The sequence below is a fragment of the Brienomyrus brachyistius genome, chromosome 7 (genome assembly GCF_023856365.1).
Source record: "Brienomyrus brachyistius isolate T26 chromosome 7, BBRACH_0.4, whole genome shotgun sequence".
NCBI lineage: Eukaryota > Metazoa > Chordata > Actinopteri > Osteoglossiformes > Mormyridae > Brienomyrus > Brienomyrus brachyistius.
Genome location: NC_064539.1, coordinates 2,282,883 through 2,354,971, shown reverse-complemented (window position 1 = coordinate 2,354,971; position 72,089 = coordinate 2,282,883). Strand labels below are relative to the sequence as shown.

At 42.8% G+C, this 72,089-nt stretch overlaps 1 protein-coding gene and 1 long non-coding RNA gene across 3 annotated transcripts in view; one reads left to right on the top strand and one right to left on the bottom strand.

Moving 5' to 3' along the window:
• pik3r1 (phosphoinositide-3-kinase, regulatory subunit 1 (alpha)) overlaps window positions 1-854 on the bottom strand; it is a 24,111-nt gene extending 23,257 nt beyond the window's left edge. The window contains exon 1 of one of the 2 annotated variants that reach the window (XM_049018817.1): window positions 574-854. The gene's annotated coding sequence lies outside the window, so the exon portion shown is untranslated. The remainder of the gene's footprint in view (window positions 1-573) is intronic. The other variant, XM_049018816.1, reaches the window with a different exon arrangement.
• Window positions 855-36,043: 35,189 nt separating this feature from the next.
• Window positions 36,044-69,983, top strand: LOC125746827 (uncharacterized). Its single transcript, XR_007399075.1, has 2 exons — window positions 36,044-36,077; window positions 68,543-69,983. It is a non-coding gene; the product is annotated as an uncharacterized LOC125746827 (long non-coding RNA).
• Window positions 69,984-72,089: the final 2,106 nt, after the last annotated feature.

Below are 72,089 nucleotides of genomic sequence, written 5' to 3'. Positions count from 1 at the left end.
TAGGAGGCACAGTCACCGCCACCATAAGCCGACTGAGCACTACCACTGCCGCCGGGATACATGGGTACCGCACATGGTATTCCAAACACCACATGTATTCAGCGCCTTAGACTATCGCAAAACGCATCCAGTTAACCATTACTTCCTAACCATTCCATAACACAGTTTGTCCATTGTTATCGCGTAAGCTAATGCCACGCTACGGGAAGCGAGTTTTGAAAGAGCAGAATTAGCCGGCAACCTAGCCAGGTATTACACTTAAAGGGAGCAGCTACCAATATCTAGCGCAGACAAACACGAGCCAGAAGTTCATTTCTGCACTGCTTATTCGCAATCTTCGCGCAGATGGCCACCAGTTATCTAGTACTTCGCGGCAGTCCCGTTAGGCTGCATGTTGGCTAGCTAGGAAAAACTGGGGTTGACGAGTCCGGGCTCGGAATATATCGCCAATTACTTCAGACTTATTTATTAGGCTATATGCTAGCTAGGTATAAAACTACTACAAATTCTGTAAGTGGAAAATAATGGCCGCAAGCGTCGGCAACAGCGAGCCCAGGTCGGTCCGTAACTCACTGGCATGAGAGGGGCCCGGCAGGACCGACGGAATGTTACCTTTTTCCCCTCCGAATACTTCAACCAAACACCGAAGAGCTCCAGCCGGAGCGAAAAGATTCAAGTCTTCGCTTTGAGAAGGGCCGCGAAACAGAACTGAGAGGAGGACCTCTGAATAATAATTAAAAAAAAAACGTTCGGTTAAAACAATAAAAACAAGATTCAGCAATCCGGCCGAGAGCCACCGTCCTCCACGCCACAACGCCCGAGCGAACACAGTCTGCGCGAGGCTCCGCTCGGAGCTCCCAGAAAGACACAAGCGAGCCTGTTCACGCGTCAATCAAAGTGCGTCAGCATCAAACCACGCAGGCGCCCCGCCCGAGTCACACAAAGCCCCGCCCATAATTGGGAACCTTTGTTAGAAACACGATGTTCCGATGTATGTTCCTATGCGATCACGCTCCGAGCTACTCTGTTGTATATATATAACACAAGGAAATAACATATGTTTTTGAAAATTTATTGCTGAAGATATTGCTCTTTACTCACAGAGTTTGCGGTTTTGACTATAAATTGGCTTGGTTTATAAACAGTGTTGCGGGTAATATAGTTAAAAAAATAGATTTTGCTCTATACCAGAACGATGGAAATGAAATGCATTGAATTTCCTTACTAACATAGGCAGGTAAAGGGCAGGTGCAAGTGCAGGCAGTTTATCTACGACTGGCCCATGCAGAAACATTTAGATCAACAGGAAAGTTGTGATGTGGCAAAAGTGCTGAACCTGGAAGTAAAAGCTCAGTTCTGCTAGACCCACTTCTGTTTCTGAAGAGACATTTGCACTGGCATTGACAGCATTTAAATTCACTTTAAATAATTATCTTATCGTTGCATTGTCAAATAGGTTGTGCCGCTAATACATTTTGGGCTAGTTTCTTATAATATTGCGTGGTTCAGGTTCAACAGGATACTGAGTATACACTACAATGCAAATCCTTCACCAAAACATTGTTTTACAATTGGTTGAGCTAGCATATAATCCATTAAAGGAAAAGCTGGTGCATGAGACTATTCACTAATGCAGATAAGTTGCTTCAGCTCTTTAATATTTTGGTCAGGCATTGTCCTCTCAAATGGCTAGTGTGGTGGCAGAGTGGGAAGGTCTTACACCTCTAGGGTTGATGGTTTGAATTCTGCCTGTGGTCTGTATCTGGAGTTTGCATGTTCTCCCCATATAATGTGGATTTCCTCCTACAATCCATTGACATACATTTAGGATAATTGATGTCTCTAAATTGTCTATAGAGTAATGATTGTGTGTGTGTGTGTGTCCAGCTAGGGTCAGGCATTCCGTCCAGAATGAGCCCTCTGCTGCCTGGTATGGGCTTTAGTGCCCCTGCCATCCTGACCAGTGGCTTGTACTATGAAGAGGGGTTACTAGCTTATCGGGGTAACTTGTCGGATTTAAGGTAGTCTGGGCAAAATATAAGTGAACGAATATGAAGTTCATTTAAACTGTGGTATCTTAAATCCGACAAATTACCCTAATAAGCCAGTAACCCTGCTTCGTAGTACAGGTCTCAGGATAGACCATTAGAACATGGGTAATCCATCCGCTCAAGATTCATGTTTTTGGCAGGTTCTAAGGAACATTATGCATTTCTGCTTCTCGAAATTAATATTTTCCATCTATCTGTTTTTCTGTACCCTCTTGTCCTGTTCAGGGTCATAGGGGGTCCAAAGTCTATGGGTACAAGGCAAAGCCTTTCATAGGGCACACTCACAATTTGGTAACTCCAATTCACCTTAATTTTTGGACTGTGGGGGGAAATTGGAGAACCCAGATATAACCTCACGACAACATGCGGACTCTGCACACATGGAGCCAGGGCGGAGACTCAAACGCTGGTCTCAGAGGTGTGAGGCAACAGTGCTAACCACTGTGCCACCACACCTCCCCAGAAGAGAGTATTATTAATTAAAAATGTTTCCACAAGTTCTTCCACACTTCATCATGCATATTATTTTGTGCATATACACTATTTAACTGGCTAATGTCAAGTTATCGTGTTTTGTAAAAAGGATCAGCATTTTCTTCAACTTTCTATCTTAGACAGCCCAGGACATAAGGGAGGGATATGCCTTGGACAGGTTGCGGTGCTGCCGAAGATTACAAGTCCTGTGTCTGTCTTGTGTCTATGAAAAGTGCCAGAAGCACTGTTTTCCATCATCAAGAAGCAGCAGACACTTCGGTTGCTTCTACAGGGTCCAACAGCCAGCAAACATATCAAATTATTTAGTAGAAGCCATCTTTGCAGTAGGACATCCTACCTTTAGGTCAACTGGGTGACCTACGTGTTACAGCAAGAATTGTCACTACTTAGAAGGTTCATTCTTCCAGGAAATAGAACACAAGGATCTTTCACTGAATGCAAAAAGTAATGTCACCACTTCACGTAAAATTACATCAGTTGTACACCTAGACAGGGAATTTTCTGTGCTTTTAATTTCCTACATCCTCCAGAGGATAAAAGCAATATTGAATGTCTGGTTCCTTGAATTTAGGTCACAGTTCTTGTATCACATTTAAACCATCCTGCATAATTGGATTTTTAGGGAATTCCAAGAAAAACAAATTCCATCAACTAAGCAGTATAGTCCGTGAAGAACCCAACTCTTTATGATGTGGAAATAAAGGACAATTATTTTTTGTATATTAGCTAACATGTAGAAAGCAATGCTTTTTGAAACTATACACTGCTTATTTGTGGAAAATCATTGACTCCATACATGTCCTATATGACACTTAGTAAAAATAAAAACATGTTTTGGAGTAAGAACAGCAGCATTATGATGGCCAGTACGGTTGGCAGATCTGGAAAACTGTTGTTCTGTGGGATAATATTAGAAACTGCATGAAACCAAACCACATGTCACTGATGGTGGAATTCTGGTTTTCCAGGTTTACCTTTAATGGCAGATGTTCAGAGTGCTAATCAGAGGGGATCTGTGTTATTTTTCCGGTAGAATCCGATGTAGCATATGTAGAATTCCTATAGAAGTTACTATCCAAGGATGTGGGTGGCCTAATTATGGGGGGGGAGAACTCCCTGCAGAAAGGCCTGGGCAGGATTATTCTCTGGGCTGTTTAACAGAAATTTAAGCAGTTGTGGGTAAGAAATAAGCCCTTGAAACACACTGATGCACAGAAAACAGTATGTGCTGCCCTTCAAATTTGAAGAATGAGTAAATGATTTCACAATCATTGCTGAAATGTTATTTAATATCCATCCAGCTACTATCCTCTTCTCCTTGTCAGGGTCATGAGTTGGCATTTAATGTGTGAGTAGCATTTTTAAAATAGCATGAATGCTGTGGTGTAAAATTTCGATAACATTTCTGAAGCATGCTATGGTGCTTATAATGTTACATACCGCTCACGGCATGGCTCACTGGTTGTAGGTTTGATGCTCGTCCCTGGCTTTTCATGTTTGAGTTTCCATGTTCTGCCGGCGTTTGCATGAGTTTTGTCCTAGTTTCCTGGAACATATACTTTGATGAACGTTGTTTATGTGAGCGTGTGTCCTGCAATGAAGTCACCCACTTTGTGCGCCATATGCTTTTAGATAGACCAGGCTCACCATGATCCTATATTGGATGAATGGATGGATGGATATACTATAGAAAAACTGTATAGATGGGTATCTAGTGTGTGTGTGTGTGTGTGTGTGTGTGTGGGAGGGGGGGGGTTGCATAGATCACATTTGGGGACCAAAACATACCCAAAGTGCGGTAAAACCTGAAACTTTCTTACTTTTAGGGACATTTTTCAGGTCCCCATTTGGATAACCTCAATTTTATAGAAATCTGTGAATCCAATCAAAAAGTAAAAGTGCCGAAAGTCTTGTATTTTGGTTGGTTACTTATGGTTAAGGTTAGGGCTGGGTAGGGGTTAAGGGTGTCATGATTGGATTATGGTTTTTCCCATAGAAATAAATGGTCCCCATTTAGAATACATGTGTACAACATACATGTGTGAGTGTGTGTTTTACATTAAAACTATTTTCTATTATATATTTTTTTTCATCTTTTTAGTTTACCATAGTGGGTTCTAAAGAAAATCAGTGGCTCCATTCTAAAGACTCTACATTTGAGCAGATTTCTGTGTGACATATAGACACTGGATTTTGCATATACTATAAACTCATTGTGACAGACCCATTTTAGAATATTTAGCTATTCCATTCACCTCCAAATTAACAAGATGTTTGTATCTAGAAAAACGTTAACAAACACCTTGACCACTGTTCTCTGCTTCCTGTTTCTTCTTTAGAATAAAATCTGTATGCATCTGGCGTTTATCGGTAGATGGCTATAAGGATTCTGTAGATGACAGCAGTTTGGCAATTCTGTGATTACTTTCAAATATCCCAGCAGGGGACTGTAAATATTTCAGCAGCATTCCACCATGAACTGGTATATGCAATATTCATACAAAGCAAATTCAATTTTGAAATAATATGTTTTCCCTACATCTTGTGGGATGATTTTATTACTGTCCATATCTGCAACATAAAATCAGATTAAAAGGCTATACGCCTTGTTCAATTTCAATATGACCATGTGGACACGTCTTGACGTTGAACTGATAGAAAGTAACCGTACTGGATTTTGAGGTGCATGTGATTTACTGAATAAGACAGGCCTTTTTTTAGCTGATAACCAGCTGTATGGTTCCATGTCTGACGGAGACATTTAGGAACACGTGGCAGCACATGGCTGAACATGGTATCTTAGAATCTGTACCATTAATGTTTTAACATTGGCATTTTCATGCTAAATATTTCCCACTCCAAAACATAGATTCTCCTCTATTTTTAGGTATGATGTATGACACAGTACTTCTATTTTAATACGAAACACTGAATTCATGGGGTGAGTTAAAATACCAGAAAAAGCTAAATGTTTGATGCAATGAATGAAGTGCTTATTCCTGTTTCCCTGTTTTGTTGTACCAATTTTCATAATTTACTGTAGCTAACACTGAATAAATGACAATTGTTTTCTCTTTTTGTTAGTGCAATGTTTATGATGACATCCCAGTCATTTCTGTCATATTTTTACATTTAGCAGGACCAAAGGCAATCAAACAAATTCTTTGTACATCATGAAGATAATTATAGTAACGTTTTTTGGAACCAAGCTCATGTGCAGTAATTGTTTTTGTCCATATGAATGTGTTTTAATTTGAAATACAAAAAAACTAAAAGCATTTACTTCAGGAATTCCACTACATATTGGGACATGCTGTACTAAAAGCAAATATTTGCATATTTAAAGTGGCAGTATCTGCTCTGATAACATGCAGCAAATTGGCACATTATGAAACAATGAACTGCAATTTAGCATACATTAGCAAATACATAAAACTGAGAAAATAGACCTGAATTTATTGCAGGGTGACAAGAAACCAGTAAATAAATCTCCCTGGGGGCTAAGGGAGTTTAAGGCCTGTCTGTGAGCAGGGCGGGCGCGATAGGTCAGATTGGAGTGTGGGATATGTTAGCTCCTGCAGCTGGGCTTGAGATACGCAGTTATGTGATCTGCAGTATGAAGACACGGTACTGTTTGCCGGGATATGAACTGAGGGTCCGCCTATCAGTTGTTGGTATGGATTTATTACAGATGGAGACTCAGACTAGCAGGCTAGTGTCTGGGAGGGGGAAAAAGACTAAAAAAGTCATTCAAAGCAAAGCAGTACTAAGTGCAGTATTTTCTGTCATATCACGGTTGGCTTTGTTAAAATAAACGAGTTTAACTTATTATTGTAAATCATGCTTTGAAGTTATTGAATGAAAACATGATAAAACAAACAAACTGTAATTTCTGACAGTGAGTGTTTAAGTGTTTATAATATAGCATGGGATGTTTGTGGGAAGACTGACATTTAATTTTGCTAATTTTGTTGTGCGTATAAAACAGTTTGTCAGTTCAGTCTGGAGAGCCGCATAGGCCGATCGACTTGGGACGTAATTTTTTTCCTTGTATATTATTTGTGAACTATTTCATTTGTAAATGCATTCGCCGGTGTGCGTTTTTAAGCACGGGCGACAGAGCCACACAGTGGCCGGCCTTTGACCCAGGGAAATATGCCCATATATAGGACTGGCAGAAAGAAGGATGAGAGGTGGGGGGGAGGTGAAGACGTCTGCCAAGGCCTCCGTGAAAGAGAGCAGAAGCAGGTGGCCGGTCTGGAGGGCGAGACGGAAGGAGGAGTGGAGAAAGTGTGGCATGAAGGGGTCAGGCTCATGCAGACCTTCAGCCACAGGGAAGGTGCGTTTCACTGTATGTAACGCGGAAGGTCAGTTGACACACAGAGTCAGCTCACAGACAACTTGACTCAGATGTTATCTTTCTCATTCCCCAGAAACAGCTGCTCGTTCCATGTATTGTTGGGTGCATCACTACTTTCTCAGTTGAATTGACCTTCTGTGTTTATTTATTTGTTTGTTTGTTATTGCTGTTTTCAATATTCTGGGATGTAATTATTCCAGGAAGTAGTGCCAGCATTTTAAGGTAGTAGTTAGTGAACTAAAACCTCCCAACATCCCTATGTCTGTATCTTGCTTTCAGACAGATTCCTTGAGAATCTGAGCAGGTTTCTTGGTCATAGGGCCTCCCTCAAGGGCCCAGCAGTGACATCACTCAGCCGACCCTGGGATTTGACGTTCTGATCACAGGTACAGCGCCTAACCTGTTGAGCCACACACTGCCTCCATGTCTTGTCACATCTTGGCCGATGAGGGATGTTACTCCCCCTGAAATACTTCTGTGTTTAGCAGCGAAGAGCCAAAGAGTTAAGCAGGCGTTGTGAGTGCACGTGTTTGACGATGGTGTCAGTGCATACACACAATGTACTTCGCCAGAGGCCATACGCCAACTCTCGACTTCGACACTGGCATTTTATACTGATCCTGTTAGAAGATTTGTTTTCCATCCTAAAGCGTATGTGACCGACGTCTGGCCATGTGACCAGTCAGACCCCGCCCAGTGCCGTGGAGCTGTCCCAGCCTGCTGTTATAGCAGGGATTTGGAGCGTCACTCCTGACTTACGGATTCACAGCTGACAGCCCGAGACTAACCGTACCAGCACACGAGAAACCAAACACTGCGGACAGACAGAAACTGTGCTGAGTGTGAGGAATGTACGTGGCACCCATTAGTGTCACGTAGCTGCAGTTGCCATTTCGTCGATATTTGCATTTCCACTCATGCCGTTACTATATGTCTTTCACCACAAACTAACAAGGCAGGTAAATGTGCCACTGAAATGCGGAATACACCCTTTTAATTTAGGCAGAACTTTGCCAAGTATTCTGTATGTTCTCTAATGAAAAAGCAAGCTTTTTTCCTTTTTTGTGGCTCTGAAACGACATGAGAGTGTGTCAATAGCGGTTTTCTTTGTGAATGCAGTGTAGGGTTTACAGAATGAGATCTTTAGGTACAGAACAGCGGGTCCCTCTCTCAAAGTGCAGAATATATGAAATGTAGCCTTTAAGGCTTTACATTGAATTGACTTGGGCCCCTTAAACAATTCATCTGTTCAGTGCCTCCATAATGGCCGTCCTCGGCACCCCATTCTCAGACCTATGGGGGCTCTCAGGCCCCACTTTTTGTTACGGCTGCCACCCCCCCACACTCCCCTACCCCCGTCCACCCCCCATTCACTGATTCTTCTACTTTTGTGAACACACTGAGAATTCTCACACTGGATATCACATCACGGCCCCTTGGCATGATGGGATCTCACTAAATGCATCGTGGCTAATGCTTAGTTAAACAAAGCTAAAATAGATTTTTTTTTCTACCAGAGTGTACCCCCCTCAGCCCACCCCACCCCAACCCATGCCCCAGGGCATCGTTCACATCTGTGTGGGAGCAGTGCCGATGAATCACAATGATCATTCAGGTCCAGGTAAAACCTCCATGTCAGGATCACCCCCCCTTATTCACGGGTGGGAATTACTCTCGGGGGTACAGGGGCATTCCCACGCAGCCAGCTCAGTATCCCAAACACGTTTCCCTCTAGCACAAGTTTCAGAAAGGAATATCTAACCAGCTCCATTTCAAAAGCAGCCTGTCTTCCTCTCTGCAGGAAGTGGGCTATTTTTGTCCATGGAGTGTATTATGAATATTAAAGTAACACTTTACACTTGGCTGAAATTTGTCAGCAGGGGCAGCATCGGAGAGCCGCTGAGAGCAGATTTACTTTCCGAGGATACAGATGCAATTTTCAAGCGACATCTACATTTATCATTCATGATATAGAGGTTCTTCTTTCTATATGCAATCCTCTTCTGAAGCAGCCTGAAGTAGACATAACACATACAGGCAGACGTATTCACATGCAAGAGTTGCATCGTAAACGTTTACTTAACGTAAAGAAATGTGTCGATTGTGTATAATTTCTGCGTTAGCTAAGATGACAGAAATCCTCCACAAGCACATGGTGTCGAACTCTTCAGCAGGAATCTCTCCACTTCCCAGAATCAACTCGTCACATGACCATAGACAAATTAGTCAAATGTGACTCAGGTCTTATAAAAGTATCTACGTACCTTCCAAAGAACAAATGTGGGAATTTTCAACTGCCAATGTGTCAAGCTCTTGTTATGAAGAACTGATAGACTACAGTCGACTAACAAGAATGAGGTCATCAAGTCCTTGGAATTTTTGAGATATTTTTACTGAGGCATTAATATGTAAATTATTACAGACATTGTTAAGATGGGCTTGTAATTAGTAAACCGTAAAAGTAAAGTACAGAAGAGGTATTTACTACTGTGATAAGTGTTACGTCAATTGTTGGTTTGGAGAAACAAGAGTAATCCATTGTTGCTGTGATTGATGGTAGGTTCGATAAACTGAGTCATAGCTAACAGCCAAATCTATTAATCGGCTTTTGATTTTATTGTTTATCAGACTATTGTGCAATTTAGTGTGAAGTTTCCTGCACGTTTTGAAGTCAGTGCTGTCTATATTAGCCATGTGACTTTCTGTGTTGGCTGAAGATACTTCGGAGATGGACTTGAGTTGAATAAGCAGGCAGTGCGCTTGTTAACCTAAGTTTGTTAAGTGTGCTAATCCACACTCCCTAAACCTTGATAAGGAACAACTAACATCTATATTTGCTTGCTGGGCAGGTAAAATTTTGGCTTTTCTCCAAAAAGATTTACTGAAACTGTGAGCCATTGGCATGTTAGCCTGTCACTAACAAGCACTCACGGATGAATGAAATGAATTACTGTGTGTGTAAATATGGGCTACATTTCACATCCCAGTGTTGGTTTTGGGGAGGTTTATTAGGGAGGTGTTATTTGGCAGTGCTAGGTCTACAGCCTGGGGGGGGGGGGCTCCTGCCTCTTATTTTTCTTGCAACTGTATCTTTCAAACCTTGCACATTAGCATTTGTGTAGCGCATTCACTATGTTTCATGGCGGAATGAAGAGGACAACAAAAGCGTGCAGGAAGGCCTGCTCCGCGCCACTCGTAGAGCCCACAGGGACGTTTTGATTAAGCTGTACCCGCTTTGTAAGCAGCGGTGGGTTTTCACAGAGCACCTCAGGGAAGGCCCGCCTGGGTCCCTTGCTTCCATACAGGGCTCAGGAGAGGCCTCTGTAGCCGGCACTGGGAGACAGAAAAGAATGAGCACAGAGAACTTCCTCAGCTCTGAAGAACTGGCCAATGTAGACACTAGGCTGTGAATTGGCGCTCCTGAAAAGCTCTTTGAGCAGAAAGGCTGGTTGTGAGTGTGGTGGCACGGATTAGCCACACTGTGCCTGGTGCGGCACGGCTGATATCTTAAGCAGGTTATGAAAGGGCCGGATCGGTCGCCATTCACCGGCTTTAACAAGCGGTGCTATAAAAACGCCGGAGCTGGGGAAACACATTTGTATTTAGTCTACTCCATGCATGGTCTCAGTAAGACGCACATCCCGACCTCACGTGCTTGTGCCCTTTGCAGTGCTGTTACGATTGTTTCTTCTGACATAAGTGCATTTAGTCGTACCGAAGAAAACTACAGATATTTAAAGCTGTTTTATTTAATACTTTAATAGTTTATTTCATAAAGAACCACATTTCAGCAAGCATATTCTTTTATAATTTGTCAGTTCTGTCCTATAATAGTGAACAATTGTTTCAAAATGACCTAATAAACATTTAATTCAACATGTTTTACTTACATGCAAATCACTGTTTAAAGTCTTTTTTCAAATTATCATATAAATTACGTAATCCAGTTAACTCAGTGAGAAATTATATCTGTAGTATAAATTTAATATTACAAAGCTATATATATATAGATATATATTTGGGATCACATCTCTATGTGATATGGTCAATATAGCAATATATAACTCTAAAAAAACATAAGTAGTCCATCCATCCATCCAATTTCTCACCGTTTGCCCAATAGAGCTTGATGAAATATACAAGCACTCACATGTATGGCATACGAAGGCTTAAATTCACTTTTGACTGTGGAGCTGTTTTTTGCGCGTTTTGCTGAACATATGCATGGTTTAAATGGGAAAGTTTCAGGAGCTCAGATCTAAGTTAATGCAGCACTGAAATGACACAATAACACTGTAACTGCAATAATATATTATAGGTAGCCAACATGACAGAAGCAAGTTTAGTCACAAAACAAGTATGATAATCTTATTGTAATTGTATTTAATGATCGGAATGTTGGCTGTCTTACAAAAATAACATGCTGTATATACAGTAGTTATACCCTTTAATAATGTTGTCAATATGATTTAGCTATTTTAATATCAGTTTTAATGAATACAGGAATGCATTAAATGGCAATGAAAATTTACTTAAAGTTAAATCATTTCTCTGGTTATGAGACCTGTAATATTACAACTAATCAGCAAATATGAGACGTATTACTCTGGGGAGATATGATTAATTATAACAATCATTTGATGATCTGATGACACACTTGAAGAAATATGGAAAGCATTTCTTGACAATGGATTATATGTAATGTTTGCTGTCTTTAGCTATATTTGCCCCTCATTTGTGCACTTTGTACGACATTCAGCAATTTCACAGCAATATATATTCTGGTGTTATAAAACCATCAAATGAAGCTTCAGGTTTGGCTATCTGTGTCATCACATCCATCAGGCTTGCAGGAACAATTGTGTGGATTCTACTGCAGTACCCCCAGGTCTTATTGGGGAGGTAGTATGTTTCCCTTTTCCGGAGGCCGCACGGGGGGGCTGGGGGGGTCACATGTATGGCACTGCAGACCAGTGTTGCCCGACTTGCCCCCGCTGTAGCTAATTACACAGCGTCGCTGCTTATAAAACGTAATTGCTTTCCGGCTCACGGCATTTAAAGCCTGTACCAAATGACAGATTGGCCTCGATTACACCTCCCCGAATTTGTAGTCACTCGGTTTGGGTTTTTTACATCCGTGATATATCCATCCATCCATCTATCCATCCATCACTCTTCCTTAACTGCTTATGGAGTGCAGGCTCGTGGTGAACCTGGAGGCTGTACCAGACAGTAAGGGGCACCCTGGGGGGGGGGGGGATGGGGGGGGGATGCTGGGCTAACATGGACAAGTGGTATATGTCATAGCTAATACCACTACAGATTGATTCTGCATAGGCCAGAAGGCAGTTGGGGGGCATTAAGTATTAGAAATGGTGCCCTGTCACAGAGCAGGTGCTGATCCCTGGACTTGGCTATAGTTGCTCTTTCCTCTAGCAGTAAATGGGTCCTTTTCACTGCGATTGGCCTCAACATGTAATTCAACAGAAAACTGGACATGTGATCAGTGGCACCAATGGACATGATGACATCATTCTCCAATAAAGAGAATGATGCCAGAGTAGCAGGTTGAGTCTTTTTATTATTTTGAAATTATTGTCGCACATGTCTGTGTTATTAAATGACATCACAGTGAGCAGCTCTCATTTTATAAAAAGACATTTTTCTAGAAAACTCTTTTACTTCGTAGGTTGTAAAGTTATAATATGTATGTAGTCACTTTATATGACATGTTTAGAAAAAGCATACACTGATGAGTGGCCTTTAAATATATAATTACTTAGTTTATTAAGCAACTTCAAACCATGGATATGGGGACACCAAATTTAATATAACAGTGGTACATTTGTTCACTAAGCTAAGCAATGAAACACATATCTTACCCCAATCAGATACAAATCCTGGCACATGTATCTCAGTGTGGTTTGGTGCTGGTCTGTGCTTTCTTGTTGGCGCTTGATGGTTTCAGCGGCACTACATGTTCAGTGTTTCTACATCTGATCACTTTATTTACTTATGATTTTATCAGTTCCCTCTTTGTGTCCACAGCCTTCTTTTTTTGCATAGAAAAACCTCCCAGCGGCGCCTCAGGCTCCACCCTCACCTCTATATGTATGTGTTTGTTAAAAAAAGGGGACCGTGATGAGATACGTGAAACAGCACGCTGCAGTCACCCTAGTCTAGTACTTGTGCAAATGGCAAAATAAAGTTTCTTTTTTGTTTTTTTAAACGTCATTATATTTAACATTATAGAGTTTCTATGGGGGGGTGGTTATAGTTTTGCACAGGCTGTTAAGTTAAGTTAAGCTCTGCACCCTGATACACTCTGCCTCCTCGTCAGAATCCCTCCCCAACCTGAACAGCCTGTTCCACAGCATACAGGCCCTGCGCTGACTCGGCCAGAGGTCTTCCATTGGCTGTACCTTCTGTAACACTCACTAAACTTGCTAATGCATTTGTATGTAACAGAAATGCTAACAAACACATAGTAATGCACTAAAAGATTCAACTTAATTGAACTGAGTGTTCATTTACACGTAAAGAGTTGTAACTAAGATTATACAGGCCCTGTTGTACCCAGGATCATTCCTGCACTTTCAACACTCGTGTATTTACAAAATGGAAATCTTATATGCACTGATAAATAATAGATAGAAATTCTACTAGCACTCCATTACTGATTCTAATGTTAAGATTAAGTATGACAGCTAGTAAAATTAATTGTATATTTTATTTACATATATTATTAAAAAATGTAGTTAAATAAAATTAATAAAATGCAATATAATTATATTTAAATATTATGTTGCATTTTTATTTATTGGTAAATACAAATATAAATATCCAATTTAATAAATGTGTCCTGATAGGTATTATATTTAGTTTGCCAATAGAGCAAATTGGCACTTTATTCTTATGGGTCAATACACCAGTCCATGAAGGGCCAAAGGAACCGAGACTGTATGACGTAGTGGGACCAGCGAGTATATCCTCAGACCTATAGGGCCGTGAGCTCGGTTTCTGTTGCCGGTTCGGTGTGTGTGCACTTCATACGCACATTTATACACCGAGCCGCTGCTTATAATGCCCCCAGCATCGTAGGGGAGCATCTGCTGCGTGTGGGACCGCCGGAGGTTAACAACACGGTGGAGGAAGTCGGCGATCCAGCTGCAGTATCTCCGCAGCGTTTACTCAACGGCCCAGATCCCCTCCGATGTGGGTAATTTATTACGTGTAACGCTCTCCATGCTCATATCAATATTTGCTCTTCGGTATGTCCACCAGCCGTCTCCGACCGAGGACTTTCACCCCCAGATTGTGGCACATGACACGTAAATGAAAATGTATACAAATGTTAAGTTTAACCTTGTTGTTTATCAGACGTCAACGATGAAAAGGGCCCTTTCCTCGTGGCGAGAGATGAAAAGGAGTACTTGTGGTTTGCTCTGTACCAGATGTGCGGCGCTGTGCAGAGGGCGGCCGTGCCAGCCTCCCACGCCCAATTTACGGTAGTCCCGAACAAAGAGCCCAAAGAGAATTTATGGATTACGGTAATGAACCGCGTGACGATGGCTGGGAAGGCGCTCCTGTGAACCGCCGAGTGCGAAAAGCAGCAATGCAAGCTGCAGGTTCTCCTTTCATTTTGGCCCGGTGAACAAGAGAGCCATTTCTTCGCTGTTTTTGTAACGTTTTGAAGACCCAGTAGAGCACACTTCATCTAAAAAAACCTTAACATAACATGCATAGTTTTTAAGTAATATAAATAAACAAATTACATAGAGTGATATAAGAAAATTATTATTAAGCACTAGCAATATTTGTATAGCACTTGTATAGTTATTTGACATGTATTATGTAAATGAAATTTGTTATAAAAACAGTGAATGGATTTTTTCAAATGGCATGTTTCCTTCGTGCGGTTTATTAAAAGTTTATCATTTATTATATTTATTTTCTTTAAGGATACAGCTTTATCAAATTTTTTTAAAAGTCACTTGTTCAATGTTTGACCTAGATTATTATATTTACAGGATGCAATAAATTTTAGAAATATGTATTGAATTATAGTCATGTGACATAGTTTATAATATCAAGCCCATTTTATCAAAATTTTATCAAAGTCAATTAAGTGTCATTACTGATTGTTTATGCTAATTGATATTTTTACATTGTTGCTATGAAACCTGTTATTATTGGTTCCATTTCCTTGAGGTCTGTGTGTGTTTGTATTGACTCTCCAAAGTCTCGTTTGCCAGCCTGTTGACTCTGGGAGCAAAAATGTGAACTGTCTGGCAGGGAGCTTGGAGGGAGCAAAAAACATGGAGCGACTGTGGGTCCCTAAGGACGGGATTGGGAAACACTGCATTAGCATTATCAAAGCCAGTAAAAGGTAAAAAAAAATCAAGCCCATGTTTGATTTGTTGAAACCTGGCTAAAAAATGAAACCGTACAGTCCATTAAAAAAGTGTCAGCATGCCTGGAGGGGTTTCCTCCTTACTTGGGAGTTTTCATTCGTCTCCTCTTTTGACTTGGGGCTTTTTTCTATCATTCTATCTTTCCTTCTTCCCTTTTCTCTGTTTCATGCACCATTCTATATAAATGATGTAAAAATGGTTTGCTACACACTATTGTCAAGTGCCTTGGGGTGACTGTGTTGTGGAAGGCACTATATAAAAATAAACTAAAACTGAAATTCGGAGAGCAGGGGAGACATAGGAGGGTGGGGGGTGCGGACGGGGACCAATTGCGGTGGCAGGAGGGTTAGATTACGGGCTGTTTTGGAAAGTGCAGCTGATCTGGGAGAGAGAGCTCTGACCCACATTCCTGCACGAGCCAGCGGTGGGCTCCTGCACGGGGGAGGGGGATTGGGGGGGTGGCCCAATACAGGCCAGAGGAGCTCACAACATACGGCCCTCAAAGATAGATGGAAAGATCGGGAACTCTTCTGCCTTTTTGCCTATCTCAGGCAGTATGAATACTATTCTTAATATTTCATGTAATATAATGTAAGATATATTGCATATTATAATACATTCCAATCATGCTAAATATATTTGTTAATATTTGTGTTAGTGGTACTCATAGGACAAGATAATGGAGAACAATCGCAATAAATTCACACATTTATCTATCCATCTATTAATCTATCCATCTTACAAGACCACAGGGCTGATGGTGAGCTTGGATCCTAACCCAGGAAGCACATGGGACAAGTTGGGACAGCTGGACTGGGATATCAGAACATCACAGGATACGTACACATACACTCAATACAGACATTCATTTATCTAATTTCATGTTTTTAAACTGGGAGAGGAAATCAAATTTCCCATGAAAAAAATGTTTGCAGCCACACAGGGAGCATGCAAAGCCCACATGCCCTCTGCCCAAGTGTGCACATGTGTTTGTACATAATTTGCAGGTTCCATTCATTCAGCAATTATTTCATCCAAAGTGGCATATGGGCAAATTACACGTGGGAAATAAAAAAAAAATACACTGAAAAGAAAGATCGAAGACTGGAGTAAACAGCTGCATCTCATCTGCAGAATGACAACAATAGCACTGCAACCAGGAACGTCAACAACAGAATGTTTGCCTTTATTTTGCGGATAAAATATTTACACGGCCACGTATTAGTGTTACAGTCAAGGCAGGCCATATGTCAGGCTGAAAGCGAGAATAGCCTGTTCGGATTTAAGAGACAATTTGGCCAGGCGTGAGCTGGAGGCAGTCGGCCGAATATTGGCACCTAATTCTGGTTAGTCTGCTGGCAGCACAGCCCCCCGAATAGGCAGGTATTCTCAGGGACCCCAAACTTCCTGAAATGATAGAAGAATGCTGAAATGTTACATGACGACTGAAATGCAAACACCGTGCCACATCCATCTGGCAGGTGTACCATTATGTATCATCATTGCCATATCGCCTTTAGCTTTTCTTAGTAAAAACATCATTGCCAGGCTGATTTGCGGTAGTCATGTTTTGTGTGTTGGGTCACGAGAAGGCCAGGGCGTCCTGGTGTGTGCGGCTCAGTAGGTGAGGACGCTGTGTCTGTGATAGGATGGTTACGCATTCAAATCCCAGGGTCGGCAGAGTGATGTCACCGTTGAGCCCTTAGCAAGGCCTTTAACCCCCACTTGCTCCAGGGGCTGTCTGAGCCTGTTGGCTCAGTTATTTGTTACTTTGGATAAATAAATCCAATAAAATAAATAAATATGATGTAAAACTAAAAAAGCATGGTAACAAGAGAACTGCCATGTTTAAACTGACATTCACATTACTTACATTAAATTAAAAATTAAATTAAATTAAATCTGCACAAAGTGAAAGGGAGCTTGTAACTGAATCGTTCCTTTTAAAGAATTGTCTTTCCAAGGAAGTAAATACTGTAGCTCTTGGTACTTAAAAGTGTACCTGTCAGTAATAATTGAAATATTACACTCTAATTGCAGTCATATGGAGGTGGAAGTGGAAATAGCTTTCATATTGCATCCACCATGCAGTTCGTTCACTGTTTACATTAAATAAAGCCAGAGGCTTTTGATCAAATTGCTTATATGGTCCTTTGAATGCTCTGTTGACTTAGCAAGGAACACAGTGAAATTTGGAAAAAAAAATATATTAGTACATTTGCACGCGAGGTAAGTACTGTGGCCGAAGGGCTTTAGTCCAGCTGTGAACTCCTCTGAAGTAAAATTTTGTGCTTGTTGAAAAAACATTTTTTTCACTGGTAATTTGAGAAAATTGACGATGAGGGTAAGAGGTATAGCCCTTTGTAATCATATGCATAATGCCTAATTATGCAAGCTCTCTATTGACATTTGTTTATACCTGTCAGAAAACAATGAAACCTGCAATTACTTTACTGTAATCATTTAAAGTGGAATCTAATTCAGTCATGTGCTACAGCCATTATTTTTCAGGCAAATATAAAGATGCTTATTTGCCTTGTTTAGCAAGAATGCTGGAAACATTGGTCTTCGGCAAACTCGTTTTCCAGATTAAAGCTTTTGAAAAAGCTTTTTTTCTGTAATTATAGTAGACTTGCTGACTATTCATCTCGTACTTCATGTAACCTAGGCAACCAAGAACCAAACACCTTTAATATGAGAATAAATGCAGCTCTTGTGCTTAATAAGTAATCTCATTTGGCATATTTATTTCCACTTAGATCTTTCCTTGATGCATATGGGATTTGTGTAACTCAATGGTGAAGAGAAGAATAAAAATAAACTCTAACATGCTCACAGCATCATAGAAATATTTGTTCTATAAAGGAACAAGGGATTTGACTACTTCCCTGTGCTGTGTTTCAAGATTGGGTTCCTGTATTAATCCCACACAGACACTGCAGCTCAATAATGAAAATATTACACATATTTTCTTAAACAGTGAAAAGAAATGCATCATAGAATGCTGCTTTATTCGCCATTTGTATAAGAACAGATACATTGGAATGTATCAGTTTCCACAAATCCCATCTTGTTCTCCTTTTTCAAGACGTTTACACACATAGAGGTGAAAGTAAAGCATTGGGATCCTTAGAGCATTTGTTTATGGATAGGGGAGGTGCGTTAAGAGCCTTGTACAAGGGCCCGGAGGAAATGTGACACAAGGTTTGAACCGGTGACCTTCCAGTCAGAGGCAGAGAGAGTCCTATCCCGCTGAGTCACACACCACCGGCCCATAATGAATGTTATCTTTAGAGAAATGATGTCCGTGCATCTGTAATGAGCTTTTGGTGAAAATTGGTTTACACAACCCTCACGTCTGCCTGAACACTGAGGGGACATTTCACCAGCACTGAATCCGTCCTCAGGCTCTCTGGATCCCACTCACAACACTCGGGGAGTCTGCCTAGCAACACACCCTCAGGAGCGACATGCCGGGAGACAGATCCTCCGGGAATTGGGGTCAGATGGGGCCCTCTCTTCAGAGCGATGTCTCGACACTGGAAGAAATGCTACCTCCAGTGGGCCCCCACGCTTGGCCCCCCACGCCTAGCCCTGACCCTCTGGACCATGAATGCAGAAGCCATCAAGGAGACGCTGACATGCAGGGCCTGGCTTTGTGACTGATAATCTGAATGCACCCTATACCTGTTAAAGAAAAATGCATATTGTGCTTAGCGACAGTGTGAGCAAACCTCCTAACACACCTGAAGTGAGGGGGGGGGTGGGGGGGGGTGGCATATTTCTGAAATTGCTGTGATATTAAATATCAGATACCAGCCATATACTCCTGCACTTGCTTTCTCGGACAGAGAGGCATCCTTTCACAACAGCTGGCTGTGAGAGCATAATGGGCAGCTCTGCGTATTAACATTCCTTTACGTTCATGCATGTTCAGGGTGAAAATTCCCATGAGATGCTACTTATTTTGCCCACTACTATAAGGTTTTCCTCCTGCCTGATGCCCTATGTTGGACAGCCTTTCTGTCCAGAGTGTACCCCACTTTATGCCCTATGTTGGACTGCCATCCTGTCCAGGGTATACCCCACCTTGTGTCCTATGTTGGACTTTCATCCTGTCCAAGGTGTCTCGTGCCTCATGCCCTTTCTTGGACTGGCATCCTGTCCAGGGTGCTCCCCACCTTTAAGCCCTATGTTGGATTGGTGTCCTGTCCACGGTTTTCCCCATCTTGTGCCCTATGTTGGACTGCCATCCTGTCCTGGGTGTCTCCTGCCTCATGGCCTATGTTGGACTGGTATCTTGTAAGGGTTGTCCACCTGTCCCCGCTGTGCTTTCTGGGACAAACTCTAGGTTCATTGCAATCCTACATTGTATAAATAATAATGGACACTGAACGGATGAATCTTTGGGTGGAAGTTTGTTTTCCAAGTATGCTGTTTTATTAATATTTTTCTACTATTACCTTGTAGCTTCAACTTATTAAATTAGATTTAGAATAATGCAGCCTTGTGTTAAGTTCTGAACATATCCTGTAGCTGGTTACGTTGGTGGCTGGCCTGGCTTCTGAATAACGTCCAGCAATAATGTTTTAATATATTTTGTTGGTTCACCACAACCCTGTACTGGATAAGAGTTCGTGGAAGATGGATGGATATATATTTTCCTGACATTTAATTTTTTAAATATGAATTATGTGTATTTGCTAAACATATTTGTGAAAAAGAAATGTAGCTAACTAGCTTGTTGCAGGGCAGTCATTCTTGGATAAGTCTGTGTGACTGTTTTAACAATTGCTGCCCTTTTAAAGTACTTTATACCTTGCAGACTGACCAGCAGTTGGTCTTTGAGGTAATCTCTGCTGGAAGGCTTCACTGGATCCTCTCTGTTTACTTTGTTTGCCAGCTCTGCATAAATGGCAGTTATGTAACACTATGGGCTTGCTTATAAATATCCGTGACTGAAAAAAGTACATACGTCAGTAATATGTCAGTAATACAGTACCACTGTATTACTGACATCCAGAAATATGATTTAATAAAAGCAGACAAGTATCACTTTGTTGTAGATAACTGTTTCTAAATGCTATTTCTGCACATGCCTTTGTGACTGGATGACATTTCACAGTTCTGGAGGGTAGTTAGCACAAGATCGTCAAGGTTAGCCCCAGGAATCATCCTATATATGCTGGCATGAAAGCATTTAACTTTATAATAAGTTTATCTATTCTACCAGGCTAAGTTAGCCTTAGGCTAAGCTATCACTCAGCTAGCTTTAGCCTGGAGTTAAGCATAGCTCTGGGCTACGAAAGGAAAGAGTAAAGCACTAGCTGCCGCTTCCCAAAATTGTCATGTCCTTAACTATTAGTAGCACCACATTTTTAGATGCGATATTTTTAGACAGCATAAATTTGCCCACCAGTGGTCCAAGGTCACTAAAGTTGCCTCTTTCTTCATTCTTTTAGCCAGATCACACTAGGTCCTGCTGTCCTCCTGCTTCGGTCAAATGGCTAGACATAAAGCGAATGGGCAGATTATACTCAAATCTTCGCATTAAATAATACAAAATGCTAAAGACGTTTTATCGTACAGCCAGGTACTCTACTCAACAATGGCTACACTGTTATTTGTGAATGTCTTATAAGTCTTATATGACTTTATAAGTGCCCGATTATCCTGTACATGTTGTTTGAGCTGTTCAAAGTAGTAAAAGAACTTCACTGTGTATAATAATAGAATTTTAATGTAGTATTACTGTGTGCATACTAATCAGATTTAAATATATGCAACAGCAGAGAACATAGCGGACAGTGAAATGTGCAATGTCAGGTCCCAAGGTGGGACTGCTGTGGGAAGATACACAGTGAAATGCAGGAAATCTGAATTACCTGACTAAATATGAAGCTGTTTTTATGGGGTTTAATGTATAATGTAAGTTCTTTATGTATGATTTAAGTAATTGTAGGTTTGCCTACCTTTTCATCTGCTCTATGATTTGCTGTACGATTGAATTAGCTTGTACGTTATCTTCCTGAAGAGCTGATTAACTTGTTATTTTATGACAGCTTGGTTTTCTAAACCTTAAATGAAGTTTATTACTGACTTGGAAATAACTATTGTCATTATTTCTCACAGAGTCACAGATGGAAAAAGATGTCTTATGATGTTTTTGTTTTGTTTATTCAATTGATTTCCCATAACTGTTTATCAATGAAAGGTTGCGGAGAGTCTGGAGCCCCAGTAAGCACAGGGCACAAGGATGCCAGTCTATCATGGCACACACACAACCATAACCCCAGCAGGTCAGAAACTGTTTTGACTCCAACAAGAAACCCACACAAATGTGCCACAAATCACTCTGTAACAATGAAAAAATATAAATTTTACATTCAGTCTGGCAGTTTATTTTAACATGATAACAAAATATATACGGTAGTTATATATCACGACCACGTTAACATTATTATTATGGAGTGCCGTGAAGTCGATGTCGACTGCTGAAGACCATACAGACCACACTTTTCCTGAACTTTTTCTGCTTTCTTTCACCACATTCATGTTTTGAATATATTTCAGACACTAATGTACTGCGATGAACTTGTTTTGCATTTGTACGAGATCTGCATTATCGCCACTGCTTTCTAAGAAAGACTGAGTCACCGTGACCCTAACAGTGAAAATAAATCAATGTCATTCTGAGAACAGGACATTGCCACATGTCTACAGTTTTATTTTCTTGAGTCGCTCCAAGATAAAACAGCCAATCATGTGGCTGCAACTGAATACAGGCAGTATCACAGAGGTTCAGCTACTCTTTGGCTAAGCATTAGCACAGCTAAGATGCCTGAACTCAGTGATTTTGAATGTGACATGACTGTTGGTGCCAGACACAGTAGTTTCATCATCTGTGAAACATTCACCCTCCTGGCACTTTCACACACTGCTGTGTCTAGAGTTTACAAACAATGGTGTGTTGAACAAAAACCTCCAGTCAGAGTCAGTTCTGTGGGCAAAAATACCTTGATAATGAGAGAGTTTAGAGGAGAATGGCCAGACTTGTTATAGCTAACAGGAAGGCCACAAGTGCAAAATATCACCTCAGTACAGTGGTGCACAGAAAGGCATTTCTAAACACACAACTTATCAACCCTTCAAGCCATTTTAGAGGTGATAATGGGTCCTACCAGGTACTACATAGTGACCACATAGTTCTGTATTTTAAAGTTTAATCATGGTTTTGACTATAAGGATTAAGTAACAGTTTGAGCTTATCATCAGGAGTCATATGAATATCCTTCTGCTAAATTATGTCTGAGATGCACTCCTGCTGAAAACGTTAGCTTGCCAGCATTAGCATGCCAGCGTTAGCCTGCCAGCATTAGCTTGCCAGCCTTAGCCTGCCAGTATTAGCATGCCACCGTTAGCCTGCCAGCATTAGCCTGCCAGTATTAGCATGCCACCGTTAGCCTGCCAGCATCAGCCTGCCAGCGTTAGCCTGCCAGTGTTAGCATGCAAGCGTTAGCCTGCTAGCGTTAGCCTGCTAGCGTTAGCCTGACAGCTTGAAAGCATGCTGATAATAATTTCCTTGAATGATGACCCTTAGTCCTGTTTGCATGTGTAGGGAGAATCTGCCTGGACTCTATCCAGACAGGGTTCACTGCTTATGTGTAAAGTCTTCAATCTTAGCAGTATGTGCCATTTCATCTATGGATGGTCAATAAAATGTTTTGTGTAGGTTTATAGATGAAATAATGGAAATGGTTACAATCGTGCCTTCACATTGACAGTGATTTTTTTCTTGGTCATATCTTCAGACTGACAGTGATTTTTATGAGTCAACTAAGAACTGAAGCTGGTTGCATTTCAGTAAAGACTTTCATAAGTAAGAATTTGAATTCCATTATGGCTGAGGCAGTGACAAGGGTACCTCATCTAATGAAAACAGGACCATAATTGAATGTACTTTCGAATAAGAACACCTCAGGATTTAAAAAACATAAATCACTATGAGAGATGAAAGAACTCATAATAGTCTGTGATTACGATGAATTAGTTCCTTTGACGTGCCCTGCTGGTGGCAGGAAGCATCCACTTTGTCCGTAATTCTTCCGCACTTAAAGATACTAAGTGGCTGAGAGTGACCCATTTTGAAAATGACTCACATTGCCATTCTGCGGATGCTGACCCCGGTGTCTCATGGCAACAGCGTCAGATGCTCTGGGACGAAGCCATCTGAGAGTACACACAGCCAATATCACCATTAACTGATGTGCCTTTGTCAACAAGCAGGTCCGTTCAACAATTACCGTGAATGACATGGCATTAAATTCATTATGTGTGTCCCAGCCTGTGACATTAAATGGATGTCGCCCATATGACACACCGGTACTGTCTGTGCTCTTCACTCTCAGATAGAGGCCTTCTTCAGTCTTCCAGGCAAGTGTTGAGTGTCTCTTGGGCATGAAAGTACCTCCCTACAACAAACTGACAAAGTGTTGTTACTCAGCTCAAACACATCAGTTGATTATTATTAATTACATTTAATTAAGCAGATGAATTTGTCCAAAGTGTCATACAAGTGAGAATCAGAGAGCAGGGTCAGCCAGAGTCCATGGAGCAATTGGGGCGGTTCATGGGCCCTCCAGTGACACGAGTACGCAGTCAGCCAGGGGACCTGAGCCAGCAACCTTCTGATGACTGTCTCCCAGTAGGGCTTCATAAAGGCATTTTCATGATAGAAAAGGAAAGTGATTAGTTGTCATTATTGACACCCCATAGCACATAGACAATGAAATGTATCCTCTGCATTAAACCCATGTGTCTCATAGCAGGAGACAGCTAATTCAGCACCCAGGGAGCATTACCTTGCTCAGTGGTACTTTGCTAGTCAGGGACTCAAACCAGCAATGTTCCAATTATAAATGCACATGCCTAACCATTAGGCCACCACTGAATCCTTCCACCATGTTGCTGGTCATCCTCTTTTATCTTCAACTAATAGTACAAGAAGTAATACCAAAGTAATTCTGAAAGGCTGGAAAATATGGATGAGGAAAATGTGCTTCAGGCTTATTCTAAGGACACCATGTTGAACGGACCTGTTGGTGATAAATTCAGTAGAAAGACCAAATGAAAGGAAGGTTTTTGGGGTTTTTTTTGTTAATGAGGCTGCTCCAGGACTACAAAAGAGATCCTCAGTGAATCAAAACATCATGCTGGGGATTTAATGGACATTATTTAAAAATGCTTTACTGAGAGCCAAGGAGACGATCAGGATCCCCTCAGAAGGAGACAAACTCTCAACTCAGCAGAAGCACCAGCAGCATAACAGTTACTGCTTCCCAATAGCCTTTGAGAACTTTATACAGGTTACCCATCGAAGATCTTTTACAATGACGTAATGAATGACCCATGTACAGTTAGGGAAAAAGGATGATTTTATGAAATTAAAAGAATAAAAAACAATTTCAGAACTACCATAAGCTAAAGCTGCATTTAATACTAATTAATACTTCCACCCATCCATTTTCCAAACCGCTTATCCTACTGGGTCATGGGGGGTCCAGAGCCTATCCCGGAAACAATGGGCACGAGGCAGGGAACAACCCAGGATGGGGGGCCAGCCCATTGCAGGGCACACTCACACGCCATGCACTCACACATGCACACCTACGGGCAATTTAGCAACTCCAGTTAGCCTCAGCATGTTTTTGGACTGTGGGGGGAAACCAGAGTACCCGGAGTAAACCCCACGACGACATGGGGAGAACATGCAAACTCTACACACATGTAACCCAGGCAGAGACTTGAACCCGGGTACCAGAAGTGTAAGGCAACAGTGCTAACCACTGCGCCACCATGCACAATCCTAATTAATACAATGATATTTAAATTATTGCTTTTTCAGGGCAAACAAATGATATCTTGCAAGTGCAAACTTACAGCTTCACTTTTATGCATATGATTATATATGAAATGGGGCAATTCAGGTTAAGAACCCAACTCACAAGTACTCCTGCAGAGTCCCTCTTGGGACTTAAACCCAAAACACATAGTGATACCAAGTCTAAGTCCAAGCCCAGCTCAGTCAGTGGTTGCATGGTTTAGGGCCTTGAAGTTTTAAATACTCCCAATCGTGGTGAGATTAATTGGAATCCAAATGTAATATAAATGCCCTTCTCACGATTCAGGCATGAATAACTTTGCATTAGACAAACATTACCTTCTGAACCCCGCACATGTTACCCGTCTAAATGGCTTATTTATACACACGCCTCAATAACATCCCTATTCTGCCCATTTGCTGCACAAACACGCATTTACATTTTTTTAACTCAAGCCCTATTTGTACAGCTGGCTATGGTGAGCCTAGGTTTCATTTTCAAATGCTATAATGTAAAATATATAACGGGGATCAGATATTTTTGATGAAGTTAAAGGAGAGAGTTAATACACCTTTTAGGGAATCGGTGTGTACGGCACAAGCGGGGAGGGGGGAGAATGATGAACAGGTAGGTTGAGAGAGCTGGGTGAACGTAGGTCGTAGACAAAGAAAAGAGCATACACAGTTCACAGTGGTGGCATCACCTGAAGTGACGGTGTCTAACCGCTTTCAGGTGCTTCCAGCTTTAGAGCCGGAAGACTGGGGAGGCAGATGGGCCCTTGGGCAGCAAGAAGCCGTCTACCCCCAGGAGAAGGGAGGTTGTGGTAGTAGGGGATTCAGTTATTAGAGGTGTAGATAGTTATGTGTGCACCCATGATAGAGGGTCCCGTATGGAGTATTGCCTGCCTGGTGCCCAGGTAGGGGACCTTCCGAATTGTGTGGACAGGCTTTTGGCCCCAGCAGGAGTGGATCAGTGGTCATGGTGCATGTTGGCACCAATGACATAGGCTAGGGTAGGAGGGCTGTTCTGCAGGATAAATTTATAGAAGTCGCAGATAAGCTTAGAAGCAGAACATCCACGGTGGTATTCTCTGGAATACTTCCCGAGCCTCGTGCAAGCCAGGCTAAGTTAGCTAAGATAAGGAGATTAAATGCGTGGCTAAAATGGTGGTGTAGGAAATAGGGGTTTAGGTTTATGGGGCACTGGAAGGCATTCTGGAACAGGTGGGACCTGTTCAAGCCAGGCAAGTTGCATCTGAACCAGAGGGGAACCAGTGCGTTGGGGAGGCGTATGTATAGAGTAGTTGAGGAATGTTTAAACTAGGGACTGGGGGGGGGGCAGGGAGGTTAGTTAAGAATATAGTTGGGGAGAGACAGAAAGCCCCAATTAATATTAAAAGTGGGCACTGTAAAAGGCCTACCCTGTATCTAAATGGTAGGAGTATTAGAAACAAAATTCATGATTTAGAGGCTTTAATTTCATCAGACACTTACGACATTATAGAAATAACTGAAACATGGATGAGCGACAATGATGGAGAAGAATATAATATGGATGGTTATACTGTACGTTGTTCCGTAGAGACCGGATAGGAAAGAAGGGATGTGGTGTTGCAGTATACGTAAAAGAAAACTTACAGGCAAGGGAGCTCACTGATAAAAATAAAAGTACAGAAGCTGTATGGATAAAAGTAGATGCTAAAAACTCAAATGGCCTAATTGTCGGTATTTGTTATAAAGCACCTAATGTAGCTGCAGAGGAATGCAGGACGTTATATCACAATATCAGGATTATGAGTAATAAAAATTATGTGGTTGTTATGGGTGAATTAAATTTAACATTTTTGGGTTTCCCCTCATTTAATACACCTGATTCAACTACTTGCGCTAATTACCACACAGCTCTTGAGCTGAATCATTTATGGTGGTACAGGGAAAGGACTAAGCCACACAGGGCTCCCGCTATCCAGTATTGGATTTGGGCACCCCTGGCCTATAGGCCAATCACTTTAACTAGTATTACTAGAAAAATAATGGAAGCTATAATCCAAGTGAAAATGGTAGATTACCTGGATGCAAATAACATTCTGAGGGATAGCCAACATGGATTTAGGAGAGGTGGATCCTGTTTAACTAATTTACTTAATTTAGTTCTTTGAGGAAGCTACAAGAGAAATTTATCACAAAAAAGCCTACGATGTGTTCTACTTAGATTTCCAGAAGGCCTTTGATGTTGTCCCCCACAAACGGCTCTTGCTTCAGCTCAAGGCTGCAGGGATTTTAGGAACTGTAGCAGCTTGGATCGAAAATTGGTTAACAGACAGGAAGCAGCGAGTAGTTGTTAGAGGTACAATGTCACAGTGGGCCTGCGTTCATAGTGGAGTACCGCAGGGTTCAATTTTAGGACCACTATTGTTCCTAATTTACATTAACGATATTTAAATCAATACGTACAGTAAACTGGTTAAATTTGCAGACGGTGGGTGGTGTAGCAGATACTGATCTAGCAACAGAGAGGCTACAATGGGATCTGGATTCAATTAGTGAATGGGCTGATACCTGGCAGATGAAATTAAACATAGATAAATGTAAGGTAATCCATGCAGGGAGCAGAAATATAAAGTACAGATATTTTATGGGGTCCTCTGAAATAAAGGTAGCTGATTACAAGAAAGATGCTTCCATGTCCCACTCTCGCCAGTGTGGGGAAGCAATAAAAAAGGCCAATAGGATGTTGGGTTACATCTCTAGGTGTGTGGAGTTTAAGTCAAGGGAGGTGATACTATGATTATATAATTCCTTGGTAAGACCCCACCTAGAATACTGTGTGCAAGTTTGGTCACCATACCTTAAGAAGGACATTGCTGCCTTAGAAAGGGTGCAACATAGGGTGACGAGAATGATTCCTGGTCTTATGAGGAGAGGTAAGCTGAGTTGATTCTGTTTAACCTCGAGCAAAGGAGACTAAGGGGGGACATGGTCCAGGTGTATAGAATTCTAACAGATCTGGATTCTGTTCAGCCAAATGGCTATTTCAATATTAATTTAAATACTAGCACTGGTGGCCATAAATGGAAATTAGCGAGAGAACATTTTAAAATGAATTTCAGGAAGCACTTCTTTACACAGCGTGTAGCTGGAATATGGAATAGTCTTCCTGCTAGTGTAGTGCAAGCTAAAACCTTTGGTTCTTTTAAATCAGAGCTAGATAAGATTTTAACAATTCTGAACTATTAGTTAAGTTCTCCCCAAATGAGCTTGATGGGCCGAATGGCCTCCTCTCATTTGTAAATTTCTTATGTTCTTAAGATGCTTTCTGTGTCTTATAAACTTCGATATTCTGAGCTATGATGGGGGTAGTCATACTTTTATATTTCACTTAGCGTGGGCATCGCTCTGTACCGTTTGGCATTTTTTTCTCCTAATTGAGCCAGCAGGGAGTCTCACTGTGCTGGGACAGGGCAGTATGCATTGGCAAGATGCCACCCACGTCTGTGTTGTCCCAGGGAGCAAGCAACTCTCCCTCGCAGCCTGAGTGTGCGTTGGCCTCCAGGTTTCCATGAAGGGCAGATGATCTCTCTCACTACTCGCTCAGCCTGTCGGGAGTGAAATCTTAGCTCAGCGACCCGGGCCAGACCAGAGGGCTTAGTGGGTTCAGAATGGGGGCTGGGGAAATTTCTCACAAATCTCTCCCCCTACCCTGTTTGCTTTAACCCCTTCTGCATCTGACTTCGGACAACTGGAGTCACACACCAGCGATTTAATCACTACCCGCATTACTGCCATTATTAAGTTATCTATTCAGTCCGATTTAAGAAACGAACATAAATTTGTTATAATAATCTAAAACATTTTATATTAACCTAACTTTACCCAAACCCAGCATATGCACCCAAGCCGCCAAAAAGCTGACCGTAACATTTTTAATGAGATGCAATCTCGCTGACAGTTATTTGCATTTTGGCTACACATCTAGGATGATCTGGAAAAACCATCTGCTCCATGAAACACTGAAACCAGTAACATTCAGCACATACAGATGGCTCTTTGGGGTCATAGCTGCAAAGAAATGCAGGCTGCTGCAAGTAACACTGTGAGTAATACAAGTATATTTTGTCTGATGAAATACGACGAGAAAACAAAAGCACTAGCAGACCGCATTTGTGCTTATGTGTGATATAGAGTATGTGAAGGAAACCAGCCATGCAAATTGTACTGTATGCTGAGCAGGGCAGCTCAATACTTGCAAAAAAGCCAGTAATCAAGAAAACGCTCTCTGCAGGCTTTTGAAAGGGCTGATTTCAAGAGGAAGACATGTGTGTGTGTGTGTCCCCACCACCTCCACTCCCATAACCTCTCTTTGCATGTCTTTCAACTCGGGGGTTCTTTTCCCTTTCATTGTTTCACTGTCAGCTGGGCACCCACAGAGCGGCTGGCTGAATTGACTTAATAGCACTCCTAATAGCACTCCCATCTAAGAGCGCCACATCCCTCTTTTGGGGGGAGCCTACGGAATGAAAAGACGTGGGCTCTTCACAGCCCTGCCAAGCTGGCATGGTTCTCCTGTCTCGGTGGGGGGTAACTGGCCACTTCATACTGAGAGCAAATGAGCATACTGCTCATGTAAATGGGGAAACAGGCACCAAGCAGCACTTAGCTGGATTAGCGAGCTGAACTCCAATAGCATTTGGACGGAATGGAATGGCCCCCAGTTTCTGTTTACACGAAGGGACTGTGCTACTAATCATTTTGAAGACCCATTTTGGGGAAATCCTCAGTGTGTCAGGGGTGTGGCCACAGGGGCACAGACCTCAGCAGACAGCCGATTGGTCCCAAGAGTGCCCTCTAACCCAACACGCACCATTTCAAAACATATCATTGGCTAATGATGAGATGGCCCCCTCTATTGCCCGTCTTATGCTCCTCTACCTTGAAAAATCCTAGAGTTACTCCTGCAGTGCATTGAAACTGAATGTGAGCATTGCTAAGTAACTGTTTCTCACAAGGCCATGTATGTACCAAAGCAGCTCCCACGAGGGTCCACAGAACACAGAAGGTCCTGAAGGGATATACACAGGACCGTATGCAGGAAATGGCTTTAAAGATGCCTGCGTTTACTCTTTTCAGCACAGTATAAATCACTTCCCCGGCTAAGTGACGAATCAGCAAAGTCCTGCTGCCCAGGCCCTCCATACATTGTGTGTGTATTTGAGAGATATAAATTATACCACTCAGACTGAAATACAATCCAACTTTCTCGAACTATTTCCAGTGTGCGGTATTCGAATGTAAAAGTTAATATTATTATTATACAGAATATCGTTGACTATCCCTGCCTGTTATTAATTTAGAGGAGTTTGTCTATGGTTGTCAGATAAGTACAGATTTCACAGTGGCTTTGCTAAGGGAAGTTTGTTTTGCGAATAAAATCTTGTTTTTAGTTTACGTTCACTACACACAAGCGGTATCATGTAGCCTCCAAAACAAACCCAGGTGTCGCTATGTGAGTAAGCGATGTAAGACAAAGGTCCCATTTCAGTCTCCATTCAGTATATGTGAAGCAGTGATGTAACCATTATTGGGTTACACCTTTATATCGGATTCCTTTATATCGGCAAGCTTTTCCACAGTCAACTAAGCAAAAAGAAAACGATGCATAAAATTGGGTGCATCCTTAAATTGTGCACTAAAACCAACAACATGCTTGATGGGATTTATAGGCTCACTGTGTGTTTGTGGCACAAGAAATGGCACCTTTTACAATTATTTGTTAATCCAAAGGAACACGTTTCACTGCTGGCTAATTTATTAAGAGGGTTTGCAGGCCTGAATCTGCACAGCATCCTAGTTATTAATGGCGGTAGGAACAAGCCCGAGGGCTTATGCCATCGGTTGACAGATCACTGGCAGAGCTCCACCTAGCCAATGCTCAGAGGGACTCGAAAGCATATATACATATTTTTCGTTTATGGAAAGGGGAGATGAAAACAGAAATTTAATTTTCGGCCTCTCCAGAGAACGCCCGGAAACAGCTGCAGGGGACTGGTCCTTTACGTCTGTGAGGCACTACAGGTGGAAAGCCCCAGGGTTGGGTCTGAAATGCTGTTCTGGGCCAGAGGTGTGGACCGTCAATTAAAGGACCTGCAGCTCCGTGCATAGACCATCTGGCACGATTGAAGCACTGGTACGATGAGACCTTTCAAAGCTGTCACCAAATTGACAAATGAATACCTGCGTTGCTCTTCAAGGGAATTGATATGAAGCTCCCCACAACAATCTCTTAGCAAAATATTATCAACTAACTGCACTGTTTACATTCTGTGGTTGATCGTTTTAACTTGATATTCATGAAGAAAAATAATATTCTATGCAAATATTTACAGAGGGTAATAAAAAAATTGTGTAATTCATTCGTATTATGCTAAATTTTTGGCTAAATGCACAGCCCAGATTTGATAGCTATGTTCTGCAGGAAATTCAATTCCTTGATTAATAGCATTGCTTGCTGTAGAAACATCATACATAGACACAGGCAAGTTTAATCCTGTGGTTTGGGCAATATGCTAAGAATTATTAACAGACAAACAAACCTTTTGATATGACTTAAGCATAACCAGTTTAGGAAATACATGGTAATGTAAAACTACTTTTTAGGGTGTGTGGACATACTTACATATAAATATGGGAACAAGACAAATGCATTTGTAAACATTCCGTAAGACATCACCATGCATAACTATACATGCTGCAGTATCACATTTATTATTATTGCTCATTAGGCATTACTATTATTATTACTCATATAATTATGATTTTCCTCTGTACTCTGTGTGCTTTGCACTCAATTACTATTATCCAGTGGTTAAATACACAGTATAAAAGAGGTCATCTTTAATAAGAAGCTATAAAAGATGATGAGTTACATTGCAACATTTTATGTACTCATGAGATAGTGTTGGGGGTAGTTATATATGGTTTTACTAACATTTTTCAACTCAGTACGTATTCATAACCAGGCCTATCAAAACACTTCACTTGCATTTCCATAATCTCCCATAACCAGGCACTCGATAAAGAGCAAATTGCTCTCTGACATTCAGCAGAATTGTTTCAGTTTTTAAAATGCATCCAATGAAATGTATATAATTAAAGTCTTGCATTATCTAAAGCCCTTAACTGAAGTGCAGAGTTCCACATGTATAATGAGGGGTTTGGTTCCCTTTTGAAATAATCAAAGTAACGACCCCTGTGAGTTTTGATGCTATATGCATATGGATGCATTTGGATGATTACACTTATATGTGATATGGGGTGCATGGGTTTGGAAAGGCTGCCTCAACATCTCCTTTAATCGGTCACTCAACAAATTGTTATTTAATGCAATCTTTATGCGGCAGGCTGAATAGGACATCTGTGGAAGATTTCTAGCAGGAACGTAACCAGGGTGAAGAAAAGAGAGAGAGAGAAAGTTCACTTGTACAGGACAGTGACATCAGAAGGTAATTTGGCAGTAGTGGAATCACTCTTGTGACCTGGATGTAGTCATGCCCAAAAACACTGATTCTGTAATGCTGTATCCACCTACGCTCACAACACACACACACACACACACACACACACACACACCTGCACATACACACAGAATGGATATTTTTGTGCAGACTTTGCACGACACATAACACTCACAATCCGCCCATTATGTTTGCATGTTCACATTGCACTGTTACTTACATATGAATCATCATAATTGCACTTACCTAAATATTTATTTAAGTACCATAATATGTATTTGTGTTCACTGGTGGCTGGAAGGACACGCAGAGTAAGAATTTCATTGCATCGTGTGATTGATTGTTCTCAGTGCTTATGACAATAAATTCTCTTGAATCTGAATCCAGAGTCTGCTTTTGTTTTTTTTTTTGTTTTTTGGTGCCTTTTATCCTGCAGTGCATTACATTAGAGAATCAGAGAGCTAGAGAAGTATTGCTAGTTCCTGACATTGTGCCTAATGAGTGGTGTTGTGAGATGTACCTTGCAGGTACAGTCACTAGGTGTGGCCTGTCTGCTGTGAGTTGGCCTTTTGTTGCTCATCCTTCAGCTCCGATTGTGACTAGTTGATTTTGAGACTGTGTTACTCGACAAGAGGCCCAAGTCTGCCAAAAGGGCATCAATTCCTAATCAGCTTTGGCTTCTGGAGTAATTTGGACTCCTGTGAATATATCTCTGTAAGAAGGCTGCTGCCTCTTGCCTGGTCAGGCTCCACTTGAACAAGAGGTTTCAATGGACCTGGGTTTGAGCCAGTGGTGACAAGTGCTCATATTAGCCGTTAGCATGAAGGCGTGGCCAGCATGTATGAGCAGAGCAACAGCCCTGGATTGTGTAGCCCAAAGCATCTATCACATCTGGTAAGCTGACAGTGTCAGGTGACAAACACACAGAGTCTATACATCATATCTGGGGTCAACTTGGCACACGAATGAGCAGGGTAGCCATAGGTTGCCATGACACAAAAATTAATCACAAGGTCTGTTCTTGTTCCACAATCTGCCGGCTGTAAACTCCTGTGGAAGGTTCCCATGTTTTGCCCTTGCTGCCAGCCGAACATACTTTACAGAGCCGTGGATTTAAACCATCAATCTACTTGATTTATTGAATGTAAAGCTAAGCACCCTCCAGCTCCTTGCTGATTATCTACACCACCATTTTAATCCCCTGAACAGCAACACAGAGATGCAACAGTGCCTTGGAATAGTTTTCGAGCAACTTCTGCTTCAAGCAAAGATGAACCCAGTTGCATCCTGTGCCTGAACCCCGTCTCTGAGATCTTAATGTAAGCACGATTGATCCATCAGAGAAGCCGAGAAAAGACATTGGAAATGTGATTCTTGGAGATGTTGAATTGAGTTCCTCCATGGGTAACATACCTTGTGCTTCTCGCTGGCAAGTGGCTCATCCCGTTTCTAGGTGTCATGTAAGTCCTCTAAGGACAGGGTGACCTGGATGCTGATGGAGGTAACAGCTTTAAGAGGATTGAATAAGCTACTGATAGCACTAAGCAGCATCATGTAAAGTCCCTTCTCTGGCAAGTTATACTTCATGGGGGGAAAGTCTCGACTAAACCTGGAAACATTTCATTTGTGTAGAGGTATCTCTCCCAAAGGCTTGAGGTAGTGCTACAATGCTGGTCTTGGAAGGGTAGTACTAAAATGCTGGTTTTGGGCTCCCAACAGGCATAAATCATTCACCAGCCTGAAACCAGAAACCACCAAGCACGGTGTTAACTATTTCAGTGGGATTGCATCTTATGCATACAAATCAGGCTTATATTGACAGATGGAAACGTGGGATCTTGTCTTTAACAGTATTAGGTGGGACAGGTTCAGTGGATTAATGCCTGGGACCCATCCTTGTTTTTAGGAATTTGGTTTCACTGAAGCATCATCAGCATTGAGTGAAGTTCCTCTCTAAATCACTAGCTTGTCTTCTACAAGTTTCTCTGAATCCAGAGTTTATGGAGTGTGGAGTATTGAGCAATATTACATCACATGTCAGATACTGTATGTCAAACATCTTTCCAGCAACAGTCCACATATTTTGAAGAAGGATTTACCTTCCTACAAACAACTGTACATTTGGAGGTACATAGTGTTGAAATGTGTCCAAGGTCCTGCCTGTTTAACTCGGTGACAGGTGAGTCAATCGGCATAATATTTATGAGGTATAATTGTCACACTCAAGGAATGATAACTTTGTGTTCACCCAAGATGAGTCGTTGAGTCTGTGCTTGTGAGCCATTTGCTCAGGTGGTTTCTCTCACCTTGAGAGAGCAGTGTCCCTACATGGATGCCTAGTAGAGGAAAATGAACATAAGCGAGTTTTAATCAACGTTCCTGACTTTTCCCCAGCGAGCATGGCGGCCTCCCACTCCTCAGTGAAACTGTGCCGCGTGAAATTGCGTGACCGCAAATGACAAGGCAGAAAATATATCACATGGAATCCCCCTTACCATTCCTTCACTTTTGGTTCTCCATTGCTGCCTAAAGTGGCTTCTCCCTGCTGACAGTCATTCCTCTATTGCAATGTTTCCCAACCAGGTCCTCGGGGAGCCCCAGATAGTCCACGTTTTTAATCCTGTCGAGTGCTTGGAGGGAGCAAAAACATGAACTGTCTGGGGGTCCCCGAGGACCCAGTTGGGAAACACTGCTCTGGTGGAGACCTGCTGAGCAACCTTCATACCCTGCTGCTTTTACTTCAGGTAGCAAATTTCCAAGCCTTTACTGCTGCCAACGCTCTTTATGCAGAACTCTTGAAAACTTCTCAGGAAGCTTTAATGGCTTCTGAAGGACCATGGCACCTATTGAACGCCTGCCAGACTGTGATCAGACCCATGGTTGGGTAGTTTTTTTTTTTGCACACTACTGTGGCTCCCCACTAAGCCGCTTAATGAGAAGATCAAGCTCCTCATTGTGTTCAAGGTTCAATCCTTCCATGGTGTGACAGGGCTCAAAAGCAGCCTGAGGGAAACTGTTTGGTTTTTATTAGATAAAAGGCAAGAAACACATTCTCAGCCATGTGTACAAGTGACATAAAGGTACAAAAAATACAAATCAATAAAACAATACAGGGCTTAAAAAATGGAAACAAACACAGAAACAAAAAACTTAAGGTACTTTTCTTGTTTGCAGTATACAGTAAAAAAAAGTATGCTGTAAAAATGAAATTCCCTTTAAACTTTCCCCTTTAAGACAACACTTGTTTTATAAAGTTTTTCAGTTTGATTCCCCCTGTAGTTCCTGCTATTGGTTCCCATGTAGTATTATAAAGGACTTCAATACCCAGAAGTCCTGTGTGGTTGTCCTGGCACCATTTTCACACTGGTGAGTACAGCACGTTTATTTTTTGGTAAATGGTTGCCCTTTTTGTCCTCTTTGGGTTAATGATGCACATTCTAAGGCACACTCTCCGTCTACACAGATAAAGGGTTTGGTACTTAACTTGAATCTACACAAATGAAGTTTGCATGGCTGTTTTAACCTTTTTAGTAATGTTAGAGTCCAGAAAGGGTGACACTATCACATATGCCAGTAGCAGAACTTGATTTCCAGGAAAGATACGCTGGTTTATTTTCAGACCTCTTTAGATCTGTTGAGGTATGTGGTGGATGTGTGACGGTGAGGAGTGTGTGTGTGAATCCAGGCTGGCTTCGGGTCGATTAGTGTAAGAAGAGCTGATGTTCATCTCACCTGTATGCTAAGGTATTTTTCTGCAGCCAGACTGTGGGGGGAGGGCAGGAGTGCAGGTGAGTGGCTTTTGGTGGCTGTATTGGAGTCAAGATTCAAGATCTTTATTGACTATGTGCAGAAGGTGCCTTAGAATGCTTGCTTCTTCAGCCTCGGTCAGTTACAAAGACACTATCTTGATAGTCCAAAACAATGCAAACCCTTGACAATATGCTGATAATGTGGCTGATAAAGTACTGTAACCGTACTGTAAAATGCATGTGCTGGATGCGTCATGGGAAATGCAACTGCTGGAATTGCGAATGACCTGGAGAGTTTCTAAATGGCTGAAGTGTGAGAACCAGATAGACTGAGCGCTCAGTCCCGTCAGAAATGCACAGAGCAAGTGGAGCTAGGCTAGAAGGCATTCCCGGACTGCCACTGGGATGAGCAGATGCTGATCTAGCATCCCCCCAATGGCCTCCTCTAGTTTGTAAATTTCTTATGTTCTCTTCAGACCCCGCAGCCTCTAAAGCACCTGTAGGAGGCGCTCAGCACAATCTGGCCCAGTTCTCCTTAGACCAGTTCTTCCCAATCCAATCCTCGGGGGCCCACAGACAATACATGTTTCTTCTCCCTCCCAGCTCCCAGAGGTTTTGGGCCCTTGAAAGCATATCATATTGGGCACCCAACCCAGACCAGTCTAGTTATGTTCCCAAATGTTTAGGTCCCCTATTACTCAGGGGCTTTTGGAATATTCCTAATCCCCCCCCCCCCCACCACCACCTCTTACGGTACCCCTGTTAACAGTACAATAGTTATTTTAGTTTTTGTACTAAGAATGGCTCAAATCCAGATGTGCGTAAAACATGTCTACCCAAGGTAGGAAAAGCAACACTCAACTCAACATGGCAGTGTAGTGCGGCATTACTGTAGCATAGTTTAGCTTTATCCCTGAACACTGAGCAGAAAAGGTGTAGCTAATTTAACCAGTGTGCCCATGAAACCACAGGGGGAAGATGCTCACATATCATATAGCAACTAGCGTTCGTTCTGCTTTGCAGAAGGACATCCAATTAGTTCAAAGATATGGATGCAAATTATGTCACGAAGAAAGACATAACCCTGTTTATCGGGTTGCGCTTCGCAGAATAACCTCACTGTAATTATCTGCCAGAGTTAGGGCAGGTCTGAAGGAAGAGTTACCCTTTCGTTTTCTGGTTCAGCAGAATGGTTATAATGTCGGATTTCCTAGCGTGCTGGTGGCTGCTATGGGTCGGGCACTGTGAGATAAGTGTGTGTGTGGGCGGACTCATTATTTTGCAGTACAGATTCACGAAAGGAAAAAGCATTTTTCACACACAATTAAACTTGCACAAAATATCATGTTGGCAAAGATATATCAGACACATGTAGTCATATTTTAGCATGACATTTACCAAAGACCTTCAGGCAGAACTTCCTCATGTTAGACTTAATTCACAAATGAATTTAACTTCATATTACATATTATAGTAGAGAAACTGATATGGCAAGTATTTTTGAACTCTTACAGGGAAGAGTATTTGTTGGATTATTAAGTGTTTATTGTGTGTTCTATTGTACCCATGTTGAGTCCTGAAATCATAATAAAATAATCACACAGTATGACACCCTTTCAGGCACTGAAATAGATTCCTATTCAGTTACATTGCTGGAGCCTTTACACCAACCTTATGAGGATCAGCTTCTGTTTATACCCAAAGACCTTCCATCTAGCCATAGGCCTTCCCAAGCCTGCTTTGCTTTGTCTCTTTGTGGTGCATTTCCCTTGGTGCATTTCCCAGACATTACTCTTGCTTTCATTCCCCGCTACCATTTCCCAGACTCTTTTAATCTCATGCCTCCATGGGACATTGAAGATCAATATTTGCAGGCTTGCTGTGGACCGTAGTGGCCGATGAAAACAAGACAGTGAGCATAGCAGCCAGTGATAACAGAAAATAAACATGTAGTGAAGGAGATATGCTGACAAGAGGTACATCGGAGGTAAAATCTGAGGAATAGAGCATCAAAGTGTCTGCTGTAGCAGGATTTGGTTAGGAATTTTGTTGAGCTTAATTGCCTGAAGGTAAAAACTCCTTGAAGTCTGAGTGCTGAAGGCCCTGTACCATCCACCAAAAGGAGGCGGGGTAACTGGAGTCCTGCAGTCTGTCTCTCTAAAGCAATGTGTCAGGTATGTGTCCCAGATTGCAGCCAGGCGTGTCCCGGTTGTGCTCCAACCCGTCTTCCCTGCTTCGCGGCCTTGTGCTGAGCCACTGTACCCTGGTGTTATGCAACCAGTGAGCATAAACTCAATAGTGCGTCTTGCAGAAGCTGGTTAGCGCTGCTGGTGGTATTCAGACTTGGTGGGGGACCTTCCTCGTGACTGAAGTCAGTGACCAGCTCTTCAATTTTTCAGATATTGGGGGGGGGGTGTTGTTTTTCTTGCACCATTCTTTCAGAAGCCTACCCCTCTCCCCCCAACCTCACCACCTACAAGCTGCCTCATTGTCATTAGATATCAGACCTATGAGAATGGTGTCATCAGCGAGCTTCATGATGGAGCTGGGTCTGGCCTGTGTCTGGCCACGTGGGTGAACAAGTGAGAGTCATGTGGGGGGCTGGTGTGGAAGAGAGTTTTCTGCTAATCCAGCTGGAAATTCAACACCAGCTCTGCCAGCTGTCAAACCTGCCTCCACTGCCATGGCGAAATAGTGTTACTTCCTCTATCCTTTTGTCATATGGTCCTGATTATCCTTCTTCCCCAAAACAGGCCTTCTAGGCCTTACAGGTTCCTCATCACATGTGAAGAAGTCAAAGTTAGAGGTGGGGGTAGATTGAGTGGCACTTCATAGGGCAGGAGTGATAATATAATATTCACCCATTGGTGGCTCTTCCGTGCGTGCAAATTAGTCTGTGATGCATTCTGGGATGACTGACAATTAAAACTTTTTTGTCTGCATGACAAATTTTAAGTTAACGCCAGGTACTATTCTGCAATTCCTTTCCCCTCCAAGATGAGTTGTTGAGTTCCTGATGTGCCGTAACCGCTCTCCAATGTGCAAAACATACACCAGAGGGAAATGTGGTCGTAACCAGTGAACCTAAAAGTCAAGCAAGTGGCATCCTGCTGGACAGCAGCCCTTCTTGTCTGAAATGTGCTCCTTGCGTGTATGAAAAAGTAGGGCTGTCTCAAGGGTGAAACCAAAGCTTCAAGGCCATGCAGTTCAACCAGTACTGGCGGTTTTCAGCACATATGGACTCAGTAGCATATGGGTTTCATATTAAATGTGTTACGGCTTAAACCGGTTCCTACAAGATCCAAAAACGCAGCTATTTTGTATTAAGTAGTTCTGCACTTTAGTGGCATTAACAGCTACAACTTGTCAGAGTAACACCATTTGGCGTTATCAGGGGTGTCTGGAACACAGGGCATATCTGGATTATTTTGGAGCTGAAGGATGTTATGGCACTCTTTATAACACTCTAAAATGTAGAGGGAGGAAGCGCCTGTTTAACACCTTGACAGTCACGGCAGCACACGGCTGTTTACACCCTCTCAAAGCATGAAGTTCTTGGAAGGAAACAAGTGGCTGATAGTTCAGCACAAGACATGCCATTGTTGCCATTTTGCGCAAGACACTAAGCGCCGCACAGAGAAGTTGCAAAAGTGACCAGGAAGCCCATGTTTGCCGCAGCCTGTCTAACAGGCAGGGTGAGTATTTATTTAGTTAGTGAATACCCTGCCCCTGAATCATGTACCTCCCTCCCATCCTCAGATTCTGATTGGCCCACTTTGCCCCAGATTTGGGCCAACAGTCCTGCAATATGCAGTATGTGCACCAGTGCATAAATCAGTCTGTTTAACATATTGGAGCTATTACACATTATTAAGCTAATAATCATTTTGAATTTCATAATACTAAATAGAAGAAACAATGAACTGTAAAGTAAATATTACTGATATTTTATTAGGAATGGTACACATTAATTTTTTATTTTGTTTTGCAAGCATTATTATATGGTACACATTTAATGATAAACAACATAATAAACCAATTTGGGGAAATATACTGTATACTTTAATGAGTCGTATATTGATTGCCCAGCTTAATTTTGAGGTAAGGAAGGAGTGTGTCCCTACGGTTAGCATACCTTGACAGTTGTGCTCTGTTTGTGAGCACGGTCTGTGCTCTGGTGCCTGGGGGGATCATTATCATTCTTACTTCCCAGAATCCTCTGTGACTTGCTTTCTCACAGGGTAGATCGATACCTGCAGTATACCTATTGTGCATGGTTCCTTACTTTCTTTAAAGTCATGATTCAGTGTCTAGTAAAAATACTTGCTGATGCATTCTTACATTGTGCATAATGGCTGACCTTGTAAAACAAAGAGCCTTTTATTGTGAAATTAGATGTGCGTTTGCCAGGACCGTCCTCATCCTGATAGCGCTCTCTTATTCATTTACCTTTTTTTGGAATCCGAAAATGCATGAGGTAATTGAAAGCCTGTCATATAAATCACATAGCAGAGTAAACTGGGGATATCTGATTGTTTCAGGGCCAATCATCTTGTGACGGTAATTGTTTCTGAACCAGTCTTTATGTGCGTCGGTAGTTGTGTGATGAGCCATCAGCTAATTAGCTCCTAGCATGTTTACCCCAGGCAAATAAGGTGATAAAATGGACCTGTGAACACTGCGAAAAGTAGTTTGTGTGTGCTGGCTGAAATAAGCATGATAACATTGTGTCGGTATTCTAAAAATGACCATAGTTCCTTGTGAAGTCAAGTGGACGTCAATGTCATTCCATGCACATGCAGGTGCGGGGCAGCGCACAAAAAAAGGTTTTCACAGGACCAAGGTGTGACATACAGACAGCAAGTGACAAGCTGAGGGGTTTTGCGGGACGTCAAGTATACAAAACACAGGACAGTGTGAAACAGGAGCTGGATACAAGGCTTTATATGCCTAGTGCAAGGTATATGTGAAGTATAAATAATAGTGGTTTATAAGGTTTTTGATTCCTTTGTCATTGTTGGTGTGCCAGATACATTTTGTGATGCTTATCACAGAAATAACTTTACAAATTTCACATCACACAAGCTTTTGAGAAATTCTGTTACAATTATTGTAAAATGTTTAAAACATGGGGTGTTTCGCATAACACTGGTCAACAAAGGTTCTTTTCATGGAACAGCTAAGGGTTGTCTTTTATGTAGTTTTAATGTTGATTTAAGAAATGCGCTCAGAATTTTGCTCTCACCAGTAGTTTTTAAGCTATATTGATAGTATATAATTCCTCATTAAGAATGTTTGGGAATAATATAATAAGTAATTTAAGAAAAATTATTATATTTCTACTTCTGAACATTTTTAGGACTTTACAGAAAGGTGCAACATACTATAAGTCTCCTTTGCCAAAGTTTGAAGGCTGCAACATGTTTGGACATGTTGAGACAGGGTCCTGCTTTCTCTCTGATATGGAAAAACGATATCAAGGCCAGTGGAGTCCCAGTATGCTTGCAGACCTCTGCTGGACCCTTAAGAAGAATGTTCCTGACACCAAATACAGCCAAACATCACACCTTTAAGATGAGTCACTGCCATCATGGACATATACTGTAAATATACGTACAGTGTAAGGTTTAATTGTCTGGCGCTCACAGAATCGCGCTCTTTGCGCAATGGACAAATTCTGATTAGATTTTTTTTTCAGCACAACCAATACTGTGGGATTCACCTATTTTGATTTGTGAAACAGAAAGTAAAAATGTATTGATTGTAATACAGCAACATAAAACATAATATAGTGGATTGAATAGATAGATAAATAGCAGCAAGTTAAAGAGATTAGTAATAATTGGGGGAGGGGGCCACTTTAACTTGGAAGCATGAGAAACACATGATTGTGGGAGGTGTGGCAGTAATGGGACCTGATATTACGTTACCCAGAATCAGCATTATTTATGTACAAGGAGCCTGTCCTGGTGAGTCCGTTCATACATACTGCTCATTGCGTTGATGTGAGACTTAATCTCAGACTTTGTCCAAGCCACTTTCCAGCATGCTGAGTCACTTGCGGACACCATATGCTTGTTGCTCCTGTGAGACAGCCATGTGCGTCACCCATCAAGAAAGGCGTCCACCCCGGCCCAATGTGAACCGTGGTGGTTGACGGCCCTGTCACAGGCCTTCTGAGCCACATCACCTTCTCCGGCACTTCTGCTTATGTATCTGTTCCACTTATGTGAGAAACACACTGGCACATACATCTCAGTTGTTCTGTTTATTCTGCACTTCTGATAGAAGCCCTTTCATTTCGTTTGCATGTCCCAGTCCTGGAAGAAGGAGGAAATGTCATTAGTGATAAAATTGAATAAAGGTCCCTCTGGTGACAGTAAATGACGCTGTTCTGCCTTTGGCACTTAACACAGCTTTTTATGGCTGTTTAGTACGTCCTCCTACTTTCTCTCTCCCTCCAGTCAGCCATGAGCGCTCCCACCTTGAGAATCACTTATAAAACCCAAACACTGTGTTCAGGTTCTCTATTGGAGCTCCACTGTTGTCAACTTTTATTTATCCTCCTATAACAGGTATGGAGTGCTGTGTGTGTGTGGGGGGTCCATTGGTGTATGGGGAGGCTGGCAGATGTGCAGACTAGGGGCTCCATTCTCGTCCATCACAGAGGCATTACAGAGACCACAGGCTGCTTTCAACAGGATCCAGTCAGGCCCGTCAGCTACTTAAAACTAATTAGCGACTGTTGTTTACGGCATTTGTGACAATGCGGGGCTGTGCTTTAGCAGCACGGGGGATCAATGCTCTGAGCAGAGCACCCATGCAGATTCTGAAAAGTCCAGGAACTCTCAAATAATTTCACATGTATACTCTATGGTTTGATGGTTAGCCTTACTGCCTTCAAGGTGGGTTTGAATCCAACATCTTTGTGTGTGTGTGTGTGTGTGTGTGTGTGTGTGTGTGTGTCTGTGTCTGTGTGTGTGGATTATGTTTATATTACTTTGTGGGGACTAAATGTGTGTTACGTTGTGGGAACCATTTTTCAAGTACCCACAAAGATCTGTGAATGCAATCAAAAAAGTAAAAATTCTCGTTTTCTTTTTGGTTACTTATGGTTAAGGTTGTCATGTAGGGATTAGAGTTTTCCCCTTAAAAATCAATGTAAGGTCCCCATTTATATTGGTACGCCAACATATATGTGTGTGTGCGTGTGTGAGTCTGCACGCATGTGTGGCGTTTGCATGGTCTCCCCATGTCACCGAATTTCCTCTGGGTACACTGAAGTTAGGCTAATTGGCATCTGTAAATTGCCTGTGGTGTGTGCCTGCGTGCGTGTGACTGTGTGTGTGTGCGTGCCCCCTGATGACTTGGCATCCTGCCCGGGGTGTTTTTCATTATTTTGAAAATAATGCAGCACAAAAAATACCAAACCTTAAAAGTACAACCTGTTAATTAACAGTGAAAATATGCTAATTAGCAGCATTTTCAATTTGTCATCTGAATGATAGTAGTTTGAGTCACCTGCAGCCAGAAAGTAAATTGGAATTAGAAAAGGTATCCACTTTAAAAAGTCGTGTACGTTAGTACTACAAACTGGGTCTGGTCCTCCAACACTGCAGCATGTGGTCTGGTAGGAGCTTAGCATAATAACAGTTTAAAACAGCCATGTTCAAAAACTACCACAACATCTGATAGCTAAAAATCAGGTCAGGTTGATCTACAAGTTGGCCTAGCCAAAACAGCCGCAGAAAAACAGGCTGAAATGTTTCCATTCGTTTAAAATGAATGAAAAAAATGAATGAATGAATGAATGTTTCCATCAGTGTTTTCAGGGCAACGAGGAGATGGTTGTTTCTTTTTAACCTGTGTGTGAAAATGAAGTTGGGGGGGGAACCTTATTTTAAAAAAGGTCAGAACATCACAGTGTCTCTGAGGTAAGCCGTTTCCAAGTATGCTCTCCGCGATTTCAGGAAATGTGACTCAAAATGGCACAAAGTGCCCAGGGGGTGCTGACCACAGCGGAGGGGGGGGCTGTTTGAATCAGCGAATTATCCTGTAATTTGGTGAATGGCATGCGAGAGGGAAACGTGTCATAAAAGCAGCCCGGGGGCCGGTGGGAATATCCGCACAGCCAATGTAGTTGTGGCTTCTGGCTGGCATATGCAGTCAAACTTTGAAGGCACTCAGCGCTCAATCAGAAATGGCTGGAACAGCCCTGCCTTCCTGTTTGTCTGCACACACACAAGCTGAACGTCTTGGTTTTTGTCAGTGTTGTGTTGTTGCATTACACTGTTGTGTTTATTATTCCGTTGTGTGATGCAGTAGCACTAGCCCCGAGTTTGCACAGTCCATAAATAATGTTGTATTCTTTACTTTTATTTAGCATATTCTTTTATCCAAAATAATGTACATTTTTGACTAACCAGGATTAAACAGCCTCTAGAACAACTAGAAGCTGAGAGCCTCACTCAGGGGTCCAACAGTGAAATCGCTGCCTTAAAACCTGTGTGAACGATGCCCAGCGCACAAGGCAGGGGATGCCCTGGCCAGGATGCCTGTCCACATGTGCACTCATGCATTCTGTGCAGTTTAGAGATACCAGCTGACCTGACCACACAGAATACAACATGAATGCTCCATACACACAGAGGGCAGTGGGACTTGAACCCCCAACCTCAGTGATGTTTGGGAACAGTGTTACAGACAGCATTCCTGTGCTACCCCCCGAAGCTGAATGATTAATTCAAGTTGCATTTCAAATGCATTTCCAGTTACAAATGACTGCTTGGGTGAGACAGACTTCTCTTAGGGACAGATGTGTCTCACGTAGTCCAGCTTGGACAGATCTTTACATTACATGTGCATGGGATCAGTCATGATGATTATTAACCTGTAACCATAATGAGCCACTGTCATGCTCAGATTATCTTTCTGATCACAAGTTTCATCTGTGGTTATATCTAAATACCTTATTTTCCAACAGCATAGCTTTGCTGAATCTGGTTCAGTCAGAAGAATTATTGGCCCCTCATGGTTGTTGGTTTGAATCCCACCTGCACTGGGTGTGTGCAGTTTGCATGTTCCTCCAGTGTCATTGATTTTCCTCCCTCAGTCCAAAGATGTGCAGTTAGGCTAAACAACATTCCTAATTCTCTATATTATTTGTTGGATAGTAGACTGGTATCCTGTTCAGGGATTACTCTAAATTGCTTTGCAGTCACTTATTACTTCAAGCTTACAAGCCGCGTCGTCCATTCAGGTCACAGAATGCAGGTTTCCTTGTCGTTCCACATATAAATAAAATGACAGTGGGCAGTAAAGCATTCTGCTGCAGGGCCCCTATATTGTGGAATGGTTTATCAGCCTTTGTTCGGGATGCCGGGATGACCAGTCTTGGTCTTTAAATCTCAACTGAAGACCCATTACTTCAGTTTAGCTTACCTGCAACCTACCACACCATAACTATGGCTGCTGGTGCTGCTGTACATGTAATTTTTATCTACTATGCTTGTCTGTTTATGTGTCAACTCATGTTCCTGCCATCCATACTCTCTGCCTTTCCGATGTGTCCAGGTGGTGCCCGAGGTGGGCACCACCTTGAGTCTTGAGTCCTGGTTCAGTCCCATGGAGTGGTGACTTTGCAAATGGGCCAAACAAACTATATCATCATGGGAGCAGCCTTCAATGCCACCCGACACAGTCCAACGTAGAGAAAAAACCATGGCCAACCCTCAGAGGTCAACATGGATAACAGACTCATTGATGGACTTTGTCTTCATTCTTAATCCCAGCATATACCTCACTTTTAGCAAGCATGTCCACTCTGTTCTGTATTCGGTAATGTTAATATGCCCAGGGAGGTTGAGTAGCGAGTCGAACTTGGACCCCCAGAGGTTATTTTTCTCCCTACTTGGGAGTTTTTGGTCCCTCTTCTCCGTTGTCTTCTAGCTTTCTTTATTCAATTTCCTTCCTTCCTTTTTTCCCCCGTTCTGTATCTCCCTCTTCTTCTGTTTCATGTATCACAACACAACCCTGTAAAGTGTTTTTGTGTACGGCGCTATGTAAAAATAAATTGAATTGAACTTGTCAGTAAAAATCTATCTATTAATCTTCCAAAATTCTTTCTTCATGTAGTAGTGTGCTAGAAGCCTATCCCAGGAATCCCAAGGCACAATGGCATGCCAATCCATCAAACACGCTGGCACAGGAACCGGAGAACCCGATGGAAATGTTCAGGAACACGGGAGAACATGCCGACACCATACACACACAGAGCTTCAAGCCTGCAGATATACAGTAAGGCAGTAGTGCTGACCAACACACAACAGGATCACAGCAAATGTGCCGTGATGTATTTGCCTATTGACTGATTTGCCTGTGTGCTAAAGGTCATGGGTTTAATATCTTTTTGAAATGCAGAAACATAGGCTTAGCATCTAATTTGTTGGGCTGTGAAGGAAGAGGCAGAAATGATTTGTGATTTTCGTTTCAAACTAAATTGAGATTTAGCAGTTCACTTTCATAAAGGAAAAGGTCTTAAGTTCAAATCTGAGGTTATTGTACTCAGTACCCCAAGTCATCTACAATAAAAGGCAATGTTCCACAATGATAGTCACAAACTCCCATAACTAGCCGAACCCAAAAAGTTCTGAAAAGGTCACGAGTTTAAAAACAACAAGCTTCAACGCTTGATTCAAGATCAGATTTCCCAGACCCAATCCTAGAATTAACCTATATAAACGAGTCTTGGGTCTGCAAATTCTTAGCGGGAAACTAGTGAATATTTAACCAATCCAAGAAGCCAAACCACAGATGCTTAATTTAAAATTCACTGGCACATCCAATCAGATTTGTGTGAGTGTGAGCTTGATCATTGAATTTAGAACTATAGTTGATATAGGGTCACAACTGAGCTGGCTTGGCAAAAATTGGGTCACAGGACAAAAGAAGTTGAGAAACATTGCTGTACATGAATAAATCTTTTCATGCTTATCCATTGTTTCCACTATGCTATAATATCTGTTGACACTAAAAAGCAGTAGACACAGTATTCTCCTCCCCTCCATTTGAACATTGACACATCTGTAGGCCGACACCTCAAACAGTTTACACCTCTAGAAGCCAGAAGGCATGAGCGAAAACACCAGGAGAACACACCAGCATCACACACAGAGAGTCGCGACTGCTAAGACTTAGTGACATTGCTAAGCTGGGGGCTGGTGACATCAATGAAAAGGTACCTCATAATATAAAGGCAAACTTCCCCGTTTGCATGGCTGGAAACTCTGATCCTGCAGTGTGCCTCCCACTCCTCGGTCATTTATCTCCACATACCATGTGTGTCAGGCAGTCGCATACAAGCAGGGGCAGAGCCCTGGTCTGAAGTTAGCTGCTAGGCTAGCAGGGTAATGTGCCCACGGCCTGTCAGCTCCTCATTTGGGACCTGGCACCGGATGCGATACTGGCAGGCCCTGTTCACCATTCCTACTGCGCTTAAAAGCGATGCCCGACAGATCGCTCAAAGTCCCTAGATGAGCTGGCGAAGACACCTGGTATCTGTGATACATTTTATTACTGCTCCCATACAAAGGTCATCTCTTTCCGATATATTGTTTCGCTTACTCTGCTGCCTAAATTGTCCTTCCTAGAATCCTCCCAGGATATCTGATAATGGTCAGTGTTTCTTATTTGCTTAGAGAATTCAGCCTTAAGACCGGAATGCTTAGCCGCTTCCAAAAAAATGTCGCTTTCTCAAGCTTATGCCAGAAGGAAAACTCGCCTGGATGCCTTCCAAGGTGCCTAGGTGGATTAATCTGCCGTTGGGCAACAACTGTTCTTGGCCAAGATCTCGTACAAGGTACACCTAAAGCAGAACACCTCAAATCCAAACAGAATTATTTAAAACTTGGAACAAAGAGCCTTTGTAAACAAGCCAGCTTGGACACAGTCTTAACTGAAGGTGCAGTGTATTTTCATAATATTGCATAATATTAAAGTGCCAAAATAGAACTGATGATTCCTGGATTTGCATATTGTATGAAATGCTGAAGAAGTTTCTGGCTTTTTTTTTTGCCAGACAGTACTGGCTCTGTATTCACTGCTCTACCCTCCCTCTAGAAGTCAGAGCTTTCATTATAATTAATAGCAATTTATAACTTCTCATTGGTTACTTAAAACCAATAAATAAGTATAGCTGATGTATCACCAATGGAAGAGCACCATATTGGGCTTTATTGCAATACATTCTGGAGTATGTTAAAAATTGTACATAGAGGTTAACATGGACTAGTGAGTTTCTCCACAGGTTAGGGATCTGTGTCTGGATCCGGAAGGTTGTGGGTTCAAATCCTATAGCTGGCAGAGTAATTGTATCACTGTCGAGTTTTTGAGCAGGGCCCTTAATCCCAAACGCTACAGGGGCTCTGGTCACGACAGATGTGTGTGTCACTCCTGGAGAGTAAGTGAAATAAGTGAAAACCACCCAGTTTTTTTCAAGTGTCTCTCTTCCATCCTGCACAGACATCATTACCGTGTTTACGGCATTTTAACAAACTGGAAGCCTTCAGTGAAAATCCGAGGGTGAAATGGCACAGCAAACCACCCAAATGGGTGAGATCGCGCCCAAATGGCGACTAACACCCGTCCATGTCACCCTCGTTCGCAGAAACTCAATCCCCCCATTTACAGAAGCGGGGGCAGCATTGGTGGAGGGAAGTCATAAATATACTCACAGGAGAATCTCAAAATAGCCCCCATGGGCCAGGCCAGCCCCACCCAACCCGGCCAAACACGCACACACCGGCAGGGTGACAGAGGACAGGATGAGCTGTTGAAGAATTTTCCAGCACCCCCAGATCTGTATGTTTGGAGAAGGTGAATATCACGCCCCCCCCCCATACTCTCCAGTAACATAAGCAGAGCTGAACAGTGAACATAATGGCCAAAGGTAGGAGCGACACTCAGATGTGCTCAGATCCTCTCTCTACTGAGTCCATCTATCGTCCGTTTCTCTGTGCCAGACAGTTTGTGTCACACTCTGGACTCAGCAATGAAAACATTTCTATACACCTACCTAACAGCAAGTTCTTTGTGTCACCAGTGGCTCTGCTGAAACATTTCTAACACGCCTGCTTGTGTGTGTCGAATAATCATTTATGAGCAATTAAAGATCTCTTTTCCTGTATCTTCTGTAATACTTGGAAACCAGGGTCACAGATGGGGGTCCTATGAAATTTTGTTAGACATGCATGAAACGCTGCAGCAAGTTCAGCTGGAGGTGACATTCCAACTCGCAGGCTGGCCGCAGCAAAGATCCCTGTGCTAATTCGGTAGGTTGCTGCCTTTCCAGAGGAATCATCAGCTTTGCTACCTGCCAGGATGGGGTCTGCTCAGGGCAAAGCAGCTCCTAACCAGAAAAGCTGCATTTGTGCGTAGTGAAGATGTTGACAATATATACTTTCAGCGATGCATTCAGCCGGCCAGTCTGGGACCTAGCTGTTACTTTCACTCCTTTTGGGGGTTTCACAGCTATTTTTCTAAAGCTCTGTTTTTCTATCTATGGTATTTCTTTTCTGTGCTAAACTATAAATTGAATAACCCTGTCTTTGTGAAGGACCCTTCTATGGGAAAGTCTGCAAGCTGAAACTTCTTCAGACAAAATGAGTCACATGAATGTTACAGATGGCAAAAAGATTTGTTTATTTTAGTGAAAGTGTAAAAGCTTGCAGTGCCGATAACTGCATTCAGAATTAGCCACTGAAAGGATCTCTTCGTCATGCTTTAAAGTCCAGAACGGCCGGGGATCTTCTCATGGCGAATAAAGCGAATCCACAGCAGCCTGATACTGAATGGGGATGGGAGAGGTGAGGACTGGTCGCCTGCCCAGCGAAGTCTGGCATGGTGAAGCACCAGTGCAGCATGCTCAGTCGCACAAAATGGTGGCAAGGTAAAGATCAAAATGGCAACAAGGTAAAGATCAAAGTGACGTAAAGTCAGTTCATTATAAATAATCATTTAAAGGTGAGATAAAACAAAGCAAAAAAACATAGAGCACAGAAAGAAAAGCCACCCTCATTCCCTTTGTTATTGGGAAGCTCACTTCTCTGGCAAAATAGGTCATACTTCCTGGTTTTATTACCACGAGGGGACTGACCAATAGCACGACACCTAGTGAGGTGTTTGTTGGGAAATGGAGTATTTGGCTGAAGGGGATTTCATTGGGTATCCAAAAGCCAGATGTGGAAAGTTCAGAAAAGCACAAATCCAGACCAAGATTTTGTTTCAACCTGTTGAGTATAAAGAGTCACATTCACATACAGTAGTACTCAGTTTGTTGGACTGGGTTTTTACCTTCTGAACCTGAACTTTCCACCTCTACTAAAAAACAAAAGAAAGTGAGAATGTGTGCTTTGGCATGTATTATGGATGAACTTTAGAAAATACTGGACATAAGCATTCATACTGCAGAAGAAAAGAAATGCATTATGCCAATGCCAAGTACACTGAGGTAGTGCGGGTCGGACTGATAATTACATGTAAATTTGATTAGAGATGCTTGGCTCAGTGGGCAGAGCTGGGGCAGCCCCCTCCCTCCATTGTTGTGTGTGCAGAGTTGGCAGTTTCTCCAACTGTTTTTGTGGGATTTCCCACGCAGTGCGCTATCATGTGGCTCTTGTGAATTGTCTGAATAGCCTTGTGATGCCTGGCATCCCGTGATCTGAATTGCACTTGCGGTGATAAGCTGGATAAGTGGTTATTGAAGATAGATGCATACTCTGTCACACAGCAGCATAGTTATATGTTCAGTTTGATTCCCTAAGGGTCTGTTTATTCTACTGAATATAAAAAGATAAAAAAATAAAAAAGCAATCGGCACCCATTTTGTGAATGTCTAAGCACAGGACACCTAAAAGACTCAGGCTCTTCAGAGACCTGTGATATGCTGGTGGGCATAGCTGGTGGGTTTGATACTACAGGAGGAGAGGGCGTCATGCCTGTTGAAATAATCTTCTCGTCTATATTTGGGTATGGTGACATTTGGAAAGAAATCCGAGCTCAGGGCCCAGTATAATTTTTATAGAACAAACATGAGTAGTTAAAATGAAAATCAAGAGTAAGATGAATTTGCCTCAGGGCCCGTGAGGCACCGTTTTAAATGTTAAAATTAGATCAGAGCCTTTTGTTTGGCTTGAACCCTTAATCTCCTAATAGACACTTATAATGGCAAAATATCACACAGCCTGTGGGCTGGCTCTACTGCTCAGGACATCTCTGCAGGCAAGGCCTGTAGAATCACTTCTGCATCCCAGGGCCTAAATATGACTATAAGCTCACTGGCAGCTTGCTAACATGGTGCCCCCTCAGAAGATTCTGTCTTGGGTGATTGGCCATCTTATCCTTTCCAGAATCCACCACTGCTTAACGTAATGCTTAAACAGAGAGGAACTACGTTATAAAATGTTATAAAAGACATAAAAAAGGTACAAGAACACCAAATACAACGAAAGACATTAAGTGTAATGATCCACATCAGTAAATGGAGGTAGCGACCTGTTGAGAATCCGGTGTCGTGATTGGTCATCGCTGTCCCAGAGAGATAGTCAGGTATGCCCTGATTGGTCACAGTTGTCCCAGGTGTAGAGTGTTGTTGAGGCTTAGGTGTGCCTGCAGCCTCCGCTGTTGCTAGGGGTGATTCCTTAGCTTATTGGTTCAGGAGGTAGAATAAGCAGCACAGCAGGGGTGTCAGAGCCGCCAACCCCCCTGCGCTTTGCCATTACCCTGCGGCATGTATGCTTGCTTCTCGTGGCACATCAATCATCGCTGGAATCCTGTGCGGGCCCTGCGTCCCACAGAGCGCGGTACGAGCATGCCAGCTTGGGCCACGCCGTGGGGCATCGTTAGGAGAGAAACGTCGCTCTACAATAATCAGCCTGCCACACAGTGGCCCCTAACCCTATCCAACAGCGCCGCATGTCTCTACGCCGCTGCCCTGGACTGGGAGCGAATCCAAGGACAGGTGGAGGTAATGGTCGGTTTCCAAGGAGACACTACTGCCGCGTGACGTGAAAGCAGCCCGGAAAACTGAGCAATAAACCGCGATTATCACGCCGCCCAGCGCTACCACTGTATTCCACAGAAAATATACTGCAGGTTCTCCTGCTGCTGAAACCACCGTAAATTTATACACATCTGAAAACCTATAATAAAATCCCATGAGGTCATTGCAAACCTCTCCTTGAACTGACCCATGGACCAGACTCTTTTTACGACAGAGGATATAGCAGTTAAATGTTCCTGCCAAATCCCCGGTAGCTCAGAGACTGAAATACGTGGGAGCGACCGAGTATGTGTACGTGTGTGTGTGTGTATGCGTGTGTGTGTGTCCCAAGTACCAAGCAGCCCCTGTAAATTATAGCCCTCTGTGGTTAACAGGCCTCTGACGACATATTTGCTGCATTTGGAGGACAAGGGTGAAGAAGCTATAGACTGCACTCCATCCCAGGCATTTAACAGAGGCTGACCAGGGTCATCTCTTATGGGGAGGCACTTATATTCTAATACTGCCAGTCAAATGTTAGACACTGTCTCACATCATCATAAATGCATCAACAAAGGTCGTAGTTGAATAACATAGCTTTGCTGGACATTCACATCTCAAATCAGCTGATACCACAAAAAAATACCGCAAACAAGCTTGGACAGTAGGAGGTGTTGTGCCCAAGATTGGAAGGTTCTGGAACACTCATTGTACCCTTTCTCAAAATACTTAACCATACTAACTCTAGCAAATATAGAAGTCTGTATAACTGTGTGAAACTGGTCAGTGTCCACTAAGCCTGCAAATTTAGGAATATACCAAAAATAACTTTATAATCATTCCAACACATTCTCCAGTCTAATTTGATCTATATTCGGATGTACCGGGAATGGATCATACAATAAATGTAATATATAGCCCACTATACAGACATAGGCCTTGTACTGTACAAGTAAGGTGGTATTTGAGATCCAAACATATGTAGCCCTGTTATATGTCTATAAACCACAGCAAACTATGAACGTACAAGTAAAACCCAGCATTAAACCAAGTATCTCGCGGAGGACAGGGGGGTTTATGCTGTATAAACCGGAGCCCCGTACGTGCACTGTGCCGCCACATCTCGCCGCACCGCTCATCACTGGCGGACCACAGGGATGCCGCTGTTTGACACGGGTCATCGCGGCATTACCGGCCACGAAGGCAGCCATTTTACGGTGGAGCTCCCACCGGATGGATGCCCCCCACACGGCCAGCTCTTTCACCCGTATATCTGCACCCCCCGGCCAGCCTGGAGTCCTATCACAGGAATCTTTCTTTGTTTTTTTTCTTTTCGGTTCTATTAAACAATCATTAAATTATAAATCGCATTATGAACTTTATATGTCTTTGTTTGCCAAGTGTAAGAGTAAGTATGCACTCAGGCTCTTAAAGTACACTCTAAGACGTCATTACCCTCAAAATTTAATACTGTTTAACTAACACTAAATGGTTTGAATATAAATAATGCATTTATTTCAATGGGATACCCTGAAAAACTTGACAGTTTAAAGACTTTTTTCTCAGGGAAAGCAGTATTACGAGGTTTAATGTATGAGCAGAAATGTCACAGACAGCAGAACAATGTCATATAAAGTTCACCCGTCATACATGTCACTAGCATGGGAGGGGAGAGGGTGCAGACACATGATACAGCTTTAGGGCCTCGTTTTGGGACCTGCAAATGCTACCTTCCCACAGTTTTCCTTATATTCACTGTACTCCGTCTTGCGCTAATTTGCCCAAAGGTTGCAGGCAGTGTGAATTTACAATTCTAATACAGTTACATTTGAAAACTACACAAAAAGAAATGTGAGTTTTCATTTGAATAAAAGAGGAAGCGTGTGGGTAGGCATTCTGTTATCTGTGATTATTGGGTTAGTCACAAGGATGTCTGAGATGCACCACTGTCACGCAAAGCAAAATCAGTGATATCCAAATTCCATTCTGGAATTTTAACATTCTGCTATGCTTTCATGTCTGATTTATAGCTTCTTGTGTCTGCAAAGGTTTTCTTGAAACGCGGTGTTGCAGCCAGTGCACCCATGTGCATTTTAGCCCTGAACAAGAAGAGAAAAATTGATATTTATTTAATTATTTAGTTAGTTAGTTAGTTTTAGACTGTTAGCATATTTTCATAATTTTTTAAGTCTTGTTGATGGTGATCGGAGAGATCACTGAAGATTTCATGAAAAACATGGAGATATCCTTTCTCAGTTTTACAGAGAAGACTCGTAATTTTTATTTTTTGGGAAGTAAAAACAATAAATAATAGCCTACATTAAGCGACAATCCAAAACTTTTAATGTTCAAAAATAAGCTTCTCATTTCCTTAATTTTTTTCTGCTACTAAAATATAATTTGTTTTGTATTTATGTTTTACTTTTGTCCAAAGCAACATACAAGTGAAGCAAGTAGCACATTACTAAGAATCACGTGTAACAGAGTTGGCTGGGTATAAGTGCAGCTAGGCTGGGCGTCCAATGAATGCACATCACGCATAATGTTGAAAAAGAGAATATTTAAACTGTTGCTATTAAAAATATTTTTTTTCCTGTGGTACTCCATCATGTAATTCCATAACATTGAGCTACATCCAATTTATAACCCATAAAAACTAAATTTATTTTTTTACCAACTTAAATTTAAAATGGGTTGAATGATAAGTAATTATGTGAGTTATATATTTGTCAACTCAGGCTTTAGGCAGGAACATCTGTAATTAAATGTTCCAGCATCCGAGTGCATTTTTCAAAAGGGCCAATTTCTGAGTGTCTGGGTTGAATTTTGAATTAAATGGTCCTTCTGTTGAGAACACGTCAGAGGAAAACTCGCTCCTCGCCGTTTACAGGAACGCTCATGTTGATGGGAAACGTGTGAGGTTTGTGCGTGAGGCTACTTGAAGCCTTTCTCCGCTCTCAGGCCTGGCGACATGACGTGTGATGTCTTTTTAAAAACCCGAGGATGATTCCAGTAGGTGAGTTTCCTCTTAAAAGCAGGGTAACCTCTTAACACAGACCAGAGCCTTTTGAAAGCGTATCACAGTATGACGTACGCAGCATGTAATCTGAGAAAGACATTAATGATACCTGCAACTCGTGCTATCAATAAGACGTGTAATGATGATAGATTTGACTTGTCTGGTTTTTTTTTGGCTCGGTGTTATTATTACCTCATGGTTATATTTTTATTTTTTTGGGAAACTCCCTTAGCTAATGACTACGCTGTGGAGGCCTCGTCCCAGGCCAGCTCCGCCCCTCCTCGCCCCTCCCTGATGCGTAATGATGTATTTAAGTCCACCCGTCTGAAGTTTAGCCACTAATAAAAGGCCACAAGCCTCATGTGATCCTGTGACACTCGCCGCCACATGAACCACGTGGGCATGTGACCGCCACTGCCGCTGATGACACGGGTATCGTGGTGTTGCCAGGGAAACAAGCACAGCTTCTGGCCTGTGTTTCAGAGAGTTCAAGTGATTACTATTTATGGCAGATTAAGGAGAAGACATGGAGAGGGAAATAGTGTGAACAAATATACACTGTTCACTTAGAATTTAACTTTAATTTGACTTAATCTGCAAATGCATTTGGCGTTTTCTACTAAATCCCTAGTGCTAGAAGCAGGGTTCCATCTTTGTGGACTATTTGCATATTTTGAATAATGCTAGTGTATATCAAAGTCTGTACGTTAAAGTTTAAGTATTGTGGGGGGGGGAGAGTCAGTAATCGTTGTGGCAGGTGATCAATGGGGTGGATGTGATGGGATCACGTTTCGCGTGGATTTCTGTCAGATGTGTGGGAAGAGGATTGAAAATGAGAAGGTGATGAATGTGTGTGTTACTGTGGTGGCTGCCATCGGCCATTTTATACGAGAGCACGGGGGGGGGGACATGGGGGGGCACGGAGGGGGCGGTTGGTGAAACTGTATATATGGACATATTCAGAAAATCCAAAGCTATAAACATAATAATGACCATGAAGAAATAATATACCACCCTCTCAGCTCGTCACTGGACAATGAACTTTCTGTTTATACTCTGTTTCCATTTCATATCATCCAACCACATTTTCTGCAGCTTATTTTTAACAACGCAGAAAACTTAGAATGTTCTTGACTGTCCTGATGCCTTATTTTAAGAATGCTTGGTTGCTCAGCTCTCACGGTGTACATTGAGTTTAAAATACTGAGCCAGGACTACAACCACAGCTGGTCGAAACAAATGCTCCACAGATGTTTCTCCTGAGCTTTCATCAGCTTCAGTTCTGTTGCTACGGGAGCACCCTAATTAGACATGGAAGGGGCTGGATCCGCCTCCTTGATTAATATTCTTTTCTTTTTGGGATCGTCTTCCGATGCCACTCTGAATATGTATCTTCATTTCACTGTTTTCGCTTAAAATCTTTTGGGTTACAAGACTCGCACCCACACTTCCCCCTGGTGCCCCCTTGCAGGTTTCCGTTTCCCTCTGCCCTTGCTCTCATCCTCTTACTAATCTCTCCATTTTCTCCTCACTGGTGGAAAGCGTCAGAGGCTTGTGAGTTAGTGGCATGAGCTGCCTCATCTCCACTACTTATGTGGAAGTAAGTGATCTATTCTGCTCTTTGGGTAAGTCATGATAGAAAGGAGAGGCTCATGAATATATATAACTAAGCTTAGTCACCGTGGATAGGGAGGACATCTCTGCATCAAATATGTCATGTTGAAACATGGAAGGCATGGAATCATGGGAAATCTAAAATATGAATGGCACATTTGTTAAGGTACAGTTACCAACAGACTGCAATTTGGGTGACTGAGACAATCTACACCAGCAATTCTCAAGCCACGGGTCGTGACCCAAATTTGGGTCACAGCAAGTTCTGAAACGAGTTAGAAAGTAAGCATTTTAAAACCAGCAAGCTCTTATTCTGATCCACAATCAGATGTCCCAGCCCCAATCCTAGAATTAATCTATATAAACCGGTTTTGGGTCTGCAAATGCTTAGCGCAAAAGTCGACCAGAACAAGTTGTGAAACCACAGATACTTGATTTAAAATTCACAGGCACACCCAGTCAGATTCATGCGATAGGCATTGATTGACGCAATTTGCACTGCATCCTTCATCATAGCGTTAATTCAAACCTATACTTGATATAACTTCACAACAGAGCTGGCTTAAAAACTGGGTCGCGGTGGGTCAGTGGTTGGGAACCACTGATCTACCCAAGTCTATCACACTGGAAGTAAACAATGTGTTAGACTCAGCTACATACAACTGTCAGATAATTACAATGTTCTCAACAATATTTTTTCCCCAGTCAGTTTTTTTAATAAGGTCTGGGCAAATTAGCTGCCACTCTATGTGTAAGTGTCCTGCCTGTGACAGGACCGGCCTTCGATCTGTGAGAGTCCTTAAGAGTGTTAGATGCTTTCATAAGCCCTCAGGCTTAAGAGACCTAAGAGTTTTCTAGAGCCTAGGGAAGCCCCCCGTACTGAACCCATGTGTATTACACACTGCACATGATTAGCTGTGCATGTCTGAGTCCCATGATGCTCAGAGCTGATTACGGGATAATTAGACAGAGCTTAACTGTGCTTATCTCACATGCTAAATGACCTGCCAGACAAACCAAAATAAATAAATAATAAAAAAAAAACAGTTACTAGATGTAACGGCTTTTTCATGAATGTTCTTTTTATTTTAAAATATATTCTGTGATTTCACTGATTAAAAAAAACATAATAATTCAAGAACCAGAGTACAACTACCAAATCAAGGCATGCAAAAATAATGTTGATTTGTTTTGGACTGTATTTGTTGTCGGTATGTTTCACCACTGGGGACTGGTTTGCTGTGCAGATGATTTATCTGGCACCTGAGCCACCTTGTGCAAGAGCCTAATTCTGTCCACGTATTGACATGGACGTCTGCTGGTCTATATCTAGACCTGGATCCCTGTTTCAGAGATATCAAAAAAGTTTCACTCTGGCATGGATGCTGAGCCATGAGTGCCAGCGATGTGGATGTACCAGCATCCAAAGTGGCGTGGTATATACTAATACGGTAAGGAATCCAGAACATGCCCCCACCAGTCCTGGAAGCAGGGGGCAGAAGACCATGAATCCCTCAAGGAGGCAAAGAGCCACAATCTTCCACCACAGGACTTTAGGCACGGCAGATATGATCATTTTCCAGACCCCTGCGAGCCGGAGCTGCAGAGTGGATTCCCCAAACGGAATTCCAGCCCTTAATAACAGACGTGATTTAGGACTCTGTTACACATGGCTAATGCTGCCAGAGCAATTAATGGTTATATTTCTGAAGATATTTCAAATGCCAAATATCCGCGTGCGCATTAAACGGATTCTGAATTAACTTGGGATTTTAACTTTAAAAAAAAAAAAAGTTTATGAGGGCTGTGAAGCTATTGTTCTCCATTTCTATAATAATATAAGTAAAATTTGCAAGGGAGCATTTCTCAGTAAACTTTTAACACCATTTGATTTCAGATGTTATTTTAGTGGAAACAACTGAGTACTATGCATGTTATCTTAAATAAAAACTTCGGAGAAGTTGTTCTCCTTGCTCATTATCTTTCTGTAAATATTGTTGTGTGTTACGTCAAACATACTTTGCACTGGTTTACAGTGTGTGGCTAGATAATGCTCCCTCGTTTACGTTATCATTTTAGCTACTCCATTCGCTCGAGAAGTTTGGCTGAGAAGTTAAAAACATTCCACTGGAAGGTCAAGCCACCAGGCACACGCCCCCTGCAGTTCATCCAATCAGGGTGCATCACTGCAGGCGGGGTCCCGGGGAGGAGAACCAATGATAGTGCCGAGGCCACCTTGACCCAATTGTGAAAGAGCAAAATCCAAGGCAATTCATAGTACGCCTGATTCCTTGGAGTCCTCAAGTGTCCCGGAGCAAACTTTGTGCTATCGTCATGATCATAATAAGATTATGTTCAGTTGTTATTTCAGGCTGGTAGTTGGAGAATGAATCTCAGGTCACCTGTGTTAGGTGTGTGTCCAGGTAATGGGGACAGAGACAACTCCGCTGTGCAGCTCGGATTGACATCATGTTGTTGGACAAACATCACAGACAGAGGTAGTCCATGAAGGAACACACACAGCACAGCAAGCAAGCGAGAGAGACCAGTATAACACCCAATGGAGCAAGAGAGAAAGACCACAACAAACCCAACCCGGGACACCTCCCCTGTGATACCCATGAGCGACACTCAGGTGCCAGAGTCAAACTCATTCACGAAAAACATATGCACATAGTATGTTTACCGTCACTGATGGTCTCACTGCACCCCTAGTGCAGCGTGTGACCTGTGGAGGCTTAGGGAAAGGTGACAGTCCCTGTAAAGCTAATCTCCTCTGCGTCTCACCTCCCTGCAGGACACCGTTCATCTCCTTAACGGTACAGCACATTGCTGGCATCAGATCCATGGGGATCATGTTCACATCGGAAACTGTGTGAGCACACACAGGTTACAGGTGATTGGCTTAGTGTTAGGATTAGGTCAACCAGCCTCCAGATGATTGGCTTAGGTATATGGTGTGCTCACACACAGCCTCCAGATGATTGGCTTAGGTTTAGGGTGATGTCACATAGCATTCAAATAATAGGCTTAGTGTTGGGTTGCAGTCATACACACGCACACATTCTTAGTCTTGCCGCTTTGACCTCTGGGCTCCAGTGTGCCGTCAGCCTCCATCATCCCTCAGCTGTCACAGTCAAGGCAGCTAAGATACTAAAATCTCCTCAGGAGCTCACGGCTCACCTTCAAGTTGGAGCTGGGGCTCTCCTCCCTGCTCTTCCAGTTTTCCCCCTGCTCCCTTGGCCTCCTCCCTGTTCCCCCACTCTTCTCCCTGCTCCCCTGGTCTCCTCCCTGCTCTCCCAGTTTTCCCCTTGCTCCCTTGGCCTCCTCCCTGCTCTCCCAGTTTTCCCCCTGCTCCCTTGGCCTCCTCCCTGCTCCTGCACTCTTCTCCCTGCTCCCCTGGTCTCCTCCCTGCTCCCCTGGCTTCCACCCTGCTCTCGCTGGTCTCCCACGTGCTCCCCTGGCCTCCTCCCTGCTCTCCCAGATGAGTCTCTCATTAAGCATCGCCTGCCTGGCTGGATCCTGGCCCCTGTCACATTCATCGTAGCCTCTAGACCTCAGTGAAATCTGAAATACCAGCCCAACTGATTCCCCTGTGCAGGGTCACACAGTCAGCTGAGGCAAGGGGATAGAATGGTTTAAAACAGGCGGCAATGGTTTGATTCTGATTGCTGATTTGATTTATGTCATGCTGAATGGTCTTAAAAATCAGATTGCATATTCTGTGAAAAAGGAATATTAGAATGCTTCCTCCATAATCATGTGTAGTATTTTTCACATAATAACAGAAGTAAAGAATATTGGTCTTTATTGATTGTAGGGCTGAGTGCAAACATTAAACAGCAGGTTGTTAAGGAGTCGCCCGCAAAGACATGACGACAATATCCCAAAGCAGAGTAAACGCCTGTGCAGTTTGAAAAGGAAGGAGAAAATGAGCCTGACTTCCCTTTCAGTCAGTGGATATATTTGGGTTTGGGGTTGTTGTTGTTTTGCTTGTTGTTGTGGAGCGTGAACTTTGACCGTGTACATATTTCTTTCTTAGCTTTGAGGTGGCTGCAGTGGCACAGCTGTTACTGCTCTTGTCCCACACCTGTAGGGCTTAGGGTTTGAATCCCCCCTCTTCTAAGTTTGCAAGCTCTGTCTGCGTAGCTTGTTTGCTTTGCCATCCATTCCATGTCTTTTTTCCATAATTTAACTGAGGGTCTACTTTGTTAGGCTCCTCTGATTCTGTTCTGCCATCCAAAGACATGCTGTTTGGTAAAGCTGATCAGCTCCAGGTCCCCTGTGATCCAAACCCGCATAAATATTGCCACCCTTTCAGGGGACTCTCCATCTTGCGCCAATGACGTACTATTTCTGCATTTCCTCCAAAGCATGGCAATATTTTTTCCCCACAGGTGTCCAGCACATCTCAGCCGGGGCTCTGAAATCAATACAGCAAAGCGCCTCAGCAGACTCACAGGAACTGCGAGACAGGGGTCCGCACACTGTGCCAGGTTGACCCAAAGCACACCTGCTGCCCTGAAATACAAGGGGGTGAAGCATAGACAGGCAGGTCCGCAGGGAACGACCGCTTCTCCGTTTCTTATGCTCTGAATCATTTAACTGACAACAGACCGCTCACGATTCTGGCTCAGCTCCCTGGGGCAGTCAGGGGGGGCCTGGCCTTCCCAATCACAGAATTTTTATTGCAAATAGGAAGGAAGCAAGCCAATTTTTTTCACACAGATTTTTTAACTCAAGTACCCCCTCCCCCCATCTTAAAGCTGGAATGGGGCCCAGCTGGACCTATCTGATAATCCAATGCTCAGTCCCACAGCGGATGGGAAGGGGGGCAGGTCATGAAAAGCTGGACACTGAGCGCCTGGGGACCAGGGACCCTCTGTTAAATTATGGAAAAAAGACACAGAACGGATGGCAAAGCGACCAAGCTACATCAGCCGCGTTAGAACTATACTGTAGCAGGTGGCCGCCAACTTCAAAACTGCAAATGAAATTGCACTCGTCAGTGAGAATAATCTATCCTATACTTTAAAACGGCACTGCCACCTTGTTCGTTCTGTGTTATGCCACAGCCCTTGAAGGCACAGAACATTTTCGATGCAGCAGACTCACATGCAGAGCACAAATAAACGGATTGCGGCAAGTGCATGAGTCATTTTAATAAAGGAGATGACAGCTCATTCGAAATGGAAGTCGCTCTCTTTAATAAGAGCCACTATTGGTTTGATACTGGTGGTGGCACAGGAGTATGGAGGGATTATTCAGACTTAAATAAATAAATAATACACTGTGTAGGGGTGGTGCAGTGCTTGGCACTGCTGCCTCACAGCAAGAAGGTCTTGGGTTTGGTCCCAGGTTCTTTCTGTGTGAAGTTTGCACGCTTTCCCCGTGTTCACATTGGGTTTTCTCCCACGATCCAGAAACATGCAGGATAGGTTGATTGGTAGGTCTAAATTGGCCCTGTGAGTGTGTGCACCCTACAGTGTGTTGGTGACTGCCTAGGGTTGGTTCCCACCTGTGCCCATTGTTCCCAGGATAGGCTCCAGTCCCCCGCCCCTCCCCCGCACAACACTAGTTGGAATTAAGTGGTTTCAGAAGATGTATGGATGGATTTCTGTGTAATGTGGCAATAAATGAATGATAATGAAATGTGAGGATAAATATGTCTCTTGAGGAAATTATTTCTTCGATTTTTTTTTTTACTTAATTATTGAATTATTTTTGACAGGTTTAATGAAATTGTTTCAGTAATATGTACATGAAATAAGCCTTGAAATGTAAACTGTCATGCCCTGCCTGCCTCTCTCCTTCTTTTCCTTCTCTCCCTAACGAGCCACATCTTGTTTTGTCTGACCTCTTGTTTCCACCCTCATGTGGATTACTCCAGCTGCCTCTTTTGTGCCCTCATCAGTGGTGTTATAGAGTGTCTCCAAGTCATGTACTCCCCAGTCCAGTCATTTACATTGCTACCCACCTGTGCTCCAGAATGTGTTGCATGCTTTCTGCCCTATTCTGTTCTATTCTATTCTATTCTATTCTAATTCTATTTTATTCTATATGATCCGTTCCGATCCTATCCGAACCAATCTGATCCAATCCGATCCTCGTCTCCCCCTTTTGACACTTCATGGTCTTTCGAGTTTGCCCTGTGTTTGTTTTGGTTTTCCCTAATAAAGCCCCTTTTGTTCCTCCCTACATTCGTCCTTGCCTCCTTCCATGCCCAACAAGACACAATCTGTCACTTTCACTCAGGGATGCCATAAGGCAGGGGAAAGTTAGGACAATTCCAAGGTCCCTTGAGTGACAGGGGGCTAAATAATTTGGAAACTAACTGGATTGGTCTAGACTGGGGTCCCAATATGATATGCCTTCTTGGGGCCCAATATCTCTAGCAACGCCCCTGATTTCACCTATCAAAGTTTTGAGGGAGGGCTCTGGAGAATAAAAGTGTAACAAATAGTAAAATATGCAACTGTGTGCTGCGATGGGCTGGCCCCCTGTCCAGGGTTGTTCCCTGCCTCGTGCCCATTGCTTCCGGGATTTGGTCCGGACCCCCCGCGACCCAGTAGGGTAAGCGGTTTGGAAAATGGATGGATGGATGCAACTGTGTGTTTTCATTGTTCATTCACTGTTTGAGGGGTGTACAAGGTATGATTTGCTGTCATCCCTTAATACATGATATTTTAATTAATGTATCATCTCTTGGGCTAAACTGTTAGAATCCCTTTCGTTTGTTCAATACTGTATAATAATGTACTATGTATTTTATTATTACCGTACTTAATATTAGTCACGCCGAGCTCGTACGATCCTCGTGTGTGCCACGCCCCCCTGATTATCCACGTGTGCTTCCCTGATCGTACCCAGCTGTGTCTGATTATGTTTGCCCAGTCTTGTGTATTTCAGTCCGTGTCTTGCGCTGGTTCCTTGTCCGTCATTGATGTTTGTTAGTCTGATGTCTCCAGTCCTTAGTCGTCTGAATAAACCCTATAGTTTCCCCGACTTTGGCCTTCCTGCCTGATCCTTGCTTGCCTGCCTGTCCGTGCGCCTTACCCGCATTCAGCGATCGTGACAATTAGTAATGTCTTACTGTACGTAATTTGTCAATTGCCATATTTAAGTACACGAAAGTCACGTATTTATGGGGGTTGTTGGTCTTGCAACGTATCCCTCCAATAGCTTACTAAAATTTGTACGAAAATTCTTTTTATTGGAGATAAAAATGATAACATACTCCAGAGAACAAATTGAAAGGTTGTCGGAATAACCTGCAATGATGGCAAGTGCAACGTTCACTGATATAAATGTGTTTGCAAACATCCAGAAACTTCTGCAACAGAGCAAGCTACAAACGAGAACATCTGAATGCGGCGTAACCCACTCTGGGATACATTTCCCAAAAGCGTAGTTGCTAATTGAATGGGTACAGCAAGAGGGAAGTCTAGGGGGTTGTTTTGGCTGGTCTTATTGAGGAGGTTACCACACCCCATCCCCACTGTAATTTACCCCCATGGGTACACTTATGTATGTTGCTAACATTAACAGTAACACTTTGTATTTCAAGTGTGGGATTAGAACAAACGAAAAAGTTCGCCCCGGCTACCCTGAAATTTCATATTACATCAGCATCAAATGTTATCACGAGCGTTACATGACAAAAACATTCCGTTAAAAAAGTCACTTCGATAGAAAATTTGGTATACGTAGGTTTAACAACAACAAATGTACGCGTTCACTTTTTATCTATAAGATAGACTGATAGACAAAATGACAGAATAAAGGAGATTAGAAAAAAACAGCCTGGAGACCAGCGAGTGAATGCTTTCAAAACAGTGATGGAAGGCGTGATCTGTACTGTACACCGTGTACAGCACACGGTGGCAAGGTCACGCATGGTTCATGGAGATCTGCACGCAGATGTTTCTCCGGTGTTTTCCAACGTCTGTTGGATTAATATGGGTAGATTCAGAATCAGGATTCACTTTATTGGCCAGGTATTAGGAATTTGTCTTGGAAGTATTGGTGCACACATTCAAGACACAGAATATAAAGATTAAAAATATAATCAATGGTGTAAATCACAACAAATAGCAGTCAGTACATCGGTATTCAGCAAAAAGTGTTTAACTATATATTAAAGTTAAAATTCTGCTTAGAACCAAATTCATAAAATAAATAATACTATTCATTAAGAACAGATCAGTTCGGTATTTTCTACACCATCATGACTAGGACTAAATAGGTATAAAGATCCGTGGATACAGTCGCAATGCTAGGAGTCCAAAGTTAGAATTTTCTGAGTATACAAAAACTGCGCGTTTGATCGGTGTCTGAATGGAAGAGCAGTTGTCGTTTTTTTGGGGAGGACGCTGGGGAAGGAACCCTCTGGATAGTGACAATGCCTGTGTGAGTTTATAGTTGCACGTGTCTTTCCGTAAGCATGTAACTCCCGATGAACAGAAAGATCGGGGCAGGAATGAGTGGGTTAACGCATCAGGGCGGGACCCCGAAGTATCTCATGCTTTGTAGCTCAGCCTGCAGAGAACAATGACTGTGAGCTTGAATACGGAGCACTGCCGGGTAACAGGGTCCTCGGGTTTCACAACGGGCGTCCTGACCCGGAGACCTCCGCTCACGGTTTTCTCAGGTGTGACGAATTACACATGCTAAAAACCGCCTGCCCAAAGCACAGCAGTTGCATTGTCTGGAGCAGCAATTTAATCCAGTGACCTGCGAGATAAATTACGCTTATTTCTTTATGGATATGATTAGGGAGAGATAAGAAAAGTCAGCCGTTAACTCCTCTCAAAATTTAAATAAGCGCGTTTATCTTTAGATTAATGCGGGTGTGGTTGGACTGCGGATTTTTCCGTTTTTAGAAATCCTGACTCTGCAGTTAAGGTATCACCTGTGCTTAGCGGAGCCCCCGGCAACCTACGAGCAACACACCTATACTTGTCTGTTGATATGCAAATCGAAGTTGTGCTCCACCGTTAAAGCACGGGCACTGTTACACCCTCGGGCACGTGGTGCCTTTTTATTGTACCTTACAGCAGTGTTTGTACTCATACGTTCCTCACTAATTTTATATATATATATATATATATATATATATATATATATATATATATACACACACACACACACACACACATCAGTGCTGCCTGCATATGTGTGTGTGTGTGTACATTTATGAGTTTCCAGGTGCTTGTTTTTCAGAGCTGCTAAATTATTTTTTCTATCTGGACTGTACTACCGCCATTTGCTATAATGATAACCCCCTTTTGTGAATGTTTAGGAATGTTATCAAATACTAACAACTTGCGATTCTATTCTATATATACTTATAATTTATAAACAATTCTATATTTACTTGTAGATTGGCAGATAATTATACTGCTTTTACAGAGCTCCCTTGATATGTTGTGTTAGTGCTGTGTAATGTGCTGCAAGCTGGGCTAGTGTATGTGCTGTGTCAGTGCTGCATGCTGGACTATTGCGATGTGCTGTGTCAGTGCTGCATGCTGGACTAGTGCGATGTGCTGTGTCAGTGCTGCATGCTGGGCTAATGCTACATGCTGTGTCAGTGCTGCATGCTGGGCAAGTGCGATGTGCTGTGTCAGTGCTGCGTGCTGGGCTAATGTTACATGCTGTGTCAGTGCTGCATGCTGGACTATTGCGATGTGCTGTGTCAGTGCTGCATGTTGGGCTAGTGCTACGTGCTCTGTCAGTGCTGCATGTTGGTCTAGTGCAATGTGTTGTGTCAGTGCTGCATGCTGGACTATTGTGATGTGCTGTGTCAGTGCTGCATGCTAGGCTAATGCTACATGCTGTGTCAGTGATGCATGCTAGGCTAATGCTACATGTTGTGTCAGTGCTGCATGCTGGACTAGTGTGATGTGCTGTGTCAGTGCTGCATGCTGGGCTAATGCTACATGCTGTATCAGTGCTGCATGCTGGACTAGTGCGATGTGCTGTGTCAGTGCTGCATGTTGGGCTAGTGGTACGTGCTATGTCAGTGCTGCATGCTAGGCTAATGCTACATGCTGTGTCAGTGCTGCATGCTGGACTAGTGCGATGTGCTGTGTCAGTGCTGCATGCAGGGATAATGCGATGTGCTGTGTCAGTGCTGCATGCAGGGATAATGCTACATGCTGTATCAATGCTGCATGCTGACTAGTGCGATGTGCTGTGTCAGTGCTGCATGTTGGGCTAGTGCTACGTGCTGTGTCAGTGCTGCATGCTAGGCTAATGCTACATGCTGTGTCAGTGCTGCATGCTGGACTAGTGTGATGTGCTGTGTCAGTGCTGCATGCAGGGCTAATGCTAAGTGCTATGTTAGTGCTGTATGCTGGGCTAGTGCTACGTGCTGTGTCAGTGCTGCATGTTGGGCTAGTGCTACGTGCTGTGTCAGTGTTGCATGTTGGGCTAGTGCAATGTGTTGTGTCAGTGCTGCATGCTGGGCTAGTGCAATGGGCTGTGTCAGTGCTGCATACTGGGCTAGTGCTATGTGCTGTCAGTGTTGTGTAAAATGAAAACACTGACGCCACTATGAACAGGAGTACGAACACTATGGAGTGCCTTGAAATGTGGGCTGGCAAAATGCATCAATGGGATCCTCCCCACCACCCCCTTTGGGCTGCCCAAGACTGATTTTTAATTCCAGCCCAGCTGTGTTTGAAAGTGACGTTTTTCCTGCTCCACATGTAAACAACACATTATCGCTTTTTGTCTGCATATGCCTCAAAGTGAAATGGCTTAATTCTCTGTGTGTCATTTCCTCCTGGCAGGGCAAACCTCTCTGCCCGGATACCTTTTTCGGTTAAATGATGGCTCAGTTATTTCTCTAATGTCTGCTAAGATAAATCAGAGTACTAAAGTACTATTTGTTATTTCAGTCATTTTGTTGCTGTAACTCATGTTTTTATCTAAAGCATTTTTTACTTAATTGTGTTTTTGCAGTTCAGTATAACTTCGTGGCTTTCATGTACTGGAAGGGACATAACTTACCACTGAATAGCGTTCCTGCTTCATATGTGTCTGTCATTAACTTAAGTAACAAAATGACACTGCAAGAAGTGAATGTGGCGTGACTCTTCTGATCCCTTTACATTCAGCAGTCGAAAAGCGGTACATTTTGTTTTCTGCATTTCATTTAATTAGTACATCTATCATTTCAACAACATTAGCTAATTACCTAAACAGTGCATTTCATATAAAGAAAGTAAGAATGTAAAGAGTGAGATAAATGGCCATTCTGAAATTACCACCTTGAAAGATACATACTTGAAGACTGAGCATCATTATTATTAGTGCTGTGATTTTTGTGGATTATGAATATGTTTATTATGCTCACAGAGTGTTGGTGAATAACGCTATTGTGCCCCGAGGGTAACATCCATTTGCTTAGCAGGCCAAAGCGGGCCAAGGCCTGGGTCGGCTGACGAGCTTCCGAGGAACAACTGCAGCATTGAGGGCAGCCAGGCACACCGCGGGCCTGGAGACGCACCGCCTGACTCATCTGGCTAAAAATACACTCCGACATTCCTCAGCTTCACATAAAGATGGCGCAGTGCCGGCCTGATACGAGATGTGCCGACGTCGGGCCCTTTTTTGTGTGATACTGCCACATGGCCTGCCCCCCCAACCCGGCCCACAAGCCCCGCCACTGTAAATCCTCCCTCGCAGACTGTGGTGGTGGGGGGAGAGCACTGATCTGGCATGCGGTTCAGTCCTGTTCAGACCGGTCTGCGAAGCCTCGTGCGGCTCGGTGTCCCTCTCCTGAGCTGGGAGTGCATGCAGCAGCCACCCCCCCCCTCCCCACTGGCCGGTTGCCCGGCGGTGTGCGTGATCCCTCTACTGCCGCACTCAGCTATGTGTTAATCAGCTCCAGCGCAGCACCGGAAGGTTTCCACTTTTGGCTTTTTTAAAATACCACTCAGATTGCTTCAGGTACAAATTGCAATGTCCCAGTTTCCAATGTCTAATAATGCAGCATCTGTACAACAAATCACTGCAGGTATGCTAACCAGTCAGTTCTGACTTTATTTATTGCATTAAAAACATGCAAAATGTGTGTTTGCACTTTTCTTTTTCAAAAGGATAAAAGACTTAAGCTAAACTTGGTTACAATACAATTGAAATTTTGGTGTATATCTCAACATGGGCTGTCTTTTCATTGCTGGATAAATTCAGGCCAAAGCTCCTCACATCTCTCCAACATCCTGCGCCCTGATCAGACTTGGCCTGGCTAACACACTGTACCGTGAAACATGTCGGCCGGGACCATCTCTGGAATTCGGACCCAGATCCTAATTAGTCAAACTTCAGGCTGTGAGGTTTGCTGTCAGTCGAAGGGTTAAAGATTTCAGATGAACCCGTGGCACAGTCCCCCATCCCCCAGGCCCTCAGAGTCCGATTTTAGCAACTGATACCGAAACACTGGCTGCTGAAGATTCACAACCGTAGCAAAAACGAGCCTGAACAAAACAGCCGATAATGTTCAGTAGCTGCACTCACTCTCTACACTAGGAATGCTGGTCCTGATGTACTCGCCAGGTTGCTCTGTGTTTGTGCATCCTGCCTTGTCCTGGTTTAAGCAGCCTGTCTGAGCTCCGTTTCATTACAGCATAATGCAGTCCCCTGTGCAGTGCTGTCTGCCAGCCTGTACAGAGCTGGCTAATTGTCATCAGAGCCAGAGCTATTTACTCTGCTGTTTGTCAGACCACTTCTGGCAGTGACAGTATTCTGTTGGAATATAAAAGATATTTTGTAAATGCTGACTATGTACCTGTTTGTGCAAAATATAATCACTTCATTTATATGTGAATAAAATGTTTTTTTTTTGGTCATTTTCAGCTAATGAATAAAATGGTCTGCATCATAGTAACAATAAAACGTCTAAAGTATTTATATATATATATATATATATATATTTTTTTTTTTTTTTTTCCATTGTTCCCTGGGCCATGGAAATGGTAAAGTTATGGAGAGTGGCTGGATGTATTTAATACACGTTATAGTTGTAATTTAAAAAAAAAAAAACATCTACAGCTTTTAATTAGATATTAGCATAATGTAGCATCAGTAAATATTTCCCAAATATAACAGAATCCACTCTTGCATTGAAGCAGGGAGTGTTTAATCTATTTGTGGAGATGACATATTCCTTCCTGTTGCCGTTTAAATGGAAATGTTATGCACACTGAATATTCTCTCGATTTCAGCTCTGTGAAAATTAAGTAAAAATTGTATGGATTTCCTGCACAACGTGAAATATATTTTTAGATAAAATATTATTGTGGACTAGCATATGTAAGACTAGATATAACGAGTTAGCCAGATAAAGTCCACAGGATGGATTGCAGCCTGGTGAAAACCTCATCCTTCAGTGTGATAAACACAGAAGGGTTTCAGCATCTCTGTATTGTATTATGGATCAAAGTTTATACTTTCAGTACTGAATGTTTTTGCTCTCTCCAGCAGCTCGTCTAAATAATTAGTTTGGGCCAGTGTTTACTCCCGGCACGTTTATTCCATGTCGCTATCAGTCCTTATTTAAACGTTGTTACATGCTTAAGGGTGACATTTTTCCTTAAACTCTTTATTCTTATGTATTAACACTCAGGGCCTATGACTAACATCAGTAACCACAGCTGTGCCCGCGGTTTGCAGCCAGATAGTTTGTGCCGGATTCCCGCCTCTTCCCAGGACAGAACGGGTCAGTGCCGGGTCGCTGTATGGGATCCAAGGCTAAAATAAACTAACTTTATTATTGTTATGCTTGGCCTTGGCAGCTGAAATGAAAAAAGGACGTATATATACTTTATATATGCAGCTGGTCCCTGGCAGCTCTCTGGCTTTAGCCAAGAGAAAGATTGGCAATCCATTCAGTTCCAAGCCTGGTCTTCCATCCATCCATCCAGGTCCTGAAACCGCTTATGCGATTCAGGGTCCTGGGGCTCCAGAGCCTATGCCATAGGCTACGGGCACAAGGCAAGGAACAACCCAGGATGGCCTCAACCCATCACAGGGCACAGTCACAAACCAGTAACTTACACATGCACACCTATGGGCAATTTGGTAACTCCATTTAACCTCAGCATGTTTTTTTTTTGGAGTATAGGGGGACACCGGAGTACCTGGAGAAAACTACACAATGATACAGGGAAAACAGAACTGATTCAACGTATTTCCTCAGTCAGCCAGCATGGCCCTATGAGCTGTTTCCCTGGCTATAAAGAGGCGTTAAAAGGTTACAGTCTTTGGGATTCTGTATTATGAGCTGTCTTTTTGTGCTTCTAGATGATAAAGATATGATGTGGTGGTTCACAGCCAGAGGGATACAGGTTCAGATCCCGGATCTGTCTGGGTATTGTTACGTAGGCCCTCAGTGGTGTGTCTGTGCATGTGTCTGACACCCAGAGCTTTCTGTGGGCTGGCTTTGGATCGGCAGTGACCTAAGGGGGGTTAAGTGGCTACTAATAATGGCTGTGACAAGGGGTCCATGAAAGGCACCGTTATTTCGGAGAGCTTGCAGTTGAGTCCGGCAGTCTGTCGCCTCTGAATGGCAGTTTCACAGCAGAAGCAGAATCGGCAGGCTGTGGGTCGGAGTTTAAGTCAGCTGAGAGCCTTCGGCAAAGGGCTTCTCATGGATGGCTCACGCACTGGCCACTGGCCCCAAAGACACCAGACGTCATACCACCTGCAGTTCATACTAGATAATCTACCTGAAGCTAAAGAGGTTTGGGCCTGGCAGGTACTTGGATGGGAGACCAACTAGGAAAGCTGTCTTGCTGCTGGAAGAGGTGTTGGTGAGGCCAACAAGTTAAGCCCTCCCATAGTCTGTGTGGATCCCAATGTAATGATGGGGTCACTGTGCTGTAGAAATGGTGCCATCCTTTGGATGAAACATAAAACACAGGTTCTGACTCTCTTCCTTTGAAAGAGTAGGGGTG